Source organism: Notamacropus eugenii, chromosome 5 (assembly GCF_028372415.1).
Source record: "Notamacropus eugenii isolate mMacEug1 chromosome 5, mMacEug1.pri_v2, whole genome shotgun sequence".
Classification (NCBI taxonomy): domain Eukaryota; kingdom Metazoa; phylum Chordata; class Mammalia; order Diprotodontia; family Macropodidae; genus Notamacropus; species Notamacropus eugenii.
The window spans coordinates 366,107,505-366,179,593 of NC_092876.1; the positions used below are offsets into that span (position 1 = coordinate 366,107,505).

Here is a 72,089-nt window from a genome sequence, read left to right on the forward strand (position 1 = left end):
AATCTGATAGGCATGATATGGTACCCCAGAGTTGTCCTGACCTGCATCTCTCCAATCAAAAGTGATTTAAAGCATTTTTGGCTGTAGATATCTTTAATTTCTTCCTTGGAAAATTGCCTGCTCACATCATTTGACCATTCATCAACTGGGAAATGACTTGTATTTTTGTACATTTGACTCAGTTCTCTATATATTTTAGAAATGAGGCCTTTATCACAAATAATACCTGTTAAAATTATTTCCCATTTTTCTACATCCCTTCGAATTTTGGCTGCATTGGGTTTGGTTGTGCAAAACTTTTCATTTTAATGGACTCAATATTATCCATTTTGCACTTCATAATGCTTTCTATCTCTTCTTTAGTCAAAAATTTTTTCCCTTCTCAAAGATGGCGGAGTAGAAAGATGCACATACGCTACCTCCAAACCCACTGTTCATAAAATATCTGTAAAAAAGAACCACTGGCGAATTCTGGAGCAGCAGAAGCCACAGAACAATGGAGCAGATGAGATTTCTGCTCCTGAGAACCTGAAAACCTCTCGCAAAAGGACCCTCGCCCCCCTGGACCAGAGCAGAGCCCAACCCTGCCTTGGCAGTGCGGCGTGGAAAGGAACAGATCTGAGCAGGCTTCAGAGATGGAATCTCCAGCAGCCGCGTGGGTCCCCCACCCACAGGTGACAAGGGTCAGTGAGAGGGTCTCTTTGGCAGGTTGAGAGGGGTGTGGGGTGCCCCCATAACTCAGGCCCCCTTGGGAGGCAGCAGTGGAGGCGGGAGAAGACCTGGGCTCCCCAAGCAGGCAGGAGCCCAGATCCATTGTTGAAGGTCTCTGCATAAACCCCCTGAGGGAACTGAGCCCCATGAGGTGGCCCTGCCCTGACCTGAGCACCTAAACTTAATCTCACACTGAATAGCAGCCCTGCCCCCACCCAAAGCCCTGAGGCTGGGAAGCAGCATTTGAATCTCAGACCCCAAGTGCTGGCTGGGTGGAACTGGAGGCGACATGGGGATGGAGAGGACACTCAGAAGTCAAGTCACTGGCTGGGAAAATGCCTAGAAAAGGGAAAAAATAAGACTATAGAAGGTTACTTTCTTGGTGAACAGGCATTTCCTCCCTTCCTTTCTGATGAGGAAGAACAATGCTTACCATCAGGGAAAGACACAGAAGTCAAGGCTTCTGTATCCCAGCGCACTTAATGGGCTCAGGCCATGGAAGAGCTCAAAAAGGATTTTGAAAATCAAGTTAGAGAGGTGAAGGAAAAATTGGTAAGAGCAATGAGTGACATGAAAGCAAAGCATGAAAAACAAGTAAACACCCTGCTAAAGGAGACCCAAAAAAATGCTGAAGAAAATAACACCTTGAAAAATAGGCTAACTCAATTGGCAAAAGAGGTTCCAAAAGCCAACGAGGAGAAGAATGCTTTCAAAAGCAGAATTAGCCAAATGGAAAAGGAGATTCAAAAGCTCACTGAAGAAAATAGTTCTTTCAAAATTAAAATGGAACAGATGGAGGCTAATGACTTTATGAGAAACCAAGAAATCACAAAACAAAACCAAAAGAATGAAAAAATGGAAGATAATGTGAAATATCTCATTAGAAAAACAACTGACCTGGAGAATAGATCCAGGAGACACAATTTAAAAATTATGGGCCTACGTGAAAACCATGATCAAAAAAAGAGCCTAGACATCATCTTTCATGAAATTATCAAGGAAAACTGCCCTGATATTCTAGAACCAGAGGGCAAAATAAGTATTCAAGGAATCCGCAGAACACCACCTGAAAGAGATCCAAAAAGAAAAACTCCTAGGAACATTGTGGCCAAATTCCAGAGTTCCCAGGTCAAGGAGAAAATATTGCAAGCAGCTAGAAAGAAACAATTCAAGTATTGTGGAAATGCAATCAGGATAACACAAGATCTAGCAGCTTCTACATTAAGGGATTGAAGGGCGTGGAATAGGAAAAATTTTTCCCTTCTCTAAAAATCTGATAATCATTGCTCCACAAATTTGTCCATGGTATCAATCTTTATACCTAGATCTTGTACCCATTTGCATGTTATTCTTGTGTATGGTGTCAGGCTTTTATTTATGCCTAGTTTTCGTCACACTGTTTTTCAGTTTTTCCAGCAATTTTTGTCAAACAGTGACTTCTTACCTCAGAAGCTAGGATCCTTAGATTTATCAAACAGGAGAGTGCTATATTCATTGTGTACTGTGTCTTGAGTACTTAACCTATTCCACTTGTATACTCTTTTGTTTCTTAGCCAGTACCAAGTGGTTTTGATAATTGCTGCTTTATAATACAATTTGAGATCCGGTAGCACTAAGTCACATTCCCTAGCATTTCTTTTCGTTAGTCTCTTTGATATTCTGGACTATTTGTCCTTCCAGATGTACTTGATACTATTTTTTCAGGCTCTAGAAAATAATTTTCTGATAGTTTAATTGATATGGTACTAAATAAATAAATCAATTTAGGTAGAATTGTCATTTTTATTATATTGGCTTGGCCTACCCAGAAGCAACTGATGTTTTTCCAGTTACTTATATGTGACTTTATTTGTGCAAGAAGTGTCTTGTAATTGTGTTCATGTAGTCCCTAGGTTTGTTTTGGCAGGTGAACTGCCAAATATTTTGTAGTGTCCACTTTAGCTTTAAATGGGATTTCTCTTTCTATCTCTTTCTGCTGGGCTTTGTCACTAATATGTAGAAATGCAGAAGATTTTTGTGAGTTTATTTTGTAACCTCCAACTTTTCCAACATTGTTTATTATTTCAAATAGTTTTTTATTTGAATCTCTGAGATTTTCTAAGTATATCATCACATCATCTGCAAAGAGTGATAACTTAGTTTCTTCTTTGCCTGTTCTAATTCCTTCAATTTCTTTATCTTGTCTAATTGCTATACCTAATATTTCTAGTACCATATTGAATAATAGTGGTGATAATGGACATCCTTGTTTCACCTCTGATCTTATTGAAAATGCATGTAGCTTATCACCACTTTCAAGCATTCTTGATGAAAAGACCAGAGCTGAATAGAAAATCTGATTTTCAAGCACAAGAATCAATAGAAGCATGAAAAGGTAAACAGTAAAGAGATATCATAAGGGACTTTCTAAAGTTGAAATGTTTGCATTCCTACATGGGATGATAATATTTGTATCTCTTCAAACTTTTCTCAGTATTTGGATATTTGGAGGAATTATACACATACGTATAGAAAGAGGGCACGGACTGAGTTGAATAGAAAAGAATAATACCTAAAAAATAAAATTAAGGGGTAAGAGAGGAATATATTGGGAGGAGAAGGGAGGAACGGAATGGAGCAAATTATCTCTCATAAAAGAGGCAAGAAAATCTTTTCCAATGGAGGGCGAAGGGGGGGGTGAGAGGAAAAAAACTGAAGCTTACTCTCATTAGATTTGGTTTAAGGAGGGAATAACATGAACACTCAATTTCTTATGAAAATCTGTCTCACATTATAGGAAAGTAGAGAAGAAGGGAATAAGTAAGAGGAGAAGGGGTGGGGGAGATTATAGAAAGGATGACAAATGGGAGAAGGGAGTAATTATGAGTAAACACTTTAAGGGAGGGACAAGGTCAAAAGAGAGAACAGAACAAATCAGTGGTAGGACAGGATGGAGGGAAATATAGTTATTCTTTCACAACATGGTTATTATTGAAGTCTTTTACAAAACTACACATATATTGCCTATATTTAATTGCTTGCCTTCTCATTGAGGGTTAGTAGGGAGGGAGAAAGGGAGAGAAGTTGGAATTTAAAGTTTTAGGACCTAAGGTTGAGAATTGTTTTTGCCTGCAACTGGGAAATAAGAAATGCAGGTAATGGGATATAGAAAGAGAGAAGATGGGGATAAAGGAATAGAGAAGTGTAATAGAAGGGAGGACAGATTGGAGGAAGGGCTAATCAGAATGTATAGTGTTTGGGGGTGTGAATAGGGAAGGAATCGGGAAAAATTTGGAACTCAAAATCTTGCGGAAATGAATGTTGAAAACAAAAATAAATAAATTAGTTCATATTTTTTAAATGCCTGAACAAAACAAGACATGTGATAAAAATGATGCCATTTGTATTCCTCAATAATTCCATCAAAATTTTGGAAAGGGGATCAATGATTTTTTTCAAAAGTAGTATTTTTCTTTTTGTATTTAGAATATTAATACAATTTGTTACATGTGTACGTGTGTAAGTATGAAAGGTGGCATATCATAATATACACGTTATTTCCATTTTAAATTTAAACTCCTTGAGGTCAGAGGAACTGCTTCGTTTTTGACTTTGTGTTCCCAGAACTAGTAGAATGCTTAGCACATAATAGACGTAATAACCTTTACCGATTGATTGAATAGATTAAAGTCCTACCTCTAATACAAATTAGCTGTGTCACCAAAGCCAATGTTCTTAAATTCTCAGTGCTCCAAACTATTCTCTAAGATTCTAAGTTATAGTGGAATGGTTGATCTGCATTGGAGAAGAGAGTTTTTACAATAGGAGCTCTCACTGATAAAACCCCAGGCCTTCATCAAAATATAAACTTATTTTTGTCATAGAGATTAGAATCTACCTACATATGTATAGTCCATGTGTATTTCAATATGAATATTCATCCATATAGATCCACTTTATATATGTAGTAATTGGATTGTTATTTTTTTCTAACTTGATAATATTCTTTTCTTAAGCTATATGCAGTGCTCTCTCACACACAGTATGGAGAAACTAAGTACTGAATGATGAACAACATATGTTCAAAAGCCCACCAAGTGTGGTCACCATGTAAAAATCAAAAAGTAAGAACTACCTGTAAGGTCAGGAAGAATTTGAAAACTTTTACAATAACTCAGATAAAACTGTCAGAACACCAGAGATATGAAATGCCCAGTACTGCCCTTAGGAATGCAGATTATCTGATCTGGACCACAGTCTTATTGTTGAAGGACCCAGCTTTATCATAGACCTAAAACATTTATTAAGAAGTGAGTGTGGGAGGGAGAAACCCTCGGTTTGTCACAGGTCTTTCCGAGGAAAATTGGTGGGGTGCCTTAATATGAAGGTAGTTTCTATAATTATCTTCATGTTAAAGGTGAAGAAACTTGGTATAAGAAAGATCAAATGAGTTTCCCAGAGTCACAAAACTGATTAGTGTCTGAGTAGGGATTTAAACTTAGATTTTCATCACTCCAATTCAAGCAATCTCTCCTTTGGATTATCTAGACTACATATCTCATTCACTATCTTAGAAACCTAGGAAATAGTAAAAATTTCAGGTTTGGAATCATTGATTTTATTTCATTTTCTCTGCAAAAGGTAGAAAGTAGGAATAGAAGTCATAATCAGAAAGGAGACACAGTTTAGTTCAATATAGGAAACTACTGAAAGATAATTTTGTGTAGCAAGCCTCCTCTTGACACATGACAATCATATGGCCATGAAAAACAATTTAAATTCTCGGTTCCCTGGCACAATTCTCTCAAAACTATTTTGACAGTGCACCTCTTTTAGTTAAAAACAAGCAGCCATATGTTTACCTATAAATTATATCTATGTATTACTGCATTAATGTTGCATTATAAAGCATACACAAAATAGACATAAAAGATATAAAGGTGAAATAATGAAAACATTTAATATTTAATGTTAGGAAATAGCTTTACTTTCACTAAAATATTAATTTTCAAAATAACAATGTGGCTAATCTTGACTTTTTTAACCCTGCATATGTCCTGGAAGTTAGGACTAACTTATAAATAATAATTGTTTTAATAATTAATCAAGTGATTTGATATACGTAATTATCTAAGAATATGAATTTCTTCAGTTACTTTCTTGAAGAATACACAAAATAATACTTAATAATGGGTGATAAGTCAATGAATGTTTTTGTATTAATCATAATAATAACTTTTAGGCCAAGGATTGAATTTGTGATTTCATTAGTAAATCCAATGTAAGGAAATTTCCTCTACTAAAGCAGACCTGGATCTTCTCTGCAATTAATAGACTTAGAGAGTAACTTAGAACACTAAGCAGTTAAGTGACTTGCCTAGAGTTACACAACCTGTATGTGTCAAAGGAAGGCCAAGAAACCTAGGTCATCCTGAATCCAGGTCAGCTCTCTCCTTATTATGTCACACTTTCTATCATAGTTTTTGCTACTTTTTATATAGTTTCATTGGTGGCATTATTTCATTCAATATTTTATTTTAAATTATATGCTGTTACTGTTACCTATAGCTTTCATAACTAGTGATATATAATTGTGTTCTAGTAAGACAAGATAAGGAGTTAATTTCCAAATTCTTTCTGACATCTCCTGCCTCTCCACATTTATGCAGTTTGACCCCTATGCCTGGAATTTACTCACTCTTCTTTTTCAACCTTCCTGAAGCCAACTTTTCTGTCTAGGGTCAGCTCAGCAGTCACCTCTTTCCTGATCCTCAGACTTCCAAGTTCTCTTCTACTTAAATTTTTCTTAAACTCTTTGTTTCCAGACCTCTCACTCACCATAAACTACCCTGTATTAGTGTTATTTATGTGCATCTCAAAATTTTCAAACCCAGAAGGGCAAGGGTATTATCTTTCTTTTTGGGATGTTAGTCCCCAATCAATAAGCAATATTTTCAATTTTACTTGGAATGTGTATTTTGGGAGAATGATGACAATCTTTTCATATGGTTATGTACATACACACACACACACACGTGTGTATAGATAAATAGATATAATTTTCCTACAGCTCTCCATACATACTTCACTATAGTAATTGCCTACAGATACCTAAAATTTTGTCTTTGCTTGAAGCAACCATAGAAGACCTTTTACATTACTTATTCACAGAACTCCTGTTGAAACAAATAACTTGAGAGATTAAAGGGCTACTTATTCTCAGTCCATAAATGGAAGTGAGCTTAGTAAGGAAGTGGGAGCAGTAGAATTCATGGAGTTAAATAATGAACTAAAAACCTACGAAATTTCTTCTAGGAATCAAGGGCAAGAAATGAAAGGAAAGCTGGAAGCCATTCTGATAGAATTGGGGATTAGATCAATCTCTTACAAGATGTGGCATAATAAACTCAAAATGGATACATGACCTGAAAATTAAAGGCTATACCATTAAAATACGAGATGTGAAGCAGATTATATACCTTTTACAGTTAAGCATGAGATGTATAGTTAACCAAATAAAGAAGCAATAACTAAAGGTAAAATATATGACTTGGATTACACGAACTTCAAATATTTCTGCACAAAGGAAATTAATGCATCTAGACAAGTACCTCCTACAGAGATCATTGATAAGAAAGTCATTGATTGTACACTCAAAATATTTACAGTAGCACTATTTATGTTACCAATAACATGTACAAAAATCTGGATTCCTACCAATTGGAGAATGACTAAAAATGTGAAACATAAATGTAATGGAATACTGCTGTTCTGTAACAAATAACAAAAATGATGAATACAGAGAAGCATAGAGGTGTTTCAAAATCTTATACAGAGTAAAGTAAGTAGAACCATGAAAACAATATACATGATGATTACAATAACGTATATGGAAAGAACAACCATTCAAATAGCAGAACTACAAATTTACAAAGAACAAAGGTAGTCCTACAGAAGGGAAATGAGAATTCTCCACCTATACTACACATATTTTCATATATTCATTTTTTTATTGCTTATTTATATTCTTCTAATTTTGACATTGTTTTAAAACTGCTTTTCAATTTTTTTCTTTTTCTCATATTATGATTCTCTGAGTGGGGAAGGGTAATGATACTTGGAAAAATTTGGCAATGTAAAACTAAAATATTTCAATAAATATTTTTAAAGATTATGACATTAAAATTAGATGAGAAGCAGGTCATGTAACTGTTACAACTATGGCAAGAAATACATACTTTTTTTATTTTGAAACTTTTTATTCTCCAAATTTTTTTATTTGTTTTCAGTTATCAACAATCATTTCCTTAAGTATTACGTTTTCTTCCCCTCTCTCCCTGCTCTCTCCCCAAGATGACAAGCAAACTTATATGGGCTCTACACATACGTTCTTACTAACACATTTTCATATTAGACATGCTGCATAGAAGAATTAAAATGAATGTGAAAAAGCATGAGAAAAACTAAGCAAAACCAAATATAACAAAAACGAAAATATGGTGCTTCATTCTGCATTCTGACTCTATAGTTTCTTTCTTTGGATATTGTAATCGCAAGCATGGTAGGATATTTTCCTGTTTTTATTTTAGTATAATCAAGTGCCTCTGATTGAATGATGTTATTAAAGATCTTCTCTACCCTTTAATGGGTACTGGAAGATTTGTAGGAAGACCTACACCTTTTGTTATTTTCTAAAGAAACACTTGTTCTCAAGGGTTGTGATGGCCTCTGACTCTAAAAAACATATAAATACTCTGATGGTAAGCTTACTTTGGATGTTAATTTTTGGAAGAAGCTTTCTGTGTCAGATAAGACTCAGTGAAGCTACTAAGTAACCCTCCAGCTCTGAAAACCCAGATATTGATGCTTCTTCACGTATGGTCAGGCATTTGCATCTGTCTGTTGATTTGTGATGTATACATCGCTTACTGTCAGACCATTTGGAAGCACTGTCTGCTGATTTAGATTTCTTTGTATTTTCTCTGAAATTGAAGGTGCTTATTTTCCCCCTAAACTAAGGAATTATACATGTGTTTGATTAAAATGATTGTTGACCCCTCAAATGTTTCTTTTCTTTTAGAGATGTATATCTAAGAATCTGATAGCAAGCCCCATATGCTTACTGATACAGGTGTGAATAGTATTTTGCATCATGAGTCCTTTGGAAATGTTTTACATCCTTGCATTGCTGTGAAGGACGAATCTAGTACAAACAATCCTCTCATACTATGGCTATTCATGGGTATAATGTTCTCCTGGTTCTGCTCACTTCACTCAGTATCACTTCATATAAATTTATACAGATTTTTCTGGTCTGCCTGTTCATCATTTCTTTTATCACAGTAGTATTCCATTGCATTCATATACTACAACTTATTCAACAATTTCATAATGGCAGACATTCCCTTCATTTCCTTTCCTTGGCTACCACAGAAAGGGTATCTATAAATATTTTTATATGTGATTACTTTTCCCATTTTTATGATCTCGTTGGTATAGAAACCTAAAAGCAATATTGCTGGATCAAAGAGTATGCACATTTTTGGAGCCCTCTGGCCATAGTTCCAAATTGCTCTCCAGAGTGGTTGGATTACCTCACAGTTGCACCAACAACGAATTAGGGTCCCAACTCTCCTACATCTTCTCCAACATTTATCATTTTCCTTTTTTGTCATGTTAGCCAATCTGATACATATGATGTGGTACCTCAGAGTTGTTTTGATTTGCATCTCTCTAACCAATATTGGTTTAGAATATTTTTCCATATGACTATACATAGATTTAATTTCTTCCTCTGAAACTGCCTGTTCATATCTTAGACCATTTATCAAAGGGGGAATGACTTGGATTCTTGTAAATTTGTATCAGTTCTCTCTATATTTTAGAAATGAGACCTTTATCACTGATATTACTTGTAAAAAGTATTTGCTAGTTTTCTATTTCAGTCCTAATCTTAGTTGCACTGGCATTGCTTGTGTGTATTTTCAATTGAATATAACCAAAATTATCCATTTTGCATTTAATTAAGTTCTCTATCTCTGTATAGGTCATAAATTACTCCATTTTCCATAAATCTGACACTTTTTCCCATAATTTGATTGTATTATCAGTTTTACACCTAGATCGTGTACCCACTTAGACTTTATTCTGTTATGTATTGTCAGACATTGGTCTATGCCCAGTTTCTGCTCTTGATTTTTCTTTTCTTTTTTTTTTGTGGAATGATTTTTTAAATTAATATTTTATTTCTTTTCAGTGTTCTATAATCACTTCCATATATCTTAGATTTCTTCCCCTCCCTCATCCTCCTTCCCCCCAACCTCCCCACTCCCTCCCTGAGACAGCATAAAATTTTATATAGGTTCTACACATACATTCCTTTTACATACATTTTCACCTTAGTCATGTTGCATAGAAGAATTAAAATGAGTGGAAGAAATCATAAAACATATCAAAATAGAATACAAAAGAAAATGATTTGCTAAATTCTGCAGTTGATTTCCATAATTCTTTCTCTGGATGTGGAAGACATTTTGTCTTAAGAGATCATTGGGAATTATTTAAGTCCTTGCATTGCAATGAGGTACGAAGTCTACCAGAAAAAATCCTCGCACACTGTGGTTGTTGCTGAGTACAAAGTTTTCCTGGTTCTGCTCCTTTCATGCAGCATCAGAAATATAAACAATAATTAGAAATTACTTTGCCCAACTCTATGTACATAAATTCGACAATCTAAAGAAGATAGATGATTATTTTTAAAAATATAGATTGCCCAGATTAACAGAAGGGGAAGTTGAATACTTAAATAACCCCAGTGATGCACCTCTATTTCTTAGGCAGTACCAAGTGGTTTTGATGATTGCTCCTTTATAATACAATTTAATATCTGGAATGACTAGGGCACCTTCCCTAGCATTTCTTTTTATTAGCTCCCTTGAAAATCTGGACTTTTTGTTCTTCAAGATGAGTTTTAATATTATTTTTTCTAGCCTTAGAAAATAGGTTTGTTTGGTAATTTAATTGGTATGGCATTGAAAAGTAAATTAATTTAGGTAGAATTTTCATTTTTATCATATTAGTTTGACCTTCCCATGAAAAACTTATGTCCCAAAAATTTGGATCAAATTTTATTTGTGCCAAAAGTGTTTTGTAATTGCATTCATACAGTTCCTTGGTATGTTTTTGAAAACAGATTTTCAAATATTTTATACTGAGAAACTTTAAATGTGATTTCTCATCCAGTACCAAGTGGTCTTGATAATTACTGTCATAATTTTTGCAGCAAGTGTCTGGGATAAAGATGTCATTTCTAAAATATATAGAGAACCAAGTTAAATTTAGAAGAATACAGTCATTGGGCACAAAGCCAAGATGACAGAGTAGAAAGATGGACTTGTAGAAGCTCCCCCACATAGCCCATAAAGTATCTGTCAAAAATGATTCTAAACAAGTTCTAGAGCAGCAGAAAGCACAAAACGACATAGTGAAAGAGATTTCCAGCCCAAGACAGTGTAAAAGGAGGACAAGAAAGGTCTATTGCTTCAGGTGCGAAACAGAGCAGATGTAGCCCAGAATGGCTATGCAGCTTGGCAGGGACAGCACCTGGGAAGAGGCTTCAGGGAGCCACCAGCAGCAGCAGTTCCCACATTGCTCAATCTGCAAATGCCAAAGACAACTTCAAAGGTCAGTGAGAAAGCCTTTTCATCTGGGTGAGAAGGGAGAATGGTGTGACCCCACCAGCTGCAACCACTGAAGTGGCAGTGTCCATTTTTTGAGCCTCCTGCTTAAAGTCCTAGGGGGAATTAAGCAGCTGATCTGAATCTTAATTGCGAGTGGAGGCCCTGTCATCCATCTAAAAATCTTGGGAAAATTTAGCCCTTGATCTGAATCACAGCCCTGAGCCCAGCCTTGAGGTAAGGAGGAACATTGGCAGTGGAATTGGAGAGAGTTGAGGAGAGGGAATTCTACTTGTAGATTCCGGGCAGAAAAGTTTTTAATTGCTCTTAGACCAGTGCACAGGACCTCCCCCTTGACTGTGCCACCTTAAAAACTAAGAACTTATATGTTCTCCCTTACATACCCCACTCTTGACAAAGGACACAAAAGTCAAGGAACTGGCTGGGAAAATGCCCAAAAAAGGGAAACAAAATAAGACTATAGACGGTTACTTTCTTAGTGAACAGGTATTTTCTTCCATTCTTTAGGATGAGGAGGAACTAACCACAGCACCAGAGGAAGTCAACGTTTCTGCATCCAAAACCTCCTAAATAAATGTCCAATGGTCTCAGGGCATGAAGAAATTAAAAAAAAGGATTTTGAAAGTTAAAGCAAAGAGGTAAAGGAAAAACTGAGAAGAGAAAAGAGAGTAATGCAAGAAAGTCATGAAAAATGAGTCAACAGCTTACTAAAGGAGACCCAAAAAACTCTGAAGGGAATAACATCTTTAAACGTTGGCAAAAGAGGTCCAAAAAGCAAATATTGAGAAGAATGTTTTCAAAAGCAGAATTAGGAAAATGGAAAAGGAGGCTCAAAAGCTCACTGAAGGAAATAGTTCTTTAAAAATTAGAAAGGAGGACATGTAAGCTAATGACTTTCTGAGAAACCAAGAAATTGCAAAAGAAAACCCAAAGAATGAAAAAAAAAGTTGTAGAAAAGGTGAAATATCTCATTGGAAAACAACTGACCTGGAAAACAGATCCAGGAGAGAAGATTTAAAAACTTATGGGGCTATTTACAAGCCATGATCAAAAATAGAGTAAGACATCATCTTTCATGAAAATATCGAGGAAAACTTCCCTGATATTCTAGAACCAGAGGGCAAAATAAATATTGAAAGAATTCACCTACAATCTCCTGAAAGAGATCCAAAAAGAGAAACTCCTAGGAACATTCCCAGGTCAGGGAGAAAATACTGTAAGCAGTCAGAAAGAAACATTTTGAGTATTGTGGAAATATACTCAGGATAACACAAGATACATTAAGGGATCAAAGGGTTTGGAATATGATATTCCATAACTCAAAAGAACTAGAATTAAAACCAAGAATCACCTACCCAGCAAAACTGAGTATAATACTTCGGGGGAAGAATATGGTCATTCAATGAAATAGAGGAGTTTCAAGAATTCTTGATGAAAAGACCAGAACTGAATAGAAAATCTGATTTTCAAACACAAGAATCAAGAGAAGCATGAAAAGGTAAAAAGGAAAGAAATTATAAGAAACTTTCTAAAGTTGAACTGTTTACATTCCTACATGGAAAGATAATATTTGTAATTCTTGAGACATTTCTCAGGATTTGGGTAGTATGTATGTGTGTGTATATATGTATATATATATGCATGTGTGTATACATATACACACATACATATATGTGTGTGTAAAGAGTACAGGGTGTGATGAATAAGAAGGGATGATATCTAAAAAAATAAAATTAAGGGTTGAGACAAAAATATAATAGGAGGAGAAAGGGAGAAATGAAATAGAGCAAATTATCTCTCATAAAAGAGGCAAAAAAAAGCTTTTTCAGTGGAGTAGGAAAAGGATGAGGTGAGAGGGAAAAAGTGAAGCTTACTCTCTTCACATTTCACTTAAGACGGGAATAACATGCTCATTCAATTTGATATGAAAATCTATCTTACACTACAAGAAAGTAGGGGAGAAGGAGACAAGTGGGGTTAGGGGTATGATAGAAGGGAGGACAAATGGGAGGAGGGAATAATTAGAAGTAAACCTTTTTGGGGAGGTACAAGGTCAAAAGAGAGGATAGAATAAATGGGAGGGGCAGTATAGCATGGAAGGAAATATATTTTGTCTGACACAACGTGGAAGTCTTTTGCAAAACTACACATATATAACCTATATTGAACTGCTTGACTTCTCAGTGGGGATGGGTGAGGAGGGAGGAAGGGAGAGAAGTTGGAACGCAAGGTTTTAGGAACGAATATTGAGAATTGTTTTTGCATACAAGTGGGAAATAAGAAATACAGGTAATAGTCTATAGAAAGCTATCTTGCCCTACAAGAAAAGAAAGAAGAGTTGGAAAAGGGAAAGAGGGAGTGTGATTGAATGGAGGTCAAATTGAAGGATGGGGCAAGCAGAATGCAAGGCGTTATGGGATGGGGGAAGGCGAGATATGGGTAGAAAATTTTTAACTCAAAATTTTGTGGAAATGAATGTTGAAAACTGAAAATGAATAAATAAACATTTAAAAAAAAAGAATTCAAGTCATCCCCCAGTTGATAAATAGAGAATGTATATGAACAGGCAGTTTTCAGAGGAAGAAATTAAAACTATTTATGTTCATATGAAAAAAATGCTCTAAATCACTATTGATTACAGAGATACAAACCAAAACAACTTTGAGGTAACATATCACAGCTATCAGATTACCATGATAAAACAGGAAAATGAATAATGTTGGAGAAGATGTGGGAGAGTTGGAACACTAATTCATTGTTGGTGGAGCTCTGAACTGATGCAACCACTCTTGAAAGCAATTTGGAATCATACCCAATGGGCTACAAAAATGTGCATACCCTCTGACCCAGCAATATTGCTTCTGGGACTATATCCCAAAGAGATCACAAAAATGGCAAACGGTCCCACATGTACCAAAATATTCCTAATAGCCCTCTTTGTAGTGGCAAAGAACTAGAGATTGAGAGGATGTATATTAATTGGGGAATGACTGAATAAGTTGTGTTATATGAATGTAATGGAATGCTCTTGTGGTATAAGAAATGATGAACAGAAGGACAACAAAGAGGCCTGGAGGTACTTTTGTGAACTGATGCTGAATGAAATGAGCAGAACCAGGACAGTGTTATACACGGTAATAGCCACAGTGAGGGAGGACTTTTTCTGGTTGACGTAGCCCTTCATAGCAATTCAAGAACCTTAAACATTCCCAAAGGACTCAGTCAAAATGCTAAATGCATCCACAGAAACAACTATGGAATCAGAACACAGAATGACACAGGCTATTTTCTCTAGTATTATGCTTGGTTTTGAGTTCTCTCTTGGTTTCTTCCATTTTTAAAATTCTTCTTTGCAACATGACTAATGTGAAAATGTGTTTAATAAAAATATATGCGAGCAATTTGGAACTATGCCCAAAGGGCTACAAAAATGTGCATACCCTTTGACCCAGCAATATCGCTACTAGGACTATATCCCCAAGAGATCATAAAAATGGGAAAGGGTCCCACATGTACAAAAATATTTATAGCAGCACTCTATGTAGTTGCCAAAAACTGGAAGTCAAGGGGATGTCCATCAATTGGGGAATGGCTGAATAAATTATGGTATATGAATGTAATGGAGTACTATTGTGCCATAAGAAATGATGAACAAGAAGACTACAGAGAGGCCTGGAAGGACTATATGACCTGATGCTGAGTGAAAGGAGCAGAACCAGGAGAACTTTATGCACAGCCACAACCACAGTGTGTGAGAGTTTTTTTCTGGTAGACTTAGATTTTTGTAATAACACAAGAACTTCTTACCAAAAAAAAAAAAAAATCCCAATGGAGGATCTCAAGGCAAAATGCCTGCCACACTCAGAGAGAGAAATATAGAAGTCACTCACATATTGTAGCAGATCATGTTTGTGTATGTGTATGTGTTTGTGTATCATGTTCTGATTTGTTATACGATTTCTTTCATTTATATTAGTCTGACTACATAGCATGACTATAGTGAAAATATACTCAATAGGAAAGTATATGTAGAATCTATACAGAATTGTATGCAGTCGTGGGGAGGGAGAGGGGTAGTGGGGAGTAGGTGGGGAGGGATAAAATCGCAATTGTATGGCAGTGATTGTTAAACATTACAAAATAAAAAAAAATAAAAATAAAAATATATGCGTAAAACTTATATAAGATTGCCTGCTGTCTTGGGAAGGGAGGAGGGAGAGATGGGGAGAAAATTTAAGAATTATGGATGTGATTGTTGAAAACCAAAAACAAATTAATTTATACAAAAAAAGGGATTTCTCTTTCTATCTCTTGCTGTTACGCTTTGTTAATAGCATATAAAAATGCAGGTCATTTATGTGACTTTATTTTGTTTTGTGCACTTTGCTAAAGTTGTTTATTATTTTAAGTGGTTTTTTTTAGTTGATTCTCGACGATTCTGTAAGTATATCGTCATATCATATCCAAAGAGTGATAACTTCGTTTCTTCTTTACCTATTCTAATTTCTTCTATTTCTTTTTTCTTCTCATTGCTAAACCTAACATTTCTAATATAATATTGAAAAAGGTGATACTGGACATCCTTCTTTCATGCCTGATCTTATTGAAAATGCATCTAATTTATCCCCATTAAGTATAATGCTTGATGGTGCTTTCAGGGAGATGCTACTTATTATTGTAAGGAATGTTCCATTTATTCCTATGTTCTCCAGTGTTTTCAATAGCAATGGGTGTTATATTTTGTCAAAGGCTTTTTCTACATCTATTGAGATATACATATGGTTTCTGTTAGTATTGTTGTTCATATGATCAATTATGCTGATAGTTTTGCTGATATTGAACCAGCCCTGCATTCCTGGTATGAAACTTACCAGATCAAAGGATATTACTCTCATGATAAGTTGTTTTAAATTTGATAATAACATTTAAAATTTTCACATCTATGTTCATTAGGGAAATTGGTAGAAAATTTTCTTTCTCTGTTTTGACTTCCCAGTTTAGGTATCAGCACCATTTTTGCATCATAAAAAGAATTTGGTAGGACTCCCTCTTTGCCAATTTTTCCCAATAATCTGTGTATATTATTGGAATGAACTGTTCTTTGAATGTTAATAGAATTTGCTTATAAGTCCATCTTGACTTGGAGATTTTTTTCTAGGGAGTTCATTTATGACTTGTTCAATTTTTTTTTTTTCTTCTGAGATGGGGATCAGTTTTTTACTTCTTCTTCTGTTTATCTGGGCAATTTATATTTTTGTAAATGTTCATCAATTTCACTAAGACAGTCAAATTTATTAGAATACAGTTCAGGAAAATAATTTCTAATTATTGTTTTAATTTCCTCTTCATTGGAGGTGGGTTCACCCTTTTCATTTTTGATAAGGGTAATTTGGTTTTCTTCTTTATATTTTTAATCAAACTGACCAAAGATTTATCAAATTTGCTGCTTTCTTTTCATAAAACCAGGTCTTAGTGTTGTTTATTATTTCAATAGTTTTCTCAATTTCTATTTTATTAATCTTTCCTTTGCTTTCCAGTGTTTCTGCTTTGGTATTTACTTGAGGATTTTCAATTTGTTCTTTTTCTACCTTTTCCAGTTGCTTGATCAATTCATTGATTTCCTTTTTCTCTCTTTTATTCACGTAAACATCAAGGAATATAAAACTTCCCCTAAGAACTGATTTTCCTGCATACCATAAGTTTGGAAGGTTTTCTCATTTTTTCATTCTGTTAAATGAAGTTATTGATTGTTTTTATGACGTGTTTTTTTTACTCACTCATTCATTAGGATTTTATTATTTAATTTCCAATTAATTTTTGGTCTGTCTTTCTATGTCCTTTATTGCATAACATTTTTATTGCATCATGATCTCAAAAGAATGCATTGACTGTCTTTGCCTTTCTGCATTGGATTGATAGGATTTTATGTCCTAGTACATGGTCAATTTTTGCATATATGTCATGTACTAACTGAGAAAAAAAGTACATTCCTTTCTGTCCCCTTTCAATTTTTCCCAGATATGTATATATATATATATATATATATATATGTATATATATATATATATATATATATATATATATATATATATATATATATATATATATGTATACATATATATACATATATATATATATATATATACATATATATATATATATACATATACATATATATATTCGGCTCTAACCTTTTACCTTTAACTTGTGTGTATCCCCTTTCTTGAAAACAACATTTTGTAGGATTATGGTTTTTAATCCATTCTGATATGTGACTCTATTTTATGGGAAAATTCATCACAATGACATTCACAGTTATGATTATTATTTGTGTCTTTCCATTCTGTTTCTCCCCCTCCATTTTTTGCTTTCATTTCTCACTTCTCCCTTCTCCTCCTCAAAAGAGTTTTACCTTCGACCACCTTCCCCTTAGTCTTCCCTCCCTTCTATCAGCCCCCTTCTCTTTTCTTTCCCTTTCCCTTTACTACTTTTTCCCTCATTTCTAACCACCCCTCCCTGTTCTTCCCCCTTTCTCCTCCCCCTGCCTATAGTGCAAGTTAGATTTCTATACTTAACTGAGAGTGTTATACCTTGCTTGTACCAAACCAAAATGAACATCAACCTCAAACAATGCTCATCTCCATCCCTTCTTCATCTCTAGTATAATGTTTTTATGCCTGTTAATGTCATGTAATTTACCATTATTACCTCCTCCTTCCCTCGTCTTCCTGCACACTTCTTAATTAGGTTTTATCAGTTAATTTATACACACACCCCTTATCTATATTTACTTTAAATGTTGTAATAAATATACAATTCTCAAAAGTAACAAGTATCATCCTCTCTTATAGGAATATAAACAGTTTGCGCATATTGAATAACATTTTTGTCTTTTTTTCTTGTTTACCTTTTTAAGTCTCTCTTGAGTCCTTTATTTTAAGATCAAATTTTCTAATGGCCTTTGGCCTTTTCATCAGGAAATTCTAGAAATTCTATATTTCATTGAATATCTGTCTCCTGGCCTGAAATTTTAAGCTCAGTTTTGTTGGGTAGTTGTTCTTTGATTGTAGTCCAAGCTCCTTTACCTTATGGACTATCATATTCCAATTCCTTTGATCTTTTGATATAGAAGTTATAAGGTCCTGTGTGATCCTGCTGTAGTTCCTCAATATTTGAAATGTTTCTTTGTAGCTGCTTGCAATAGTTTTTCCTTGATCTGATATCTGGAATTTCGCAAAAATATTTTTAGTATTTTCAGTTTGGGATCTCTTTTAGTAGGTGATTGGTGAATTCTTTTGATAACTACTTTCCTCTCTGAATGTAGGTCCTTCGGGTAGTTTTCCTGGAGGATTTTTTGGAAGATATTGTCTAGGCTCTTTTTTTCATCCTGGCTTTCTCACGGATCAATAATTCTTAGATTTTTCTCTCTTGGACCTATTTTTCAGATCAATTATTTTTCCAATGAGATATTTTGCATGTTCCTGAATTTTTCTTTCATTTTTAGATATTTTTTGGCTGATTCTTGATGCCTTATGGAGTCATTACTCTCTACTTGCCCATTTCTAATTTTTAATGAATTGTGTTCTTCAGTTAGCTTTTGTACCTCCCTTTTTAAATGATTATTGTGCCCAGTTATGTTTTCTATCTCCTTATTCATTTGGCTAATTTTATTTTTTAAGGAGCTGAATTCATTTTGAAAATTATTGGTCAATATTTTCTTCTACTTCTTTAATTTGGCTTTTAAAACCCTTCTTGAGCTCTTCAAAGAAAGCTCTTTGGCCTTGAGACCAGTTCATATCCCCTTTTGAGGTTTGAGATGTGGGTCAATGATGTCCTCTTCTTAATTTTTATTTCTTCTTCCCTTTCCCTGTAATAAGATTTTATGGTCTTTTGTTTTCTAATTTGCCTCTTGTTCGTGGTGATTGCCTTTTTTCATGATTTTAATAGTTGGTCTCTGCTTCTGGGACACAGAGGGTTCTGCTCTACCTTTCTTATTCTGTGAGTGACCTTCCTGGTCACTGGCTTCATGTTCTTTCAACTAGAAGTTATGTGATGCTGCAGCTTATTTGGTTCTGAACTGACTGGTATGTGCCAAGGTGGAGGCCAAGTGAAGTCTGAGTTTCCCTGGGGCTTACACTAAGCTCAAGTCATGAAGTGTGGAGGAAAGGTAGTCTGCCTGCTAGAGTTTTCCTCCTCCCCTAGGGCTGCATTAATCCCATCTGCATTGGTGTCTGCTCAATTCCTCTGCCTGCGCTAAGGCATGCCTAAGGTCTTGGTGTGGGTACTCACTGGTTCCACAACGCTGGGGCTCAGGCTCTTCTTCTGGTCCTTTCAGGTAGGGCTTGCTGGGATGCTTCTTGTCCTGCACTGGTTCCCTTTCAGTCACAACAAGAGGGACCCTTTCTGGTGTTCTCCCTGGCTTCTAGAGCTAAAAGACTGTTTACCCCTTCTATTGGCTCCACTATTCCAGGATTTTTCTGAGGCAATATTCTCTAGGCAACTAGTAAAAGTATAATATCATGTCATTCCCCCAAAATAAGTGGCCAGAAGATATGGATAAATAGTTCTCAGAAGGAAAAATGCAAATTATACATATTTAGATTGAAAAATCTTCCAACTCACTAACTATAAGACAAAATTCAAATCAAATCAACACGGAGGTTTCACCACAGAACCCGAGAATTGACAAGGATGACAAGAGATGAGGATGATTAATGCTGGAGAATTTGTGGGAAGATAGTCACCCTATAGTGCATTGTTGGTGGATCTATGAATCAGTGCAACTATTTTGGAAATCAGTTTGGAATTATGAAAATGAATGAACTATATGCCCATACCTTTTAATGTAGTGATTCTATTGCTAGACATTGGAAGAAATTTCCCATAAAAAACCCAAATATTTTTAGCAACACTTTTTTTGTGGCAAGAAAGAAATATAAATATTCTTTGACTAGGCATGGTTAAATAAATTGTGAATGTACTAATATATATTTGTGTTGTAAGAAATAACTAGTATTAATTCAAAAATTTGTGGCAGGTAAAAGATGAAATGACTGAGGAAAACATATGTTCAACATTCTAAGTGTATCATATAATTTAACAATACATGGAAATTGTTCAACAAAACAAGAGCAGGGGCCTTTCTCAACTTAGGTCTGGACCCTGAATATAGGAGGCTTTTTTACATTAAAAATAATCATATTACACCAATTAATTAAAAGGAAATGATACATTAGGTAATCTGATTTCTGATATGATGAAAATTTAGGGACTTCATGATTTAGGAAGGAGAGAGTACACAGGTGCAATTGTGTGGTTCCCTGAATAAAGAAAAACCAAGAGATATCATACTCCTCCAAGTGTCTATAAACAACCAAAGGCACATGGAAAAAATAATGGATTAGAATGGGCCTAGTTTTCAGATAAGATATATAGGTTGCTTGAGAGGTACAGTTGTGAAAATTCTTCACATCAGTCATTGGCTATGATTGAGATGGTTAAGGATCCCTAAACATTAGGGAGAGGTGGTTCAGTTTCCCACCCACGTAGGACTAGGTTAAAGTGGTACAATAAGATTTTTCTCCCAATTCTCACAATTGAATAAAATTCTTAGAAGATAAAAGTTAGATTTTACACATAGTTGAATTAAAAGGGAACTGAGCTAGTCCAGAATTGTCACAAGATGGTGTCAGTGTGGTTCCCTCAGTTCCCACTATTAACCATCTAATGCCCTCAATTCCCTCAGAAACATAAAAAAACCTTTTATGATCTTACTAGAACTGAGTAGATACAAATAATATAGGTAGGGACTGTGAGAAGGTCAATTGAAAGGATAACAATCACCACAAAACAATAAAAACTAAATGTTCAAGATTTACAAAGATCATTTGTTTCCAAAAAAGAGATATAAGAAAGTATTGTCTCCTGATTCTTTTGTCTAAAATATGTGTTATGAGGTTTAACTTTCATGGGGGAAAGAAGGGAGGGCATGGAGGAAATTCAGACAATTAAAAATGTTAATATCACATTTTAAAATAAGCATCAAGAGGTTGCTTGAAGAACTCAGCTAATTACGTTAAGAGTAAGGGAAAAAAGACAAACTGAGAATAATCAATGAAATGTCATCTAGAGAAATCATAACCAGCAGGAGGTCAGAAAATAGGCTTTAATAGGAGGAGCTTGAAGGGCTTTGTTTTTGAACCACTTGAAATTAGAAATTTCAACAAGGACCTAATAGTAACCTAGCTACTTTTAGAAAGAAAGAGGAAACTGGAAGCGTTAACCTAATTTGCTGCAAATGGGAGCTCCAAAAAGGTGGACAGAAAGTAGGAAGAATTCAAGGTGAATTATTCAGTTCTAAACAATAGACTAGTTGAGACAAAAGTTGAGCCAGGGGTATCTATAGAGGGCTTTTTTTTGTTTTGTTTTTATCTTTAGTGATAAGAGTTGGCATGCAAGGGGGGCAAATATTCAGTGCGCCCAGAAGAAATAAATGATCTACTGTCTCTCTATGTTTACCCAGGTGAGATGACCAAAGATTCCATCCTCTGGGTGTTAAAAATGATTCCAATACTTGATAATTTTAGGAATTGGACTTTTATGAGGTTATATAAAGGTTTTATGCCTGTGTTTTATAGCTAACTACACTGATCAGTTTATATTTTCTGTAACAATGACAACAACAACAACTACAATTTATGTACTACAGAGAACCTTACAACTATCTCATTTTCTTCTCAACAATCATGGCAGGCAGCTACTATTGTTATCCCCATTTTGCTGATGAGAAAAGGTTAGGCAGCTAGTATCTGAGGTCAGAGTAGTAATCAGGTTTTCTTGATCCCTAATACACAGAGGCCTTGTACCTAATATAGTTAAATATAAGTTACTTCCTTAGAAATAACATATTTGTAAGCTCAAAGTCATTACATGCCAGGCCTAGAGGCCTGAGGGCTACCCGAGTCTTCTTACCTCACCTCCCGAGGTCTTCGGTTGGCCAAACCGGATGCTCGTATGAGAGAAAGGACGTTCCAGAGTCGAACAAGGGTTGAGCTTTATTTCAGGGTCTAGTTACAAGTGCAGGGGAATTCTTCCTTAGGAGGGAAAGAGAAAGATCTCCCAAGGAGGCAAAGATCTTACAATAAGAGATTGGAAGTAGAAGTGTAAGTTGGGAGAGAGGGGGAGGGGAGAGAGGAGAGAGGAAAAGCGGAGCCTTGTTGTCCTGTCCGCTCCGCGCCCCTCCGCCCAAGAGAACTTTCAGGCTTTCCTGATCCTACTTAAACTCTCCAGCAGCATAGTTTGCATCTCAATACCGTGCTGTTAGATAACAATAGTGTGCCCAGATCCGGGACAATCTCGAGGGCGGGGAGAGCTCTCTCCCATCACGTTTCTTACGGGAAGAGGCGGAAATATACGAGATAGCTCGGTTCACCTCGATTCCCAGCCGTTTCCTGGGGGGGTCTCGTGAGAACTCTAAGATTTAGAAGTTCCCACCTTTACCCGCCCGAGACTGTCCACCTGGAATTGAGCTTCCATCCCTAGCAATTACATGTATCAAAATTTATGTAATAGTTTGCTAAAAGGACAGTGGGACATATGTCTTTCTGTCTATTAATACCATTGTAAAATCTGACCCCTCTCTCTTAACTTCTTTCTATTAGCTTCTTCATATTTGTCGTGAGAGCCGTCTCCAGCCCCTTAATGAAAATAAGCGTTTCTTGTGTCTCTATGTCTCAGAATGTCCTTAAGTATTTTCTGAGTTATAGAGCTTTTTTTTTCCCCTTTGGTTTTCCTCAACTCAAACTTGTATGTCTCTCTGAATATTATGGAACCAAATCTCCATTAAATGCTACTCTCATCTTAGTCATAGAAGTTGTCCTGAATCCTGAAGTCCTGAGTACTGACAGTATCATTGGAATATTAGTGCTCACAGATCATAACAAATAGAAAATCTCTGAGTATGGATCCAGCAGTAGGCTGTCATCTATGGCTCAACCACCCTATTTTTGAGATTGATAACTGAAAAGTTGACTAGCAAGGGAACACTTTGGGGGCAATACAATTTAATCCAGCAAACATTTTTAAGAGTGTACTATGGACTAGACATTGTGGACTGTACAATATATACAGAGATAAACAACTCGAAAGAGAAAGGGATTGTCAAGACCCATACTTCAGATTTTAACAACATGTGCAATTTCCCCTGGATGTAAACTCTTTCCACCTAAATCAGTAACTTCAATTCATGTTCTTAGAGAATTATTTGGGACAAAGTTTCAGTAACTTGTCTTTAATTATAAGTTTTTATCAGAATCAGGGTTTAAATCCAAATTTTCAGAAGACAATTCTGGCCAAAAAGACATGTAATCTCTTCAACTCAAAATATAAAGTATTCTTAGGAGGAAGAAAGCACTAACAAGGATGAGAAAATGTTTTATGTAGGAGATGGCATCCTTGGAAAGAAACTAGAGATTAAAAAAATTGTAGATGCCACAAGAGATTTATTTCCAGACATAAGAGAATGTGATATATTAGAAAGATCACTTGCCTTAGAATCAGAGAATATGAATTTATATAGTAATAATAATGATCCTTACATACCTCTTTAAAGTTTGCAAAGCTATTATTTATTTATTTTGTTAATACATATAAATAAATATTAAATAAATAAATATTATTTATATTAGCTGATTCTCATTCTGAGGTAGGTACCATTATTACCGTTATTTTACAGATGAAAAAATAGAATAAGATCTGTTATTTGAATTATCCAGGTTCATAGTGTTAGGAAATATCTAAGGTAGGACTAAGAATTCTATTCTATTCTCCTGAGTCCAGGTACAGTAATATATCTACTTCAACATCTTGCACCTCAAATTCTTCCTCTGTGATTTTACAGTACTTGTCTTCTCTTAGTCTTGTCTGTGAAATGAGATAATTGGGCTAGTGTCTTCTTAGATCTCTTCCTGCAAAGACAATCAAAGATAATATGTTGACTTCACATTATTTAAGTGAAACCCAGTATGAAAAGAAAGAAATGTGATAGTGGTCTAGAAATGTATGCTGCAAAACACTTTCCTCCCACGGGAAGCTCTAGTCATTAGTAATTTATCCTTAATCCTAAAATTATCAAAATTTATTTTATATCTCTCTCATTCCCCAAGTAGAAAACAAGCTTCTTGAGAACAAAAATTGGTTTTTATTTTGACTTTATAGCCTCCGTACCTGATACATGAACTGGTAGAAATTATATTGATGCTCCTTAAATTGGACTTCATTGCTTTAGAAACCTGGAACAAGGATAAGAGAATTTAAACTAATGAAATCATGTCTCTTACAGAGTGCTACAACTATTACAAAGATCGGCCTAGGCTTCCTGGAAGACGGTCTGAAGGGAACCTGACTCCATTTAAAAAGTAGTCTCCTGAGAAGTAGGATACTAAACCAAGTTGGATAAGAAAAAATCAGAGCATCAGTAGTACACTTCTCCTTCTCACCATCATCAACTGCATGATAGTAATAAATACATTCAATGATAATTTTACAAAAGTTTGATGAAAACTCCAGTACTGATAAAAATGACAGACATGCTTAATCTATCTGCAAAATAAGACTTCTTTAGGAGTTACATCATTATTATTCTGATGAGAAAGGTTTGTAAATAAAAAGTCTGTATGTCTACTAGAGGTGAATGTTTCTAATCATGGGGAATTAAAGTGTGTCATAAACTTTAATTTATTAAATATATAGTGTTATATTTTCAGAGATGCCTTGGCCTGCTGGTTAGCTGGCAATAATAAGAGTCAATGCACATACTGATAAGTGATTTATTGTCCCCTTATTTTAACAAAGCCATTTCCTTCTTTCTTCTCAAAGCAACTGAATGATTTCTTTTTTACTTCCCTTCCCCAGTGAAATACCCCAAGAAACACACAAAACTCTTTTATTTTACAGCATAAAGTCGGGAAGAGAATGAGGAAAGTCTAGAAGGAAAGATGAATAACAATTAGTTTGCCTGTAATAAGTATAAATAGGCAGCTAAGTAACACAACGAATAAAGTGACAACCTTGGAGTCAAGAAGACTCCTCTTTCTGAATTCATATGGGGTCTCAGACACTTTAATTATATCATCTGTAAAAGGAGTTGCAGAAGGAAATGGCAAACCACTCCAAATTCCTTTGCCAAGAAAACTCTAAGTGAGGTCATGAAGAGTCAGACACAACCACAAAATGACTAAACAACAACAATAGATAATATTAAGCAACAATAAGTTGCTTTTCCTCTTCATTCTTCAATTTCTTATTACCATAGTTGGTGTCTGATAGTGTAATGGAATATTAGTTAAAGTTTTCTGTTCTCTTATTCAGAAAGGTCCATTTATTGGACATTCTTTCAATTCTACTTGTTATTTCTAAGCTTTTGGAAGTTTACATAAAAATAAGCTTTTCTCTAAAAAAAACCTCTCTCTTCACAATTCAGGGTTACAAGTTGTGAGGTCTAGTTCAAAGACCAAAGAATCACTTTGTGTTCCTTTCTTTCCCTCTGAATGATAATGGAGAAGTCATTTAACCTCTCACAATTCACTTTCTCCCGTCTGAGGCTAATCATCCACCTACTTCATATGGTTCTTGGAGCAACTTAATGGATTTTTTCACCCCAGCTTCCTCAGAGAGTGAGATTTATGATTAGGGAGAAAGGTGGTCATTAAGTCACAAGGAGATTATTTTAGTGTACTACAATTTATTTTGAGATTCAGGGGTATTACATCCTAGAGACAGAGATAAGATGCAATTGTAGCTGGAGTCCACTCTACAACAAACATAAGTGCTTTATATAGATGTCCCTTCAATGGACCATGATGGGAAACAGTGTTGTATAATGGAATAGAGTAGAAAATCTGAGTTCAAGGTCCACATGTATCATTTCCTACCAATGTGATTTTGAGAAAGTCATTTAACCTTTCTGATTCCCAATTTCTTCATATACAAATTCAAGAGTTTGAATTAGGTGATCTCTAAAGTCACTTCCAGATCTAAATTTAAGATGATATGAAAAGTGGGAAAGGTGGGTAGGTAAAATGAGAATCAAAGTTTTCTGGGTTTTTTTTTTTTGTTTTGTTTATGTCTCCAGTTAGTATGCCTAGCTTAATATGTAGTTCCTTACCTTATCAGGAAACAACTTAAGTGCTAGGGAGAATATTTCAATACTTTCATGAATTTATGAGTACATCAGTATGGACACTGTCTCCAAAAATGCAGATAGCAACAATTCTAAGCCTTTATATCCTACTTGATTTTTGTCTGTATATTTTCAACAGTCTTTCATAGAGAGTTTTCCCAATTCATCAGTCTGTTCTCTAAATTTTAAGATACTTTTTGAAGACCAATACAATATTGAAGTTACTCATTTCAATTCATTTGATGATTAAATGGTTGTGTTCCATTTCTACATGTGTTTGGTACATCTGTTATTACTCTTGTGAGTTGTAACTATAATCTGGGAGCCATACATTTGTCACACAAAATCTATGGGTGCCTGTTTAGTCTGGGGGATGGCTCTCTCACTCCATTTTCCCCTAAACCTTGTAATCTTAGGTTGCAAGAGAAGAATTAATACCAGATAGCGCCACCTAAACTCACTCAAAGTCGTAGGATAGCCATATTTTGATGAATATCTTTCCCCTATTCTTCACTTTAGGTTTATGAAAGCTTTACACTTTAGATTTACAACATCAGCTACGCACAATGGCAATGATAATAATAATGATGATAGGCAGTATTTCTACATTTTAAAATTTGCAAAGCGCTTTACAAACATCTCATTTTTGTCCTCAGATGAATCCTGGGGGGAAGATGATGTTATCTCCCTACATCCTTCATTTTACAGAAAAAGAAACTGAGCCAGACAGAGATTACATGTCTTGCTCAAGATCACACAGCTGGTAAGTATCTGAAGTAAAAACTGTGCTTAGATCTTCCAGACTACAGGTCCAGCATACAATCCATTGTAATACAAGTGATAATAATGATATTTTTTCTTTAATGCAATAAGTTACTTAAAATGGCACAAGAGAAATAAAAACAATGTAGTTACTCATATGTTAAGGTAAATGCAGGAAAAAAATATAATATATTTCATACATAAACCTTAGTCACGCTCTCCCACCAACAAATTCAGCATCTGTTGGGGAGAACGAACACACTCTTACAGATACTTGGCAAGGAAGCAGATGAGGTAGGGGAACTCACACTTCTGGACTGCAACCTGGGTATCACATGTCCATTCAGAGCATCATATCAAAGAAAGCCACTTCTATGCTACTTGCTTCTAATTCGTACCATTCTCGAGATTAAATCCTCTTCTATTCTTGAATTTATGAAGTAATTACAGTCTCCTTTTAGCTTAGTCATCCTTCAAAGGGTTTGGGGGGAAAGTGTTAAACTCAACTGAGGGGGAAACTCACTTTCTGATAAAGGTTTCCTCAGTCTCACTCTTTCTGGCCAAGCCATTCATGAAATAGAGAATACCATCCAATCAGATTGCAACAAGCAGAGCTCACAATAAAATAGCTCAGGTTAACTCTCTGGACAAGGAACACTTGCCTAGTTAGTTCTTTACTATGCTTCATCCAAATCAATTTTAGTGCTTCTTCCTTTACAGGAGTGGTTCTCCATGTGACTTTTTGTTCTAAATTTGCGGACTTCTTTGGCAATTCCTTGCAACATATGAACCCCTTCTCATGCTAATGTTTGCTTCCTCTACTTATAATTGAAAGAAATTCTATATCTTAGCTAAAAGTTGGTGAAAATAAAGAGATGTATGCATAGGCATATGTGTATAGATGTATATACACATATATACAAATGTTTATCTCAACTATATATATATATATATATATATACATATATATACATATACGTATATCAACTATATGCATTTCCACATTAATAGATCCCTCAGAAACCTATCTACAATTCCTTTAGAGGAAACGTAGAGCTAAAATTAAGCATTCTTATTATGCCACTATTATCAATTCATTTTTTTTTTCTGTTTTTCTCTCTCTAACCAGAGAGGGCAGCAAAGAATGACAGGCCATCTTGCCAGGCTTCTCTGCACTTTACTTCTAGATGGTAGGGAATGGCGATATCTACAATCAAAGCTTTATTTCGGTGAGTTCTAATTTTTATTCAGGCAGTCATGAACTAGTAACTGAAGACTTCCTATCGGATGACTGCTTCTGCTACTGAGTTTTTCAAACACCTTTGACAGAGCTGCCTTTGAATATCCTGAGGTGTCTTTCTCTTCTGCTTTTCTTGATCATTCTTACATAATGTCCATATGTCTTGCTCTTTAATCTCTTCTCCACCTACTGTTAATCAGAGTTCCTTGGAATCCAGAGCCAAGTTTATACTTATTAGGTTAAAATAAAGCAAGATATTTCTTATATGAAAGCAATAGTCCAGGTCTTATTTAATCATCTATTACCCCTCACTCATATGATTTTTCATTTTTGAGTTTTAGTCTCTTTAATCTTAAAATATTTACCTTCAAATGATCTGAGGTATCACAGTCCCCAACATCTCCAGACATTAATCAGTTCTTGAAAGTCCTCCATCTGAGTCTTTTTTTTTTAACTCTTTTTCTTCATAGTCACTTATTTCCATTTCATTTAGTTAATAGAGACTGTTTCTTGCTTCTTTAAACCATAAAAACGTTAACATATAAAGAAGACATGACCTCACATTCTTTTTAAGGTGATTTAAGTCTTTATATGAAATTGCTCAAATCCTATCTGACAACTATTTCTCTACACAGATATTTTGGCAGTATTTTTTTAATCCAAAATTCTTTTCCTATTCTTTCAGGAATAAAAATGTTCATTTGTGAAAGACATAATACCTTACATCAGAAGTGTCAAACAACACTCCTGAGTGACCTGAATCACATTAAAATGTAATTGGAAAATTAAAAATATAATAAAATTTGTAAGAATAATGCAAAATATGACATATTATACATTGTGACATATTGTAATATGCATTTTAAAATGTAGAAATGTATTTATATATAAATAAAATCTATAATAAAATAAACATACAATGAAAACGTAGGTAATATTACACTTTAATAATGTCAATATGTCACCCACAGGGATAATCATGGGCAAATTGTTGTTATTGTTTAGTTTGTCAGTCATATCCAACTCTTCATGAACCCATTTGGGCTTTTCTTTTTTTAAGTTAATAAAAAGACCTTTATTGAGTTGTTTAAAAATTCAATATTTTAAATTACATGAAATTTCTATTAACTTAATATTTTTAACTGTTTTATTCAAATTCCCTTTTTAAAAACATGTCAAACATTTCTCTTCTCTTTAGTGGACTCTATCTGCCATTTTGGGGATATATAAACCAATTTTTAAAATATAGATGTTAATCAATGTGATATTTCAGATAGTTTTCCATAATTAGTAAATTATTTATAGTATATGCACATTTTGTGTGGGCATAGTGAATATGAAATAGCATAAAGAACATGACAAGATTGTTTCAAAATTATTTAATGTTATTTGTTTAGCATTTGAAAACGGAGATAAAAAAGCACTGCCATTAAGAAAAAGTTTGGATAAGGGTTTCACTGAACATTTAGTGGTTTAAAGGGCATAATCAGAAAATAGACTTCAGGAGAAAAAAAAAATTATCAACCTAGATGTGGGAAGAACATAGTTTAATGTAAACTGGCTTCTCAAGTTTGGTCACTGATTTTCATCATCATATTATTATATGGTTCTATACATCAAAATAAAGCTCATGAACAGTTTAGAAAAACTACAGTAACTTGGGAAGTTTTGCATCATTTCCCTCAATCTATCTTCTTGTGAAGAACTGGTCTAAACTATAGTTGAAATCTACCAAACAATGAGCTTGTTCATCAGCAAAATCTAAAAATAAGATGTGAAACAAGTAAATAACAACCAAAGAATGATTGATCAGTTTTAATGAACTGATTTAAACTGAAATTTAAATAAATTTTCCAAAAGTAAGATCTAGTAAGAGCAATTAAGTTACAGACTTAAGAAATACAACTAATTATATTGATCACAACTACTCACCGATGCAAAATATGAAATCACTAAGGCTTATTAACAGTCATTATGATCAAAGTGAGATACTAATTCAAATACAGTATTTACAAACTATATATGATAGTCAAGTATTATTTCATTATCACACTATACTTGGTTAACCTAAAATGATACTGGTCTTTCTTCTCCTTTAAAATAAGTAGCAATATAAAAACAAATGTAAATGCCACTGTCATATTAATTGAGAAGTAAAAAAACCTCTTGTGTGTGTCTCAGATTGTAAAAAAGTTAACGTATATTTTTCATGTTGTGAAGAACAAATAATTTACCAAATGTATAAATCGACAAATCTTTAATGTTGACTTACTTATAAAAATGAAAAAAAAAATAAACACACATTATACAATTGACTGTCTGATAACTAAAAGAAAGCTTTTAAGAAAGGGATGGTGGTGTAAAAAAAGAAAAAACTAGCCCAAAGGATGGATGCTGTTTTAAAAATCTCATTTGCAGGGAAACTAGATTCCCGGTCTAGGTTTAAAGCTAATTACAAGATCCTGTTTTGTAAGTGTCCAGGTATCTTCCCAATTTCTTCTTTTAACAAAACTTCCATCATTTTCCACATTCATTACAGATAACAATTGTTGCCATAGGTTCATCAGCACAGTGGGTTTGAACCTGTGTATAGATACAGTTTCTTTTACATTTGTCACATGTAAACAGTCTAGTTTTCGTCCCACCTGTCTTAGCCATTTGATGTTCTCTAATTTTTTTTTTTGTCAAACTTTTGCTCATCTCCTTAAGTTCATCACTGGCCATTTCCTCTGACGCCATTCTAGCAAACAAAACTTTAGATATGTTCCCCCCCAGTATATTTTTCCTTAAATTTGGATTCTTTGCATCTTTGAGATTCTCTATTCTACTTTGTAACCAGGTTTTTTTTTTTATTTCATGTCTGAGCTCTGTAACTTCTGATATACAGTTTCCTTTATCTGAGATTCCAGTTCTTCTTTATCAGCCTCAATAGAAATGTAGTCATCTCCTGTTCTGACCACCGCAGCAAGCATCTCTCAGCACATCATTCAAACTGAATCTGAGGTGGTTGTTATCCAGGGTAAAGATGTAATGAAGGCATTAGAAGCATTTATCTCTTCCTTTCTGTTGCTTGCATGACTACTAAAGTTACTTTCTTCTTTTCATTCAGGGATGTTTTGGGAGGAGATATCAGGTTCTTTTTTTCTTTTCATCAGAGTCTTTATCAGTAGAGGGTCCTTCTGACAACTTCCAAGATTTGATGAGTGATTTTGGTGAGGATATAACTTCTTCATCTGTGCTCTGCTTCTATATAGCGTTGATTAAGATTCTGATTCTGGTGGACTGCAATAATTCCAGTCATGGGAACATTCTGAAGTTCTTTTAATAAAACCAGCACCCTAGCTTCAATCATATATGTGAAGGTTCAAGTGATTTTTATTCAAGGGCGGATAATCCAATTTTGTGATAACTCAGACTGTGGACTTTTTCTTGATTGTAGTTGTTGACTGTAGCACTTCTAAAGAATACAAAGGAGAAGATGATGAAGCCAAATCAGTCCATTTTATTCTGATGGTTCTCAATAGGTTGATACCTGTTGACAAAGACTGAAATTATGCATTCTTCTCCTGAACCATCTTATCCATCTTCTTAGTAATACAAATGATCTCGTCCTCCATGGCTATGGAGGGTTTTACAACCCCACTTCTCTGCACCCTGTGGGGAGGGAACACGGGAGAAGCAGGGGTAAAAGGGAGATGTCAAAAGAGTGGGTGCAGTAGAGATAAGCTGGATTCCCAGTGTGTCATGGAAGTAGGAACTACACAATGGGAAACAAGGCCCAGGCCCCTTTAGCAACACATAAAGACCCAGTTGTTTTTTTCCTGGCAGAGGCACTGGAGTAGTTTTACATTTCCCTCTCTATTTGATTTTACAGATGAGGAAGAGAGGTAAACTGGGTGAAGTGACTTGCCCAGTTGCCCAGTTACTGTCACACAGTTAGTAAGTGCCTGAGGCCAGATGTGAACTCTTGATGATGAGATTTCCTGATTTCAGGCCCCAAACTCTATCAACAGTACCTCTTAGCTGCTTTCACGTACAACTTAGTGTACTACTTAGTGGCCACTATTTCCATTTGAGTTTATCATGATTGTCTTGATTAAATTAATTTTCTTTTTTTAAAAATTTATTTATTTTTAGTTTCCACAAGATTTTGAGTTCCAAATTTTCTCCCTATCTCTCCCTTCCCCACACCCCAAGACATAATACAATCTGATTACTCCTTCCCCAAATCTTCCTTCCCTTCTATCGCACCCCTCCCTTTGTTTATCCCCATCTCCTCTCTTTTCTTGTATGGAAAAATAGATTTCTATACCCACTTACTTGTATTTCTTATTTCCTAGATTCATATAAAAACAATCTTGAACATTTGTTTTTAAAACTTTCACTTCCAGCTTCTCTCCCTTCCTCACTCCTCACCCGTTTCAACAGAGAAAACAAGTAATTCGATGTAATTTATGCATGTATACTTATGCAAAAGACTTCCATAAATGTCATGTTGTGAAAGACTAACTATATCTCCTTCCATCCTATCCTGTCCCCCAATATTCTATTCTCTTTTAACTTTGCCCTGCCCTGTTTACTTTTAATTACACCTCCCCTATTTGTGCTCTCTTCTATCATCCAGCCAAACCCCACTCATCCCTTTCTCCACTACTTTCCTATAGTGTGAGACAGATTTTCATATGAAATCACGTGTGCATGTTACTCCCTCCTTAAATATAATGTGATGCAATTAAGCTTCACTTTTTCCCTCTCACCTTCCCCCTTTCCCTTCCTTGAAATACCTTTATCTTACCTCTTTTACGAGAGATAATTTTCCCCATTTAATTTCTCCCTTTTTCTTCCCAAATATTCCTCTCTCATCCCAAAATTTTATTTTTTAGATATCATCCCTCTCTAGTCCACTCAACCTGTGTCTTCAGTCTGTAATCCCTCCAACCACCCAAATACTGAGAAAAGTCTCAAGAGTTACAAATATTTTCGTTCCATGTAGGAATGTAAACAGTTCAACTTTAACAAGTCATGCATGATTTCTTTCCTCTTTGCCTTTTCATGCTTCTCTTGATTCTTGTATTTGAAATCAAATTTTGTATTTAGCTGTTGTCTTTTCATCAAGAATGCTTGAAAGTCTTCTATTTCATTGAATGTCCATTTTTTCCCCTGAAGAGTTATACTAAATTTTGCTGAATATGTGATTCTTGGCTTTAATCCTAGCTCCTTTCACTTACGGAATATTACATTCCAAGGCTTCCAATTACTTAATGTAAAAGCTGCTATATCTTGTGTTGTCCTAAGTGTTTCTTTAATTTCTTTGGTTTTTTTTTTGTTTGTTTTTGTTTGTTTGTTTAAACTTATTTATTTAAGTTTTCAACATTCATTTCCACAAAATTTTGGGTTCCAAATTTTCTCCCTATTTCTCCCCTTCCCCAACCCAAAATGCAGAATATTCAAATTGCCCCTATCACCAATCTACCCTGCCTTCTAACAACCCTCTCTTCCCTTATCCCCATCTTCTCTTTTGTCTTGTAGGACAAGATAACTTTCTATACCCCATTACCTGTATTTCTTATTTTCTAGTTGCAAGAAAAATGCTCAACAGTATTTCCTAAAACTTTGAGTTCCAATTTCTTTTCATCCCTCCCTCCCCAGTCATTCCCTTTGGGAAGTCAAACAATTCAACATAGGCCATATCTGTGCAGTTTTGCAAATGACTTCCATACTAGTCGTGTTGAGTAAGACAAAATATATTTCCCTCCATCCTATCCTGCCCCCCATTGCTTCCATTCTCCCTTTTGATCTTGTCCCTCCCCAAGAGTGTTGACTTCAAACTGCTCCCTCCTCCCACTGTCCTCCCTTCCATCATCACCCCCACCCTACTTATCCCCTTCTCCCCCACTTTCCTGTATTGTAAGATAGGTTTTCATACCAAAATGAGTGTGCGTTTTATTCCTTCCTTTAGTTGAATGTGATGAGAGTAAGCTTCATGTTTTCTCTCACCTTCTCTCTTTTTCCCTCCACTGAAAAATCTTTTGCTTGCCACTTTTATGAGAGATAATTTGCCCCATTCCATTTCTCCCTTTCTCCTCCCAATATATTTCTCTCTCACTACTTAATTTCGTTTGTTAAAGATATGATCCCATCCTATTCAACTCACCTTGTGCTGTGTGTGTGTTTGTGTGTGTGTAATCCCACCAACTACCCAGATACTGAAAAAAGTTTCAAGAGTTACAAATATTGTCTTTCCATGTAGGAATGTAAACAGTTCAACTTTAGTAAGTCTCTTATGATTTCTCTTGATGCTTCTCTTGATTCTTGTGTTTGAAGGTCAAATTTTCTTTTCAGCTCTGGTCTTTTCATCAAGAATGCTTGAAAGTCCTCTATTTCATTGAAAGACCAATTTTTCCCCTGAAGTATTTTACTCCATTTTGCTGGGTAGGTGAGTTTTGGTTTTAGTCCTAGTTCCTTTGACTTCTGGAATATCATTTTCCACGCCCTTCAGTCCCTTAATGTAGAAGCTGCTAGGTCTTGTGTTATTCTGATTGTATTTCCACAATACTTGAATTGTTTCTTTCTAGCTGCTTGCAATATTTTCTCCTTGACCAGGGAACTCTGGAATTTGGCCACAATGTTCCTAGGAGTTTCTCTTTTTGGATCTCTTTCAGGTGGTGTTCTGTGGATTCCTTGAATACTTATTTTGCCTTCTGGTTCTAGAACATCAGGGCAGTTTTCCTTGATAATTTCATGAAAAAATGATGTCTAGGCTCTTTTTTTGATCCTGGCTTTCAGGTAGTCCCATAATTTTTAAATTGTCTCTCCTGGATCTATTTTCCAGGTCTATTGTTTTTCCAATGAGATATTTCACATTATCTTCCATTTTTTCATCCTTTTGGTTTTGTTTTGTGATTTCTTGGTTTCTCATAAAGTCATTAGCCTCCGTCTGTTCCATTCTAACTTTTAAAGAACTATTTTCTTCAGTGAGCTTTTGAAGCTCCTTTTCCATTTGGCTAATTCTGCTTTTGAAAGCATTATTCTCCTCGTTGGCTTTTTGAACCTCTTCTGCCAATTGAGTTAGCCTATATTTCAAGGTTTTATTTTCTTCAGCATTTTTTGGTTCTCCTTTAGCAAGGTGTTGACCCACTTTTCATGATTTTCTTTCATCTCTCTCATTTCTCTTCCCAGCTTTTCCTCCACCTCTCTTACTTGATTTTCAAAATCCTTTTTGAGCTCTTCCATGGCCTGAGACCATTGAATATTTATTTTGGATATTTGGGATATAGAAGCCTTGACTTTTATGTCTTTCCCTGATGATAAGCATTGTTTTTCTTCATCTGAAAGGATGGGGGAAAATATATGTTCACCAAGAAAGTAACTTTCTATAGTCTTATTTTTTTCCCTTTTGGGTCCTATGTCAAGAGTTGGGTGTGCTCTGGGAATCAGTAAGATCTCAGTTCCTTCTAAGTGGCACAATCAAGCACGTACACTGTTCTGGGATCAGGAAGTGATTTTTATGCCCAGAATCTTAGCAGTTTCTTCTCTACAGCCACCTGGCTTCCAGCTCTGCCAAACCAGCACTGGGGGGGTGGGATTCAGTCAAGCTGTGGGGACGAAGACCAACTCCCTCAGGGCTTCTACATAGGGCTGAGATAATAATTAGCCCGTCAGTGTCCCCAGGGGTTTTATGATCCAACAATGAATATGGGCTGCCATGGGATCTGCTGCTACCCACCCAGTGTGACCTCTGTAGCTACTGGAAAGGCCCTTCTCCCCTCCCGGCCAGCTGAAAAAACCCCGTCACTGACCTTTGTCACCTGTGGGCTGAGGGATCTGAGAACCAGCTGCTACTGGGACTGGGGATTCTGAGACTGGAGATTCCACCCCTGAGGGCTGTTCTCAAACTGCTCAACCAAGGTTGGGCTCTGCTTCGTGTCCCGTGCAACAGACATTTCCCGTGGGCCTTTCAGGTCACCCTGGGCTGGAAATCTCCTCCATTCTGTTGTTCTCCACTTCTGCTGCTCCAAAATTTGTTGATTCCCTCTCTACAGGTATTTTATGGACTGTGTGGGGAGAGCCTGCCTTTGTGTATCTTTCTACTCTGTCATCTTGGCTCAGCCCAAAACTTGATTTTTTTAAACAGCAAGTTTGACCATGTCATGTCCTTCCCCTGACTCCATCTCTGCCTTGTATCATTCAATAAAGTCTAGGAGCTCCCTGTATCCTCTAGGATAAAATCTAAAATCTTCTGCTTAGGACATTCAAAGAACTTCATAACATGATTCATTCCTATCTTTCTAGGTGTTTTACTACCATTTTTCCCCTTTATGTAATCTGCAGTGAAGAGACAAGAGATTCCTTCATATTCCTTTTACAAGACACTATGTCCCAACCCTAAGCATTTTTATGGGCTGTATGCTCTATGCCTAGAATTATCTCCTGCTCACCTCCTACTCCGTTCCTTCCTGTCAAGTTTCAGCTAAAATATCACCTTCTACCCTTTTCCAATAACCCTTACATTCGTGAATTTCTGGATGCAATCTGTTAACTCTTTTGATTGAAATTGAATTTTCTATGTTCAGACATTCTGGGCAGTTCTTTTTATTATGTCATTCACTATGGTGTTAAATGTTATTTTTGTCCTGTTATGTACTTCTGGAAACATATGACCCTTAGATTCTCATTATGCATCCTCTTTTTGAGACCAGGATGCTTTGTTTGCATAGTGATTAAATTTTGTATTAACATTATTGTCTTTTACATCTCTTCTTCTAGGTTAATCTTCATTCCTGTTATTTGTATTTCCAATCTACTGTCCTCTCTTTTATTTCTTTGATGAGGCTTCCCATTGCAGATTCCAGATTTATTTTCATTCTGTTCACTATTTTTGCCGTGCAATATACAAATTCTGCTGTCATTGTCATTTCTCTTTTGAACCACTCAGGAACAGTGTATTGTAGTTCTATGTTCTTTTCACATTCCATAGAGCCCTCTGTCATATCCAGGGTTGAATCATCTTCCTTTATTTTTAAGGATTTGTTTATAATTATCTGAAATCATTTACAAAATTTGGAAACCATATTTCCTTCTATTAGTGATTTTCCTGCTGATCCGTCAGTTTATGTTCAAGGATTTGGATGTTTTTCTTCCTGAAATCTCTGTTAATTTCAGTCTTTTACTCCTTCCTCCTTTTATTTTACTTACTACTCTTTTTGACTTCCTCTCTTTTGATTCTCATTCCTTGGAGGACAGATCTCAAAACAACTCAGCCTTCTTCCATACTTGACATTTCTTAATTAATCTGCCTAGGTCTCTACCCCAACAGGCTTTTGAGTTGTCAGATGGTACTACAGGTAAATATTATACTCTTGCCCTCAGGTTCAGTAGGGGGTTATACAACCTTCTATAATTAAGGTTTTTTTGTCTTGGTGACCTACCCCATTCCATCTATTCCTAAATTCTTTGGTCAGGCACTGACAGCGCAGAACTTTGGAGCGCTGAGGCTTCTGGGTTTAACCCCAGCAGACTTTTTCTTCTGAAGGGCTGTGACCAATTTGTTGTCAAGACTTGATCAATATTCCACCACCTGGTCAAGGCTTGTTTCCATGGCACTAGAAAGAAGAGGGGATGACCAAGGTATAGGAATAGGTTTCATGGTAAGGTTATGTCATGTCTTTGTGCTTGCACCAGTCCCTGGCACATAGTAAACACTTAATGAAGTATTGTTAACTGGACTTATTCCAATTCTTTTCTTCCTAGTACTTTAGCCTCCTTAACATTCCACCCCTGGCAGTTGCACTGATGTTACCAGTCACTGGTGATACTTTGATTTTTGTTTTCTTCGCATGTCAAATGAAGATAATAAGAACTGTACTACTTACCTTACAGGGTAGTTGTGAGGTTAGTGTTTTATAAATTGTGAATCTCTTTATAAATGTGAACTATTTATAAATGTGATAGTGTCTGAATCTGTCATTTTTTTCTGTCTCTGTGAGCTATCATAATTAGAGTAAGCCCTCTTCACAGTACCTAAAATCATACGATATTATTAGCTACTAGGAGAAAATGTGGCGGGGGGAGATGGAGGAAATGCCTAGCCTATAGTTTTCTACCTATAAGGTATCCAGGATTTAAGATTTCCCCCCAAAGCTAGGGGGATTGGTTGCAGTTATATTACTGCAACTTTGAGTATTTCCTAATGGGAAAACAGTGGACATATGAGAGGCCTGTTGTACCCCCATGATACCATGGAGGCACTGTATATACATGGACATGTAGACTAAGCATCTGATTTCATTGATATGAGGAACTTGAGAATAAAGAAACTCCCACAGCACTTTCTCTGCAACTTATATTTTTAGCAAGTTGACTAGCCCTAGAGCACTGAAATGTTAAATGACTTGCTCAGAGTTACACTGTTAGTATGTACCAGAAGTGAAACATGAAATCAGCTCTTTCTGGTTTATACAATGGTACCAGGATGGATACCTCTCCTGTTGATACTATTATCTAGTGTAAAGTGAAGAGTGAATTTCAAGCTTTGGAGCAATTTCTTTTGAGAATATATATTATACAACGCAAATGGTTGAATAAATTTAACTATCCTTTTATTTTTCAGACAGTGAGCTACTGTCAGATGGTTGATGCCAGTAGCAAATGTGTCAAAAATCGCACATCTGCTGGTGTGTATCTACTTTGTATGTTTCCACCTTGAGTTAAACATCAAGCGTAAATGTAAGGGGAATGAATATCTCAACAAATAGAGTCCTGTCTTCTGTTTTCTTTTTCTTCATTTCATAATGTCTATGACCTTTCCACTCACTCTGTCCCTTGTCCTCTCTAGTTCCTTCAAACAGTGAACAAATGCAAATTTGTAAGCAGTTCAGTTTCAGTGGTGTGTGTAAGAATTATGTAATGTACATTTGAAGCTTAAGTTCATTTCATGTTTTGCTGGTTATTGTGCAGTTCATTATTCTGACCCATTTTCCTTAGATCCTAAGGCAACTTAAATTATTTAAAAACAACTATTTTCTTTTCATTTTTGCTAGAATGTTGGCAAATATTCTTAAAATGAAGCATTGGATATAATATGATATTAAGTATGAAGAATGCAGCCTTCTTTTTACAAATCCCCAAGAGGAGGTGGGATCTATAAGTATTCAGATTAAAATGGAAATAATAAAAAATATTTTCCCCAGGCATGAACAAATCATATCCTCTTCAGTAATTTGTTCTCCTTAGATTTCCTCATCCCCAGACCAAGCCCATCCAAGTAAAATACCAGTCAAATGAAGGGAAACAGCAAACACTGAATTATCTGCAGGGTTTCATCAAAAAGTTATTTATCACAGGTGTCTGTATAATTGTGAGAAACTGAGAAAATTAGTGTTGAATGGCAAACTCACTTTACCACTAGGAGTATTGGCAGGAAGAGGTCTTGTTAACTTATCCTCTGCTTGCCCATGCTCCCTATGGTACTTCAGTTGCTTCATTTCTATTATTCTTTTAAGGCACATTTTAAGAAAACAAAACAGACTTTACTGGGCTTCAGTCTTATGCAGCAGCAAAGCACATTCCCTACCATCCACAGGTGTACACCACATGAAATGGTGAAATGTGATTTGGAAAGATGGAATGACAGATCTATATCCATAAGGTTCCAACCCAGGGTGTATTCTCCATCTGCTGCACACCAAAGCATTGTGTTGTAACACAGGCAGATCTAAGGACACTAAAACATCTTTATGTTGTGGAGCTGTCCAGGAGGAAGTTTAACTTCTAGTGAGTTTGGGGAATAGAAGTGTCAGATTTACCTTAGGTTGAAATTCTGTAATTAACTATCACTTGCCAATCAAATAGTTTTAGACTTTTAGCTACATATATTTTTTTCCTCTTGCACATTTAGGTCCAATTTCCATTCTCAAGACCAGATATAATTTCACTGAATAATTCAGGTAGTAAGAAGATCCCTGTTCCCCCTCTCACTTATTGAATCCAGTTAGGGGATAGAGATCTATGATTTCACAGATTTAGGGATCTGTAGAATGAGGTAACTTCTTTTACCAATGCAAATTGACAATTTCTTTCATACCCAAGAATATGCTCTGAGAATTGTTAAGAGGGGCAAGAAGTTCAGTGATTTTTACAGGATCACACAGGTAGTATGTAGCAAAAAGATTTGAACCCAGGTATTTCTGATTTCAAGGTGGGCTATCTATTCTCTATATCACATAACTTCTCAACCATGTTTGTTTTGACAAGAGAAACCATGATTTCCCAGAGACCAAATAAACTTCTGTGACTGAACATCAAGTATTTTCCTAATATTACCTTGCAGGGAATGAAAAGGAAGCACACTTAGAGCTATAAGGACATATACAGAATAAGCAAAAGTGAGGTAGAGAGAGGCTTAGTAGATAAGAGGTAAGTGGTAATTGGATATCACATTATACTGTTCATTTGGATTATGAACTTGACAGGAGTTCTCACTGACTCAAAATATTTGTCAACTACTTTGTACAACTTCTGAACTGTTCTTTTCTAATCTTTAAACCTTCAGAAGTTGTAATTTGAATAAGAAAGTACAACAACCCACTGAGGAAAAATTGTTCTTTGCACTCTTGCATTGTTAGGTAGAGTGATATTGCCCTATGACTGTAAGAACTCAAACTCCACTTTATGTTATGCTTAAAAAGTACAGTACTTACATGCACTAAGCTTTAAAGAACCCTAAATTTATCTCACTTTGGGCTTACTTATCAAATTTTATATAGTAGTTTCAATGAATTTCACAACGTAGAATTGGAAGGAGTCTTAAAAGTCACCTAGTCCAACCTATCCATTATAACTGTCCCTTCCACAACATTCTCGATAAACGCTCATCTGGCTTCTACTATAATACCTCCAGCAGCAGGAAATTCACTATATCATATGAAAACCTAATCTATTTCTGAATAACTCATTGCTGATATGTTAGTTCTTACCTACCTCTCTACAACTCTGTCTTGTACTTCTACCCAAATTGATCTTCATTATCCTTTCTGAAGTAATGTAGAATAAATTCAACCCATTTCCCACATATCAAGGAGACTTTTAATTAGCATGGGGAAAACAGAGTTTTCCTCCAGATTCCCAACTTTCCATACAGAAAGGGGAAAACAAATGTGTTTCCTCCCTAATGAATTGTCGTATGCCTACCTTACTTATTGATATACCTTTGGTTCACAAGGATATATCATGCCACTCTTCTTTGAATCATCATGTTTTCTGGTCAAACTATAGATATAGATTTTCGAGATGGGAGAACTATTTTTCTCCTTTATCATGACTGGTCTCTTGAGTGAACTCCTTTCTACACTACTGCTATACCATCAATTTACTCAATTGTTTTCATCCCATAGTAAAGAATTTCTAATCACAGCTCTAGTGACAACTTGTGGTAATATGTGAGTCCAAAAAGTCAACTATCCCTGGGAACATTTAGGAAAGGCAAGCATACATTATCACAGATAAATAAGGAGGTGGTGAAGTAGACTATTGGATAAGGTCACAATATTCTTTGTTCTTTGACCTTATGCTACATGGTGACACATGTCAACATTTCCAGTGATGAGAGGGAAAGGAAATTCTTAAACACAGATATTTGATTAGATGGGAGGTCCACCAAGCTGTTGATTTGAAAAGAAAGAGGTTCTTTGGCCATAGGAAAGTTTTGAATAGGAGGAAGCAAGAGGTCTTCAGAGGCTGAACTTGGATCAATATACGCAATGGTAACCTAAATCAAAAAATAGTCAACTTCACCATACGGACAGAAGAACTTTTATATGTTAGTAGGTAGTGGCATTTTCCATGATTCAGGAATTGATTCTGAGAGATGACTGCAGGGCTCCTTATAAGTTTAAAAACCAAAATATATTCAGATGTATCTGTCATAGACTAGGAGCTCACACATCTGAAGTCACCACTGGGAAAGTTTGCTTTTGAAACATACCTGAATGTCCTTGACAAACTAATTCTATAGTTAACTACAAATTCAGACCTTGACCTAGCATCGACCCCTTACCAAAAAAAACAAAAAATAAAACCCAAAAAATGAGACATAACAATCTAAGGATAAGATAGGGAGGAAGGTCATCCAGATAAGGGAGGGGAACCTAAAAAGAAGATCAAGTTCCCTATATTCTCACTGCTTAGTACTAGGTGATTGCAGAGTGCTGAATTGGAGTGAAGAATATCTGCCTTCAAATAAATAGCTAAGTCAAGTTTGTTCATCCTGTCCTATTTAATACATTCTTGTTAGTTTGTTCTGAAATGTCCAGGTCATTTTGAACTCAGATTATTTCACATATTGTATCATGTAGCCATCTTAAATTCATGTCAACTTCATATTTCATAAGCATATTCCCTATTTCTTTATCTAAGCTGTGGTACAAATGTTGAATTTGACACTACAAAAGGCAAAGATAGAAAGCATGCCCCTCCTGCTTGATATACATCCATTAATAGACAGTCATTAACTATGGTAAATTGGCCAGCTAAAGACACTTCAGATCTATAATCCTTCCTCTCCATGCCTCCAACCATTTGTCTGCATTGTCTATAAAGACTTCATGATGGATACTTTTTTTTTCATGTTTAGTTTACAGCTTAAATTGATCCTCAACCATATTTTTAAGACTTATTTTCTAGTCCTGTATCTTCAAATAAAATCAAAACTGAAATTTAATGTGATATGTCTAGCAGAAAGTCATCTGGAGCTGGCACAAATTGAAATGTTTTGCTAGATCTGGTAACATGCTGTATGCCCTTTGGGAAAGTACTTGGCAGGTAGAGTTGCCCAAATACATCTGGGCATCCTTCACACAGATTCAATATCCATTTGTCTTAACTGGAACTTGGTTTCTTTTTTAAAATCTTTATTTATATATTTTTAGTTTTCAAAATTCATTTCCACAAAATTTTGAGTTGCAAATTTTCTCCCCACCTCTCCCCTCCCTCCACCCCATAACGCCTTGCATTCTGATTACCCCTTCCGTCAATATGTCCTCCCTTCTATCACACCCCGCCCTTCCCTTATCCATATCTTCTTTCTTTTCTCGTAAGGCAAGATTGATTTCCATACCCCATTATCTGTATTTATTATTTCCCAGTTGTATATAAAAGCAAATTCCAAAATTCATTCCTAAATTTTGAGTTCCAACTTATCTCCCTTCCTCTCTCCCCACCCATCCCCACTGATAATGCAAGCAATTAAATATAGTCTATATATATATATATATATATATGTAGTTTTGCAAAAGACTTTCGTAATAGTCATGTTGTGTAAGACTAACTATATTTCTCTCCATCCTATTCTGCCCCCATTCATTGTATTCTCTCTTTTGACCTTGTCCTTCCCGAAAAGTGTTTACTTCTAATTACTCTCTCCTCCCAATTGCCCTCTGTTCTATCATTCCCCCACCCCATTGATCCCCTTCTTCTCTACAGTCCAGCAGTGTAAGGTAGATTTTCATACTGAATTGAATGAGCATTTTATTCCCTCCTTAACTCAAATGTGAAGCAAATAAGCTTCACTTTTCCCCTCTCACTTGCTCCCTTTTCTCCTCCATTGAAAAAGCATTGTCTTGCCTGCTTTCTAAGAGATGTTTCCACATTCCATTTCTCCCTTTCTCCTTCCAATATATTCCTCTCTCATCCCTTAATTTTATTTTTTAGGTATCATCCATTCTTATTCAACTCACCATGTGCTCTCTCTGTCTCTCTCTGTCTCTGTCTCTGTCTCTGTTTCTGTCTCTGTCTCTCTATCTATCTGTCTATATATATATGTATATATATGTATATATACATATGCATAGATAGATATACATACGTGTGTGTGTGCAAAATCCCTCCAGTGATGAAAATATTGAGAAAAGTCTAGAATTAAAAATATAATATTTCCATGAAGGAATGTGAATAGCTCAACTTTAGAGAGTCCCTTATGATCTCTCTTTCCTATTTTCCTTTGCATGCTTCTCTTGCTTCTTCTGTTGGAAAGTCAAATTTTCTATTCACTTCTGGTCTTTTCATCAAGAGTGCTTGAAAGTCATCCATTTCATTGAATGAATACTTTTTCACCTGAAATATTATACTCAGTATTGCTGGGTAGATGATTCTTGGGTTTAATCCTGCTTCCTTTGAGTCCTGGAATATCATTATCCAAGTCCTTCAGTCCCTTAATGTAGAAAGTGCTAGATCTTGTGTTATCCTGATTGTATTTCCACAATACTCAAATTGTTTCTTTCCAGCTGCTTGCAATATTTTCTCCTTCAACTGGGAACTCTGGAATTGGACTGCAATACTCATAGGAGTATCCCTTTTGGATCCCTTTTTAGGAGGTGCCTGGTAGATTATATAATTATTCATTTTGCCCTCTGGTTCTAGAATATCAGGGGAGTTTTCCTTGATAATTTCATAAAATATGATGCCAAGGCTCTTTTTTTGATCATAGCTTTCAGGTAATCCCATAATTTTTAAATTGTCTCTCCTGGATCCATTTTCAAGGTGAATTGTTTCTCTAATGAGATAATTCTTATTATCTTCAATTTTTTTTAATTCTTTTGGTTTTGTTTTTAATTTCTTGGTTTCTCATAAAGCCATTAGCTTTTATCTACTCCATTCTAGCTTTTAAGGAACTATTTTCTTCAGTGAGCTTTTGAACCTCCATTTCCATTTGGCTAATTCTGCTTTTTGAAGCATTCTTCTCCTCATTGGCTTTTTGGACCTCTTTTGCCAATTAAATTAGCCTATTTTTAAAGGTGTTATTTTCTTCAGCATTTTTGGGGTCTCCTTTAGCAACTGTTGAATCCCTTTTCAGGATTTTCTTGCATTGCCCTCATTTCTTTTCCCAGTTTTATCTCCACTTCTCTTATTTGATTTTCAAAATTCTTTTTGAGCTCTTCCATGGCCTAAGACAACTGCAAATCAACTTTGGAGCTTTTGGATGCAGAGGCCCTTGCCCCTAGATCTTCCTCTGAAAGCATGTATCACTCCTCCTCATGTGAAAGAATGGAAGAAAATAAGTGGTCACCAAGCAAGTAATCTATTGTCTTATTCTTTTTCCCTTTTTTTTTTTGGCATTTTCCCAGCCAGTTTATTGACTTTTGTGTCCTTTGTCAAGAGTAAGATATACTCTGGGGACCTGTAAGTTCTCAATTCCTCCAAGGTGCCACAATCAAGGGAAAGGAGTTTACTTTTCTGGCATGCACACTCGTCTGGGAGCAACCAATAACTCTTCTGCCTAGAATCTGCCAGTATTAGAATTCCCTCTCCACTGTAGCCTCCAGTTCTACCAGTGCTCCTCCTCCTCTAGCTGTCTGGTTCCCCCAGGGCCTTTTAGGCAGTGGAAAGGGCCTCCACTGAGATCCAGATCATCAGTTCAGATCCCCCAGGGGCTTTAGGTGGAAGGCAGGGCCGCCTCTCAGGGCTGAGATTCAGATCAGTGGCTCAATTTGGTTTCTAATCTGTGAAAATTGTCTATTTGTGGGGTGTGTAAGGGCCCATTAAGGCCCAAGATCTTTGATTTTTCCTCATACTTAACGTAAAAATGAAAAAAAGAAATTTGTAAATTCAAAATGCGTCAAAATATTTTTTATAGGCTGAGCATCTTATAGGTTTGAACAAGAAAAGAAAAGAAGATACTCAGAGGCAAAACATGGTTCTGTATTGTGAAGTGACCCTAGGGATAGAGACTGGCATTGGAGTTATGATTTCATTGGTAGAAGGAGGGTCCCCATAAAGCAACTCTTACTAATGCAAACAAGCATGTCTCTGGACTTGGTAGTTCAGAGAGTGGACTTTCATAACTAATACACATCTTCTGTCTCTTTATTCCTATTTCTCTCTGTCTCTCTTTGTCTTTGTTAGTCTGGCTCTCTTCCTCTCTCTCTCTCTCTCTCTCTCTCTCTCTCTCTCTCTCTCTCTCTCTCTCTCTGTCTGTCTGTCTCCTCTCTCTCTTTCTCTCATTGATGTGTTTTAATTTTACATTATAGATATTAAAAGTGAAATATTTCAGTAAAACTAATGGTGGTGATTTAACCTGAACGTGCAAAATACATTTCACAACTGTGGAAACCACCATCTCTTTCCATTTTAAAAACCTAAGAAAAATCTGTTTTCTCTGCCTCCCTCTCCCCAACACACTGGAAAAAAAAAAGAAAACAAATTCCTTCTTTAAAATATGTATAATCAAACAAAACAAATTCCCTCAATGGCCATAAAATAACATACTTATGAACTCTTCAATCTGCCATTCCTCCATTGATAAACATCTCATATTTTACAGTATTTGCCAAAAAGAAGGTCTGCTTTACATGCATTTGTATATAAAGAATTTTTTTTTCCATCTCTCTTTGATCTGCTTTTGAGTTTTTGTTTGCTAGCTCAAAGAGTGTGCACTATTTAGTAACTTTTTTCAGTATAGTCCCAAATTGCTTTCCAGAATGGTTGCACCCTTTCCAGGTCCATTGATCCATTAATGCATCATTATGTTCATTTTCCTACAACCACTTCAACATTTGTCATTTTTCTTATTTCTCATTTTGGCCAATCTGATAGGTATGAGATAGAGTCTCAGAATTGCTTAAATTTACATTTTTCCAATTAGCACTTTTTGAAAAATTTTTATATGGCCATAGGTAGACAGACTTTCTTTCCTCAAGAAGTCTCTTTTCATTTTTGGACAATTTACTGATTGACAAATAGGTATAAACCTTATGAATTTTAATCAGTCACTATATATTTCAGTGGATAAAAAGAGTCCTTTATCATATAAACTTGGAGAGATATTTTCTCAGTTAACTTTTCCCTTTAATTTTACTTATACTAAGGTGTTTTTGTAAAATATATTTTATTTTATGTAGTAAAAATTAACCATGTTTTATAAAAATTCATTCTGTTCATTCATTGAGTTGTCATAAATTTTCATCTTATCTCTAGATCATAGATACATTTTCCCTTTATTTTAATCTTTAATTTGTTTAATATGTCATCCCTCATGTTTGAGTCATTTATCTATTTGAAGCTTATTTGGTATAGATGAGAGACGTTGGAAAAAATCTAACTTCCTCCATTCTGCTTCCTTATTTGAACAGCTGTTTTTTTTTTTTTCAAATAGTGCAGATATTTATGTTCATCAAAAACTAGGGTATTAGATACATTTAGCTATGAATTTTGAATACTTAGATTTTTCCTGTACAATCATATTAAATATATTTCCACATTAGTAATATTGTCAAAGAAGAATCAGAACAAATTGGGGAAAAAATCCAAGAAAGAAAAAAATAAGAAATAAAAAGTGAAAATGGAATGTTCTGATCTGTATTCAGAATATATCACTCTTTCTCTGAATATGGTTAGAATTTTCCATAATGAGACTTTTGGAATTGCCTTGGCTCATTGTATTGCTGAGAAGAGCTAAGTCTACCATTGTTTGTCATTTTGCAGTGCTGCTATTGCTGTGCACAATGTTCTCCTGGTTTTACTCCCTTCACTCCACAGCATTTCAAATAAGTTCAGGTTTTTCAAAAATCCACCTGTTCATCATTTCTTATAGAAAAATAATATTCCATAATATTCATACCTCATAATTGGTTCATTCATTCCTCCAATTGATGGGCACTTTCTCAATTTCAAATTTTTGTTACCACAAAAAGAAGTGTCATAAATAGTTTTGTACATGTGTGTCTTTTTCCCTTTTTTATGATCTCTTTGAGACCTAATTGATGGATAAAAGGGTATGCAGTTTGGTTTCCCTTTGGATAAAATTCCAAATTACCTTCTGGCATAATTGGATCATTTCACAACTCCACCAACAATGCAATTTTCCCACATCTTCTCCAACATTTATTATTTTCCTTTCCTCTCATGTTATTCAATCTGAAAAGTGTGATGTGGTATCTACATGAATATAGACAGCTTTAATTTCTTCCTCCAAAACGTACCTATGTACAAGACTGACTTGTATTCTGATAAATTTGATTCAATTATCTATGCATTTTAGAAATAAGACATTTATCAGAAACAATGAGTGTAAAAAAATTGTTTTCCATTTTTCAGTTTTTCCTTAATGCCTTTGACATTCTTGACAAGGGTGGAGAATCTGTTCTCTTCAAGGTCACAATGAGTATGACATTTTCACTAAGTCCAAGTTTTATAGAACAAAGACTTTTATTAAAGAGATTTGTTCTGTGAAGTTTGGATTCAAGCAAAAAGCACCACTTGAGTAACTAGGTTACATAGGAATTCAAAACCTTGGATTCTCTATCCCTGTCCTTAACCTTTTATTTTTCATCCATATGAATTTTCTTATTATTTTTTCTAGCTATATAAAACGTTTTTTAGCAGTTTGCCATATCAATGAATAAGTAAATTAGTTTATGCAGAATTGTCATTTTTATTGTATTTACTCGGTTTACCCATGAGCAACTGAAATTTTTCCAATCATTTAGATCTGATTTTATTTGTATGAAAAGTGTTGTGTAATTCCTTTTATTTAGTTCCTTGTTTGTTATTGCAGGCTGACTCCCCAAAGTTTTCCATTGTTTACAGTCATTTTAAATAGAATTTCCATTTCTATTATTTGCTGATGGGCTTTATTGGTAATATATAGAAATACTGACTACTGAAGTGGGTTTATTTTTTTATCTAGCACCTTTGCTAAAGTTGTCAGTTGTTTCAAGTAGTTCTTCAGCTGATTCTCTGGGATTCTCTAAGTTTATCATCATATCTGCAAAGTACTGCAGTTTTATTGCTTCATTGCCTAGTCTAATTCCTTCAATGTCTTTTTCTTCTCTTATTTCTGAAGCTAATTTTCACAATATGGAATAATAGTGATGATAATGGGCCTCCTTTTTTCACCACTGATCTGATTGGGAAAGTTTTGAGCTTATCCTCATCTTACACACACACACACACATACACACACACACACACACACACACAAACATGTGTATGTATTTGTTGATTGTTTTAGATAGATACTGCTTATCATTTTAGGGAAAACTCCATTTATTCTTATGCTCTCCAGTGTTTTTAAAATGAATGGGTGCTGTATTTTGTCAAAAGTTTTTTCTCTGCTTATTGTTACGTTTTTATTGATATAGCCAATTACACTGATAATTTGCCAAACATTGAACCAGTCATGCATTCCTGATATAAATCTCACCTGATTATAATGTTTTGTCATGGTGATAAAATAGATGTAATCTCCTTGCTAATATTTTATTTCAAATTTTTGTATCAATACTCAGAAAAAAATGGTCTATAATTATACTTTTCTGTTTTAGCTTTTCTTGGTTAATGTCAACACCATATTTGTGCCATGAAAGGATTCTGGTTAGATTCTTTCACCTGTTTTTCTAGAGAATTAATATAGTGTGGGATTTAGTTGTTCTTTAAATATTTGGTGGAATTCACCTGTAATTCCATGTAGCCCTGGAGAATTTTTTTACCCCACAGAGAATTCATTGATTTCTTGTTAATTTTGTTCATCTCTCCTTTTTTCAGAATGTCTAAGGATGCAGTTGTACAGTCAGACATGAAGCACTGGCCTTTTACAGTGCTGAATGACACAGGCAAGCCTAAGGTCCAAGTGGAGTACAAAAGGGAGACCAAAAGTTTCTATCCAGAAGAAGTGTCTTCTATGGTCTTGACCAAGATGAAAGAAGTTGCTGAAGCTTACCTTGGGAAGACCATCACAAATGCCATCATCACAGTACCAGCCTCGTTCAACGATTCCCAGAGTCAGGCCACTAAAGATGCTGGAACCATCACTAGTCTCAATGTGCTCCAAATCATCAATGAGCCAACTGTTGTTGCTATTGCTTATGGCTTGGATAAAAAGGTTGGTGTTCTGAGAAACGTGTTGATCTTTGACCTTGCAGGTGGTACTTTAGATGTCTCCATTCTTACCACTGAAGATGGCATCTTTGAGGTCAAGTCCACTGCTGGGGACACCCACTTGGGCGAGGAGGACTTTGACAACCAAATGGTCAACCATTTCATTGCAGAGTTCAAGCGAAAGCACAAGAAGGACATCAGTGAGAACAAGAGGGCTGTTCGCTGTCTTCGCACAGCTTAAGAACTTGCAAAACGCACCCTCTCTTCTAGTACCCAGGCCAGTATTGAGATTGACTCCCTCTATGAAGGTATCGACTTCTATACATCCATCACTCTAGCCCGTTTCAAAGAGTTGAATGCTGATCTCTACTGTGGCACACTGGACCCTGTGGAAAAGGCCTTAACAGATGCCAAGCTGGATAAATCACAGATTCATGACATCATCTTGGTGAGTGGTTCCACTCGAATTCCCAAAATCCAGAAACTTCTGCAAGACTTTTTAAATGGCAAGGAGCTCAACAAGAGTATCAATCCTGATGAGGCTGCTGCTTATGATGCAGCTGTCCAGGCTACCATTTTGTCTGGAGATAAATTTGCGAATGTTCAGGACTTGTTGCTGTTGGATGTCACTCCTCTTTCTCTTGGAGTTGAAACTGCTGGTGGAGTTATGACTGTTCTGATCAAACGTAATACCACCATCCCCACCAAGCAGACACAGACATTTACCACCTATTTGGACAACCAACCTAGTGTGCTTATTCAGATTTATGAAGATGAGAGGGCAATGACAAAGGATAACAACCTGCTCAGCAAAGTTGAGCTCACAGGAATCCCCCCAGAACCCAGAGGTGTTCCTCAGATTGAAGTAACATTTGACATTGATGAAAATGGCATTCTCAATGTTTCTGCTGTGGATAAGAGCACAGGCAAGGAGAACAAGATCACCATCACCAATGATAAAGGATGTCTGAGCAAGGAAGACGTTGAGCTCATGGTCCAGGAGGCTGAGAAATACAAGACTGAGGATAAGAAGCAGAGAGAAGGTGTATTTCAAAAATTCTCTTGAATCTTATGCTTTCAACATGAAGGCTACAGTGGAAGATGAAAAACTGCAAGGCAAAATTGGTGATGAAGACAAACAGAAGATACTTGATAAATGTAATGAAACAATAAACTGACTGGATAAGAACCAAACTGCTGAGAAGGAAGAATCTGAGCATGAGCAGAAAGAGCTGGAAAAGGTCTGCAACCCAATAATTATCAAGCTGTACCAGAGTGCAGGGAGCATCCCAGGAAGCATGCCTGGTGGATTCCCAGGGGGTGGAGCAGCCCCATCTGAAGGTGCTTCTTCTGGACCCACCATTGAAGAAGTGGACTAAACAACAAAAGAAAGAGCATTCCACACATCTTTTCCAAAAACTGAAGGACTCAAAAATTGTAGCCAAAGCAGTAGCAGTTTAAAAGTAACATTTAAGCTACTGTGTAAATCTGGGCATTCTGAATATTTGAATGTGGGCAGAGGGAGCAAAGTGAACAACACAGCACTTTATCAGCACTATAAAAAAGTGGAAATGCAATTCTTGTCCTGGAGAATAAAAAATATTTAAAATTGGCACCACAAAAAATCAGACTTACCAGAGGTTTATTATTTTAATTGTTTTTCTCATAAAACCTGCTCAGCTGTATTTACTTATTTATGCAATAGTTTTCTTAATCTCACTTTTATTAATCTCTCCTTTGGTTGTCAGTATTTGTAACTTGTTACTTAGGTGGGAATTTTCAATTTGTACTTTTTCTAGCTTTTTAAGTTGTGTAAGCAATTCATTGATCTCCTCTTTCTTTATTTTATTTATGAAAGCATTGAATGATATAAAACTTCCTTAGACAACTGCTATTGCAGCATCCTATAAGTTTTTCTAGGTTGTCTTATTATTGTCTTTCTCTTGAATGAAATTGTTGATTGTTTCTATGATTTGTTGTTTAACACACTCATTCTTTAGGATTAGATTATTTAGTTTCCCATTAATTTTTGGTCTATATTTCCATGGCCCTCCATTAAAAATAATATTTAGTGCATTATTATCTGAAAAGGATGCATTGACTTTTCCTACCTTAATGCACTCGATAGTGAGTTTTTATTCCTTAGTATATGGTCAATTTTTATTTATATGTCATGTACCACTGAGAAAAAGGTATATTCCTTTCCATCCTCATTCAATTTTCCCCAGAGATCTATCATATCTACTATAAGCAGAGCTCTATTCACCTCCTTAACTTCTTTCTTGTTTATTTTGAGGTTAGTTTTATGAAGTTCAGATAGGGGAGGTTGAGGTCCCCTACTAGTACAGTTTTGCTGTCCATTTCTTCCTGTAACTCCTTCAACTTCTCCTCTAAGAATTTAGATGCTATACCACTATGGTTACTTTTAGTAGGGTATGGATTCCATCCTTTCTCGTTTGATTAGATCTATTTCTGCTTTTGCCCAGATTAGGATTGCTATCCCTGCTTTTTTTACGTCATATGAAGCACAGTATATTCTTTTCCAACTTTTTACCTTTACCCTGTGTTTATCTCCCTGTTTCAAATGTGTTTCTTGTGAATAACTTATTGTAGGATTATGGTTTTTTATCCATTCTCCTATCTTTCTTTGTTTTATGGTAGAGTTTATACCATTCGTATTCACTATTATGGTTACTATCTGTGTCTTCCTCTCCATCCCATTTCCTCCGTTTATGCTTTCCTCCCTTCTCTCTTCCACTCCACCATAGTTTTATTTTCGACCACTGCCTCCCTCAGTCTTCCCTCCCTTCTATCAGCACTCCCTCTTTTTATTCCTCTTTTCCCATAGTATTTCTTCTTTCCTTCTAGCCCTCCCTCTTTCCCATTTACTTCCCTCAGGGCAAGTTAGATTTTTCTGTTTTTTTCCCCCATTTACCTATTAATGCTTCTATTGAGTTTTGTGTTCGAAGATCACATTTTCTATTGAGCTCTGATCTTTTCATCAGGAAGATTTTGAAACGCTTTCTTTCACTGAATGTCCATCTCCTTGCCTGAAATACTATGCTCCATTTTGCTAGGCACTTGATCCTTGGTTGTAGTTTAAGCTCCTTTGCCTTACATGTCATATTTCAGTCCCTATCATTTTTTAATGTAGAAGATGCAAGGCCCTGTTTGACCATGGCTGTTGTTCCTCGAGACTTGAATTACTTCTTTGTGGCTGCTTGCAGTATTTTCTTCTTCACTTGATAATACTGGAATTGGCAACAATATTCCTTGGTGTTTTCAATTTGAGATCTCTTTCAGGAGGTGATAGGTGAATTCTTTCAATGACTATTTTGCCCTCTGGATCCAAGAACTCTGGCAAGTTTTCCTTGATGTTTTCTTGGAATATATTGTCTAGGCTCTTTTTTTCATAGTGTCTTTCTGGTAGACAAACAATTCTTAGATTTTCTCTCCTGGATCTATTTTCCAGTTCAGTTATTTTTCCAATGAGACACTTTATATATTCTTCTACTTTTTTTCCTTATTTAGATTTTGTTTGACTGCTTCTTGATATCTCATAGAGTCATTATCTTCTCCTTGTCCAGTTGTAATTTTTAATAACTTTTTTCCTCAGTTTGCCTTTTCACATCCCCTTCTGTTGGGATTGGAAGCTCAATTCCGTGTGGACGGTCTCGGGTAGGTAAAAGTGGGACTTCTAAATCTTAGAGTCTTATGAGGCCCTCCATGAACAGCGGGGGTTCGAGAAGGTCAGACTGAGCTAGCTCGGCTAGCTTGGGTATTTCTGCCTGTCCCTGGGAGATACGTGATGGGTGGAGTCTCCCTGCCCTCAAGATTGTCCCAGATTGGAGCACACCTAGTTACCTAACAGCACGGTATTGAGATGCAAACTGTGCGGCTGAAGGTTAAGTAGGGTTGAGGAAGCCTGAAAGCTCTCTTAGCACGTGTGGAGCCAAGAGGACAGTAGGCTCCGCTCCTCTTCTTTCCTCTCTCCCCTCCCCCTCTCTCCCCGCTTGTACTTCTATTTCCAAGCCCTTAAGATCCTAGCCTCCTTAGGAAATCTCCCCCTCTTCCTCCTAAGGAAGATCCCCCTGCACTTGTAACTAGACCCTGAAATAAAGCTCAACCCTTGTTCGACTCTGGAACGTCCTTTCTCTCATATGAGCATCCGGCGTGGCCAGCCGAAGACCTCAGGAGGTGAGGTAAGAAAGACTCGGGTAGCCCACACAGGCCTCTAGGCCTGGCATTTGGCGCCCCAACAGGGATTGGGAGCGCAGATAATCCTGGGTGCTTTTGGGGTACACCCGGAAGGGGCTGTGAAAGAAGCGAGTCCCGAATCCTAGATTCGGAAGGAGAGAAAGTGGAGAGAAGCTTCCCAAACCCCTGGGAAAAGGGCGGAGATGGGGAATCTATTGCCAGTAATAAAGCCAGAAGAACAGGAGGTCTGGGCTGAGAAACTTCACAGGGAATGCAGGAAGGCGGGGGTCACAATAGAGTTAGATGACCTCCGAGAATTTTGTAAAAGGATTTGGAAAGTTTCTCCTTGGCTCAAGCAGGCAGGAATATCAAGAGAAAAATGGGGAGCGGTCAGAGAGCAAATGACTGCTCATGAGCAACAATACCCTGGGGAGCTGGAGGATTTAGATTTCCTGATATTCGGTGTAATTAAGAGCCTGCTGGAAGGGCCGGAGAGGCCAGGGCGGGATTGCAATGAGAGTGGAAGCGGAGAGAGGGGAGGGGAGAACACGGGAGGGACGGAGAGTCCAGGCAAGCAGAAAGTTAAGCGGAAAGTTAAGGAGCGTAAAGAAAAAATAGACTCGGAGCTCCATCTAGCAGATGGAAAAGGCGAGGCAGGGGAGAATACGCCGTGCCTTCCCTCCGCGCCTCCTTATAACCTGCTCCATTGGTCAGACAGTTCAGGGCCACAGTCCAGTTTGGAAAAAGGAATAAGAAAGGCTATAGAGAATGGAGAAGATGTAGGGACATTTCCTGTGCTAGAAATAGCGGACCCCAGTGTCCCCGGTGGCGTTCGAAGGAGCCACAAACCCATAGAGTGGAAGAGAGTGGCGACTCTTAAAGAGGCTTGTACCAAGCACGGCCCTAATTCACCCTTTGTTATAGCCATGCTTGAAACTCTCAGCTGTCAGTTTGTTCTGACTCCTAATGACTGGAAGAGCTTAGCCAGAGCCTGCCTTACCCCTGGGCAGAAAGAGATAAGTACAGGGAGGGGCCAGGATCAGCTTCCCATAGCTATTGCCCTTCCCTTAAAGCACTCAGTTCAAATCCAGTTACTAAAGGAAATAGGACAGAATAGACCTGAGTGTACAATCTGGCTCAATGGAATTCCCATGACTGGCCTCCTTGATACTGGAGCGGATAGGACCTGCCTTAGCGGTCGCTCAGTACCCCGGCACTGGAAGCTCAAAGAAAGCCAGAGACCAGTGTGGGGAATAGGAGGGTGCCAAAATACCTTCGAGACAATGCACCCAGTAAAGTGGGAGGCAGAGGATCGCCAAGGGACCGTATGGCCATTGGTGATTCCAGGACTTAGCTTTAACATCTGGGGCAGAGACATTATGAGCCGCCTCGGGATGAGGTTATCAAATTTTTAGTAAGGGCCATTGCTGTTGCTCTGGAGTCCTCACCCTTGAATTGGAAGTCAGACACCCCGATTTGGGTGGAGCAATGGCCCCTGACTACAGAAAAACTCCAGGCACTACAACTATTGGTTAAGGAGCAATTAGAAAAAGGAAATATAGAAGCATCAAAGTCACCCTGGAATGCTCCTGTGTTTGTTATAAAGAAAAAATCCGGGAAATTCAGGTTCCTTACAGATCTAAGGAAGGTAAATCAGTCTCTCATGCCTATGGGAGCCCTGCAACCAGGTCTCCCTTCTCCTAATGCCATCCCGGAGGGTTGGTCACTTATAATCATTGATATTCAGGATTGTTTTTTTTCCATTCCTTTAAACAAAGTAGATTGTCCTCGGTTTGCTTTTACAATACCTCACCCCAATAACGAAGGACCTGCAAAGAGGTATCAGTGGAAGGTATTGCCCCAAGGTATGAGTTGCAGCCCCACCATCTGCCAGTGGTATGTTAATCAAGCCTTAGAAAGCCCCAAACAGCAATACCAATGCAAAATCATCCATTATATGGATGACATCCTTACAGCTGCACCTCAGCTCAAGGAACTGGAGAAGTGTTTCCAAGCAGTAGAAAGGAACCTTTTAGGACTAGGATTAGTTATTGCTCCTGAAAAGATACAGAGAGGACCCAATTACAAATATTTGGGATATCAGATACAGGGCACCATCATTCAGCCGGAACCCCCAAAATGGGATATAAAGATCCAAACACTCAATGATGCTCAGAAACTAGTAGGAGCTATCCAATGGATAAGATCAAAGGTGCCTATACCTTTACCTCTCATGCAACCTTTATATTCACTATTGACAGGAGACTCTGCTTTAAATTCCCCACGAACATTGACTCCTGAAGCAGCCAAGGCCATAGAGGCAATAAAAAAACAATTTTTAGAGTCCACCACATTTCGGTGGGATCCAGGAGGAGATCTGGAGGTATCTATTATCTCCACCACACCTCCCTATGCCGTCATACACCAAAAAGAGAAGCCCCTAGAGTGGGTATATTTAAGTAAAACAGGAAGCAGTTTACTAAACAAGTGGGAATTTCTAGGACGGTTAGCACTAGAGGCAGTAAGAAGAGCCACCCACATATACCAAAAACAGCCAATTCTTTATGCTACACTCACCACTAAGGATGTAGAAGAGTTAGCTCAGAATCATGTTTCTTGGGCCACTATACTCCACTGGGCCCAGATGAAACCAAATTACACTTTCCTATTCAAAGAATTATTACAGTGGGCCCCAGCACCAGTGAAAAGGTACTCACCAAACCCAGTAGAAGGGCCTAACATTTTTACAGATGCCACGAAACATCACAAGGCATCTATTTATAATTCGGCCTCCCAAGAGATATATATAGTTAACACACCCTACACCTCTACTCAACAGAACGAATTGGAATCTATAATCCAAGCTCTCCAAATATATAGTGACATACCCATTAATATTATCACTGATAGTCAGTATGCATCTTTATTAATTTCACGGATTGAGGACTCTATTGTAGATTATCGGTCCAATATTTTTTCACAGTGTGAGCGGCTATTGACCACCATTAATAACAGAACACACCCTTTTTATGTTTTACATGTGCGCTCACATACAAATGGCACAGGACCAATTTTTGAAGGAAATCAAATAGCAGACAATTCACTATACCTGGTAGGGCACACTGTGGAACCACAAGAAAGGGCCCAAAAGGCTCATGATAGGTTCCACCTAGCCACAGAAGCCCTCTGCAAATTATATGGGATAACTCAGGAACAGGCCAGAAAAATTGTTAAGAGCTGTCTCCAATGTATCCCATTCCACCCATCTCTAGACCAGGGTGTCAATCCTCGTGGCTTGGCACCCAATGAAATTTGGCAAATGGATGTCACCCATCTTAAGGGCCAGTGCATACATGTGACAGTTGACACATGGTCCGGATTCCTTATGGTGACTTTACAGCCAGGTGAATCAAGTGCTAAAGTAATTCAACATCTTTGGCACTGTTTTTCTGTTTCAGGCTTACCCTTAGAAATAAAGACAGATAACGGCCCTGCCTATACTTCTCAAACCCTTACACACTTCCTCCGCGATCTAGGGATTCGACATGTTACAGGAATCCCCTACAATCCACAAGGCCAGGCCATAGTGGAAAGGGCCAATCTCACCTTGAAGGTGATCCTCGCTAAACAAAGAAGGGGAAAAGGTCGCCTAACACAATCAGAGCTTGATACAGCTGTGTATACACACAATTTTTTGCATATCTCAAGAAATTCACATACTACTCCAGCTATGAGACATTTTGTGACTTTTCCAAGACAACCCCGCAAGGAAAGTAATACCCAGGCTGGATATAAAGACACATGGGCCATGGTAAAGGATATGGCCTCAGGGAAATGGAAAGGTCCGTATAAGATACTAATATGGGGTCCAGGGTATGTTTGTGTCTCCACAGGAAAAGGTGATGCGTGGATTCCCATTAGAAGGATCCGTAAGTGGGAACCGATGTCGGAGACGGCGGAGACGCAGGAGGCAGAGACCCCGGAGACCCCAGAGAAGGATCATACACCACCTGAGTCTGCTGCTGACAGCTTTAATCTTGCTGCCCAGAGAGGAGGCAGCACTCATCACAACCGCAGACACTGCTGCTGACAGCTTCCCATCTAGGCATCTCTTTCCACCGGCTGAAGGAGGACTTTGATATCACAGACTCAGACACTTGGGGGGGGAGGAGGTGACCAATTTTCCACCTGTATAGATCCATTTGCAAGATTAAGGGGGGTTGTGACGTGTAAGGCGCCTACACCAGCTGCTCCTCTTAAAATATGCTTTGGGATTAGTTGATTGCACTTCCCCTGTTGTAACTCAGCCATTTAGTTTCATCTTTGTTTTATTTGATGCCTCCCTTTGTCAGTTGTGCTAGCTGCAGATTTCTGTGTGAATGAAGTCTTGTTGTAGGGTACTCATATGCTAAAGGCCTTCCTAATCCACTCAGCCTCCAGCCACTGTTTGCTCTAGAGCCAGGTGCGCTCCGCGCATAACAAAGAAGGGGATATGTTGGGATTGGAAGCTCAATTCCGTGTGGACGGTCTCGGGTGGGTAAAAGTGGGACTTCTAAATCTTAGAGTCTTATGAGGCCCTCCATGAACAGCGGGGGTTTGAGAAGGTCAGACTGAGCTAGCTTGGCTAGCTCGGGTATTTCCGCCTCTCCCCGGGAGATACGTGATGGGTGGAGTCTCCCTGCCCTCAAGATTGTCCCGGATTGGAGCACACCTAGTTACCTAACAGCACGGTATTGAGATGCAAACTGTGCGGCTGAAGGTTAAGTAGGATTGAGGAAGCCTGAAAGCTCTCTTAGCACGTGTGGAGCCAAGAGGACAGTAGGCTCCGCTCCTCTCCTTTCCTCTCTCCCCTCCCCCTCTCTTCCCGCTTGTACTTCTACTTCCAATCCCTTAAGCTTAGCCTCCTTAGGAAATCTCCCCCTCTTCCTCCTAAGGAAGATCCCCCTGCACTTGTAACTAGACCCTGAAATAAAGCTCAACCCTTGTTCGACTCTGGAACGTCCTTTCTCTCATATGTGCGTCCAGCGTGGCCAGCCGAAGACCTCGGGAGGTGAGGTAAGAAAGACTCGGGTAGCCCACACAGGCCTCTAGGCCTGGCACCCTTCTATTTGTCAAATGCTTCCTTTTAAGGACATATTTTCACCAGTTAGGTTTTGTGTCTCTTTACCCATTTGCCCAATTTAGCTTTTTAATTCTTCAGTGAATTATCTTTCTATATTTTTAAGTTATTGATAATTTTTTTCTATTTCTCTAATTTGTCTTTTAAAAATCCTTCTTGAGCTCTTCCAAAAATTCTCATTGTACTTGAGGCTAATTCATATTCCTTTTTGAGACTGCAAATCTGAGTACAGTCTCAATGTACTCTTCTCTTCTGAATTCAAATTTTGATCTTTTTCCCTATAATAAGTTTCTATGGTCTTTGATTTTCTTTTTGTTTCTTTTTCATGGTGATTGCCTTTTTCCTGGCTTTTAAAGTGTATTTCTCCTTCTGGGTCACAGGGGGCTCTGTCCCACATTTTTTTGTGCTGAGAACTTGAGGCTTTGTGTGTTGTGGTCTCTACTTCTTTCAGCAAGCAGTTAGAATGCTTCAGCTTACCTGGTGTTGAACTGACTGGTTTGTGCCAAAGCAGGGGTCAAGGGAATCCTCTCTGAGTTTCCCTGGGCTTACCTTGAAGCTCGCTTAGTGAATTGTGGGGAGGGGTGGTCTGACCACATGAGGTCTTCTCTCCTGAACTAGAGTACAGTGACTGGTGAGCTTCCTTCTGCCCTGGTGTCTGACCAATTCCCCTGGCTTTGCTAAAGCATGTCTGGCATCCTCATGTTGGTGCTTGTGAACTCTACCCTCCTGGACATCAAGATTTCCTCCTGGTTCATTTAGGTGTCTCTGTCTGAGATGTCTCTGATCCTTCTCTGGTCCCCTTCAGGCACATCAAGAGGGACTCTCCTAGGGATGATCTCCCTAGACTCCTGGTCTCTGAGACTGCTTACCCTTTCAACTGATCCCACTATTCCAAGATTTTTTCCTGGGGATGTATTCTCTGGGTTTATTATAGTCAACAAAGTGAGGGTAAGAGCATTTAGTTTCCTCCACCATCTTGGTTCCTGGAAGTTCAAGTAGGCGACTTTTATATATTTAGTTTGTGAACTGATAGTCTCAGGAGTGACTTCTGCTGTTACCGGGGTCCTCCACTTCTCTCCCAGTTGACTCCCATCCTGGGCTAATATGTTTGAAAATCAGCACTGCTGCTTCTGCTTCAGTGTGCCCTGGCATTTCCTGCTTGTCTTTGCTATCATGCTTTTTGTGCTGACGCAGCCTGCATCAGCTGTGCTGCACTCCACAAGACCCTTGTAACACATCCTTCCCTTTAATCTTCCAGGCTGCCATGAGCTGGAATTCTGCCACACTCTGATTTCCTACTGGATTCTGCCATTCTAAAATTTGTTCAGATGCTTTTTATAGACATGTAGTAGGTCTCAGGGGAGTCCATACTCTCACTCTGCCATTTTGGCTCTTCCCCAACCTCTGACTATTTCAAAATAGGCAAGTTTTACTTACCCTTGTTCACATACCAGAACATTTGCAGATTTGACATCTTGGTGAATTTTCTTTTCTGGATGCAAATGAACTGATTCTTTTCAAGATTTCAGTTAATACAGTAGCAATCTCAATTTCATCTAGAATATCAGGTTTTAACAGATCTGATACAGAGCCTCCACCAAGATATTCCATTATTATGCGCAAATTTGCTATCATTTAGATGAGATCCATTATACTTTGTGACATATAGACTGCCTCAGTGGCTCAGTACAGTGATTTCTTTCTGAATGTCTTCAATATGATCTTTTACTTCTTCCAAATCAATGATATTTATAGCAACTCCTTTCTGAATCTGATAGTAAATGCCTTTAAATATTTCATTAAAGGAATCTTGCCAATTTTTTTTGGAAGTTTTGTAAAAAGCATTTCTTGATCTCCTCTTAGATTCTGCATACTGGGCAGATCCAGCTACAAGGGTGAGTGAGTCATGGCTGCACCACCACTCCAATGAACCAAGCTTGACTAGGCTCCTTGCCCATGGCAATGGAGGGTGGCATATTGGAGGAAAGTCAAAATGAGCAAGTGACAGCTCTCCATGCATGAAGTTGGGGAGGCAGCTCTGGTAGCTTGAGCAGTATTTCCTCCTCCTCTTCTTCCTCCTCCTCCTGGTCTGATTGAGGCAGCAATGACTATTTCTGGGACTTCTGGGAGTGCAAAGGGCCACACTCATTCTTTAGGATTAGATTACTTAATTTTCAATCAACTTTCATTTGTATTTCCATGGTCATTTATCACAGATAATTTACATTGCAGCTTGATCTGAAAATAAGGAATTTAGTAATTCTGCCTTTTTGCATACTGTAGTAAGGTTTTTGTGTTCTAATTCATGGTTAGTTTTGCTGTAGGTGTCATAGACCTCTTAAAAAAGTGTATTCCTTTCTATCCCCATTCAGTTTCCACCAAATTTCTCTCATATCTAACTTTTTCCCCCTCTTTTAAAAATTAATTAATCAATTAATTTAGTTTTTAATGTTCTACAATCACTACCAAAAAACTTAGATTTTTACCCAGCCATCTACCCCCCTCACCCCTCCCTCCTCTAGACGCCAGACAATTCTATGCAGGATTTACATATACTTTTCTATTGAATAGGTTTTCACTATAGTCATGCTGTGTGGGCGAACTAAAATAAATGGAAGAAATCATGTAAGAAATCAAAACATAGTACACACACACACACACACACACACACAAACACACACACAAACATGATCTGCTACATTCTAGAGATGAAATCCACAGTTCTATCTCTGAGTGTGAAAGGCATTTTGTCTTAGAAAACCATTGGGAACTATGTTTTTTTATACTTCTTGCATTATTACAAAGTTCCAAGTCTACCAGAAAAAAGCTCTCGTACACTGTAGTCATTGCTGTGCACAAAGTTCTCCTGGTTCTGCTCCTTTCACTCAGCATCAGATCATATATGTCCTTCTAGGCCTCTCTGAAGTCTTCTTGTCCATCATTTCTTATGGTGCAATAGTACTCCATTACATTCATATACAACAACTTATTCAGCCATTCCCCAACTGATGAGCATTTCCTTGATTTCCAGTTTTTGGCAACTACTAAGAATGCAGCTATAAATATTTTTATACATGTGGGACCCTTTCCCATTTTTACAATCTCTTGGGGATGCACTCCTAGTAGCGATATTGCTGGGTCAAAGGGCATGCACATTTTTTAGCCCTTTAGGCATACTTCCAAATTGCTCTCCAGAATGGTTGGAAGAGATCATAGCTCCACCAAAATGAATTAGTGTTCCAACTCTCCCAGATCCTCTCCAACATTTATTATTTACCTGTTCTGTCATGTTTGCAAATCTTATCGGTGAGGTATCTCAGAGATGTTTTGATTTGAATCTCTCTAATCAAAAGTGATTTAGAGCATTTTTTCATATGATTATAGATATCTTTAATTTCTTCCTCTGAAAATTGCCTGATCGTATCCTTTGACCATTTATCAATTGAGGAATGACTTTTATTGTTGTATATTTGACTGAGTTCTCTATATATTCCAGAAATGAGGCCTTTATCCCTGAGATTACCTGTAAAAATTATTTCCCATTTTATTACATCCCTCTGAATTTTGGTTGCATTGAGTTTAATTGTGCAAAAGCTTTTTGGTTTAAGGTAATCAAAGTTATCCATCTTGCATTTCATAATGCTTTCTATCTCTTCTTTCGTCAAAAATTCTTCCCTTCTCCATAAGTCTGATAAATACACTGTTCTTTGCTCCTCCAGTTTGTCTATGGTATTAATCTTTATGCCTAGATCTTGTACCCACTTGGACTTTGTCCTTGTGTACAGTGTCAGGCATGGGTCCATGCCTAGTTTCCGCCACACTGTTATCCAGTTTTCCCAGCAATTTTTGTCGAACAGTGAGTTCCTATCCCAGAAGCTGGGGTCCTTGGGTTTATCAAACAAGAGATTGCTATATTCCTTCCCTACTGTGTCTTGAGCGCCAAATCTATTCCACTTGTCTACCCTTCTGCTTCTTAGCCAGTACCAAGTGGTTTTGATAATTTCTGATCTATAGTATAATTTGAGATCTGGTAGGACTAGGCCACCTTCCCTAGCATTTCTTTTCATTAGTCCCTTTGATATTCTGGACCTTTTGCTCTTTCAGATTAATTTTGATATTATTTTATCCAGCTCTAGAAAATAATTATCTGGTAGTTTAATTGGTATGGCACTAAATATGTAAATTAATTTAGGTAGAATTGTCATTTTTGTTATATTAGCTCAGCCTACCCGTGAGCAGCTGATGTTTTTCCACTTACTTAAATCCGACTTTATTTTTGCAAAAAGTGTCTTGTAATTGTGTTCATATAGTCCCTGGGTTTCTTTTGGCAGGTAAACTCTCAAGTATTTTATAGCGTCTACCCTAGCTTTAAATGGGATTTCTCTTTTTATCTCTTACTGTTGGACTTTTTTGCTAATATACAGAAATGCAAAAGATTTGTGCAGGTTTATTTCATAACCTGCAACTTTGCCAAAGTTATTTATTATTTCAAGTGGTTTTTTACCTGAATATTTGGTATTCTCTAAGCATATCATCATATCATCTGCAAAGAGTGGTAACTTAGTTTCTTCTTTGCCTGTTCTTATTCCTTCAATTTTTTATCTTGTCTAATTGCTACTGCTAACATTTCTAGTACTATATTGGATAATAATGGTGATAATGGACATCCTTGTTTCACATTTCATTTTACTGGAAATGCATCTAACTTATCACCATTGCATAAAATACTTGCTGTAGTAGATAATGCTTATTATTTTACGGAAAGTTCCTTTTATACCTGTGTTCTCCAGTGTTTTTAATAGGAATGGGTGTTGTATTTTGTCGAAAGTTTTTTCTGCATCTATTGAGACAATCACACGGTTTTTGTTAGTTTTGTTGTTGATGTGATTGATAATGCTAATAGTTTTCCTAATATTGAACCAGCCCTGCATTCCTGGTATGAATCCTACCTGATCATAATGTATTATTCTCAAGATAAGATACTGTATTCTTTTTTGTAAAATCTTATTTAAAATTTTTGCATCTATATTTTTTAGAGAAATTGGTCTATAATTTTCTTTCTCTGTTTTGTCTCTTCCTGGTTTAGGCATCGAAACCATATGTGCATCATAGAAAGAATTTGGGAGGATTCCTTCTTCCCCAATTTTCAAAAACAGTCTATAGAGTATTTTAATTAACTGTTCTTTAAATGTTTGAAAGAATTCACTTGTAAATCCATCTGGCCCTAGAGATTTTTCCTGGTGTGTTCATTGATGGCTTGTTCAATTTCTCTTTCTGAGATGGGGTTGTTTAATCATTCCTCTTCTGTTAATCTGGCAAATTTGTATTTTTTAAAATACTCATCCATCTCATTTAGATTATCGAATTTGTGGGCATAAAGTTGGGCAGAGTAATTTCTAATTATTGTTTAATTTCCTCTTCATTGGAGGTGAGTTCACCTCTTTTGTTTTTAATATTAGAATTTAGATTTTTTAATTTCTTTTTTTAAATCAAATTGACCAAAGGTTTATCTATTTTATTAGTTTTTTCATAAAACCAACAATCGGCTTTATTTATTCATTCAATAATTTTCTTCATTTCAATTTTATTAATCTCTCCTTTGGTTTTCAGTATTTCTAATTTGGTATTTTCTTGGTGATTTTCAGTTTGTTCTTTTTCTAGCTTTTTCAGCTGCATGCCCAAGTCATTGATCTCTATCTCTATTTTATTTATGTAGGCACTCAAAGATATAAATCTTAGCCTAAGAACTGCTTTTACAGTATCCCATAAGATTCGGTAGTTTGTCTCATTATTGCCATTCTATTGAATGAAGTTGTTGTTTGTTTCTATGATTTCTTCTTTAACCCACTCCTCCTTTTCTATTAGATTATTTAGTTTCCAGGGGGCGGAGCCAAGATGGCGGAGTAGAAAGACGCACATACACATAGCTCCAAACCCACAACCCATAGAACATCCATAAAAAGGAACTCGTGGCAAATTCTGGAGCAGTAGAGGCCACAGAACAGTGGAGCGAAGGAGATTTCTGTTCCAGAGGGACCTGCAAACTTCTCGCAAAAGGTCCTTCACGCCACGGACTGGGCGCCGGGACTGGGAGCCGAGTACAGCCCTGCCGCCCCTGTGGCACCAAGAGGAGCAGATCCGAGCGGGCTTCAGGGACGGGATCTCCAGCGGCCAAGGGTGTCCCTCCACCCACAGGTGATGGGGGTCGGTGAGAGAGTGTCTTTGGCGGGTCGAGAGGGGAGTGGGGTGCCCCCATAACTCAGGCCCCCCCGGGAGGTAGAAGCTGAGAGGTGGCTGCAGATCAGGGCTCCACAAGCGGGCGGGAGCCTGAATTCATTCTGGAAGGTCTGTGCATAAACCCCCTGAGGGAACTGAGCCTGAGAGGTGGCCCTGCCCCGACCTGACTACCTGAACTTAATCTCACACAGAATAGCAGTCCTGCCCCCGCCAAAAGCACTAAGGCTGGAAGCAGCATTTGAATCTCAGACCCCAAACGCTGGCTGGGAGGATCAGGAGGCGAGGTGGGTGTGAGGAAAATATTCAGAGGTCAAGTCACTGGCTGGGAAAATGCCCAGAAAAGGGAAAAAATAAGACTATAGAAGGTTACTTTCTTGGTGAACAGGCATTTCCTCACTTCCTTTCTGATGAGGAAGAACAATGCTTACCATCAGGCAAAGACACAGAAATCAAGGCTTCTGTGTCCCAGCCCACCCAATGGGCTCAGGCCATGGAAGAGCTCAAAAAGAATTTTGAAAATCAAGTTAGAGAGGTGTAGGAAAAGCTGGGAAGAGAAATGAGAGACATGAAGTCAAAGCATGAACAGCAGATCAGCTCCCTGCTAAAGGAGACCCTAAAAAAATGTTGAAGAAAATAACACCTTGAAAACTAGCCTAACTCCATTGGCAAAAGAGGTTCAAAAAGCCAATGAGGAGAAGAATGCTTTCAAAAGCAGAATTAGCCAAATGGAAAAGGAGGTTCAAAAGCTCACTGAAGAAAATAGTTCTTTCAAAATTAGAATGGCACAGATGCAGGCTAAGGACTTTATGAGAAAGCAAGAAATCACAGAACAAAGCCAGAAGAATGGAAAAATGGAAGACAATGTGAAATATCTCATTGGAAAAACAACTGACCTGGAAAATAGATCCAGGAGGGACAATTTAAAAATTATGGGACCACCTGAAAGCCATGATCAAAAGAAGAGCATAGACATCATCTTTCATGAAATTATCAAGGAAAACTGCCCTGAGATTCTAGAACCAGAGGGCAAAATAAATATTCAAGGAATCCACAGAACACTGCCTGAAAGAGATCCAAAAAGAGAAACTCCTAGGAACGTTGTGGCCAAATTCCAGAGTTCCCAGGTCAAGGAGAAAATATTGCAAGCAGCTAGAAAGAAACAATTCAGGTATCGTGGAAATACAATCAGGTTAACACAAGATCTAGCAGCCTCTACATTAAGAGATCGAAGGGCATGGAATAGGATATTCCAGAAGTCAAAGGAACTAGGACTAAAACCAAGAATCACCTACCCAGCAAAATACTTGTATAATACTTGTATAATATATAATATAATATAATACTTGTATAATACTTGTAAAATACTTGTATAATACTGAGTATAATACTTCAGAGGAAAAATTGGTCTTTCAATGAAATAGAGGATTTTCAAATTTTCTTCATGAAAAGAGCAGAGCTGAAAAGAAAATTTGACTTCCAAACACAAGAATGAAGAGAACCATGAAAAGGTGAACAGCAAGGAGAAGTCATAAGGGACTTACTAAAGTTGAACTGTTTACATTCCTACATGGAAAGACAATATTTGTAACTCTTGAAACATTTCAGTATCTGGGTACTGGATGGGATTACACACACACACATGCACACACGCACACATACATAGAGACAGAGTGCACAGAGTGAATTGAAGAGCATGGTATCATATATTGGGAGGAGAAAGGGAGAAATGGAATGGGGCAAATTATCTCTCATAAAAGAGGCAAGCAAAAGACTCATTAGTGGAGGGATAAAGAGGGAAGGTGAGAGAAAAACATGAAGTCTACTCTCATTACATTCCACTAAAGGAAAGAATAAAATGTACCCTCATTTTTGTAGGAAAACCTATCTTACAATAAAGGAAAGTGGGGGATAAGGGGATAAGCAGGGTGGGGGGGATGATAGAAGTGAGGGCATGGGGAGGAGAGTGCAATTTGAGGTCGACACTCATGGGAAGGGATAGGATCAAAAGAGAATAGAAGTAATGGGGGACAGGATAGGATGGAGGGAAATATAGTTAGTCCTATACAACACAACTATTATGGAAGTCATTCGCAAAACTACACAGATTTGGCCTATATTGAATTGCTTGCCTTCCAATGGGAAGGGGTGGGGAGGGAGGGAGGTAAAGAAGTTGAAACTCAAAGTGTTAGGATCAACTGTCGAGTAATGTTCTTGCTACTAGGAAATAAGAAATAGAGGTAAAGGGGTATAGAAAGTTATCTGGCCCTACAGGACAAAAGAGAAGATGGAGATAAGGGCAGAGAGGGATGATAGAAGAGAGAGCAGATTGGTCATAGGGGCAATTAGAATGTTTGGTGTTTGGGGGAGAGGTGATAAAAGGGGAGAAAATTTGTAACCCAAAATTTTGTTAAAATGAATGTCAAATAAAAAAATAATTTTTAAAAAAAAATTATTTATTTTCCAATTGATTCTTGGTTTATGTTTCCATGGCCTTTTATTCCATGGAATTTTATTCCTTATAATTTTTATTGCATTATCATCTGAGAAGGATGCATTGTTTATCTCTGCCTTTCTGCACTGCGTTGTGAGGTTTTTTGTCCTAGTACATGGTCAATTTTTGTAAATGTGCCATGTACCACTGAATTTTCTCCAGAGATCTATGATGTCTACCTTATGCAGGGTTTTATTTACCTCCTTAACATCATTCTTGTTTATTTTGAGGTTAGATTTATCAAGTTCAGATAGAGGGACCTTGAGGTCCCCCATTAGTGTAATTTTCTATTTCTTCCTTCAACTCCCCTGACCTCTCCTCTAAGAATCTGGATGTTATACTACCTGGAGCACACATGTTTAGTAATGATATTGCTTCACTGTTTATGGTGCCTTTTAGCAGGAAAGAGTTTCCATCTCTATCTGTTTTGGTTACATCTATTTCTGCTTTTGCTTTGTCTGAGATTAGCATTGCTACTCCTGCTTTTCTTACGTCAGATGAAGCACAACATATTCTGCTCCAACCTCTGACCTTTATCCTGTGTGTATCCCCCCATTTCAGATGTGTTTCTTGTAATCAACATATTGTTGGATTATGGCTTTTAATGCATTCCGCTATCTGTCTCCGTTTTATGGAAGAGTTCATGCCATTCACATTCACAGTTGTGATTACAGTTTGTGTATTTCCCTCCACCCTGTTTCCCATCATTTGTGCTTTTACCTCTTCCGTCTCCCTTCCTCTCCTCAATAGTTTGCACTTTTCACCACCTCCTCTTGCAGCCTTCCCTTCCTTCTTTTTGCCCCCCTCCCTTTCACACCTCTTTTTTCTTACTACTTCTTCTTCCATTTCAACTTCCTCTCCCCTTTCTTCCCCCTTCCCCTCTTACTGCTTATAGAGCTAGTTATGATTATCTACTTAAGTTTATTGTTCCCTCCTTGAAACAAATCAGATGAGAGTACCTCTCAAACAATGCTCATCACCCTCCCCTCTTTCCCTCTCCTATAATTTAGTACCTCTTTCTGTGATGCATTTTGTCATTTTCTGCTTCCTCCTTTTCACACCTCCTGTTACAATCCTTTGACATACTTAACTCATATTTTTAACATATCATCTTTTACTCTATACCTCTTTCCTCTATGTATATCTCTTTTCTATTTCATGATATATGCGCAATTCTCAAGACTAACAGATATCATCTTTCCTTTTAGGGAGGTAAACAGTTTGCCTAAATTGAGTAACAAGTTTTTTTGTTCCCCCCTCACCCCCCGTTTACTATTTTATGCTTCTTTTGAGACCTGCATTTGAGGATCGAATTGTCTATTACATTCTGGTGTTTTTGCCAGGAAAGTCTGGAAATCCTTTACTTCGTTGAATGGCCATTTCCTTGCCTGACATGTTATGCTGAACTTTGCTGGGTAGTTGATCCTTAGTTGTAGTCCCAGCTCCTTTGTCTTACAGAATTTTGGATTCCCGTTTCTTCAGTCTTTTAATGTAGAAGCTGCAAGGTCCTGTGTGATCCTGACTGTAACTCCTCCATATTTTAATTGTTTCTTTCTGGCTGCCTGTAACACTTTTTCCTTCACTTTATAGTTCTGGAATTTGGCAACAATATTTCTTGAGGTTTTGACTTTGGGATTGCTTTAGTTAGGTGAAGAGTGGATTCTTTCAATGATTATTTTGCCCTCTGGATCTAGCACTTCTGTGCGGTTTTCTTTGATGATTTCCTGGAAGATATTGTCCAGACTCTTTTTTTTCCATCATGGCTTTCTGGCAGGCCAATAATTCTTAAATTTTCTCTCCTGGATCGATTTTCCAGGTTAGTTGCGTTTCCAATTAGATATTTTACTTTTTCACCTATCTTTTCATTCTTTACATTTTATTTGACAGATTCTTGCTGTCTCATTGAGTCACTGCTTTCTACTTGCCCAATTCCGATCTTTATCAAATTGTTTTCTTCAGTTACCTTTTGCATCTCCTTTTCTATCTGTCCAAATTTTCCTTTTAAGGAGTTTTTTCTCCACTTAAGTTTTGTACTTCCTTTTCCATTTTAGCAACTGTTCCTTTTAGGGAGTTATTTTCTCCACCTAATTTTTGTACCTCCTTTTCTATTTGTTCAATTTTCCTTTTCAAAGAGATGTTCTCATCAGTGAATTATTTTTTATAATTTTAAAATCCTTGGTCAGTTTTTCTTCTATTTCCCCCTTCAGCTGTTCCAGGAGAGTTGCTTGTGCATGTGAGAAATTCATAGTCCCTTCTGAAATTTCGGATGGAAGTACAGTCTCAGTATTGACCTCTTTGGTATTTGTGTTTTGGTTCTTATCCCCATAGAAGATTTTATGGGGGTTTTTTGCCCTTCTTTTGCTTTTTCTTGTCATGATGTTGATTGTGTATTGTGGCTTCTAGTTCTTTCACTTAGAAGCTAGAGAACTAGGTGTGGAGTTGATGTGTGAAAAAGCTAAGAGCAGGCTTTTGTTTTGTGTTTTCCAGATCAGCCTTGGGGTTAGATTGTTAAGTGTGGAGGAGAGGTGGTCTGGTCACGAGAGAGCCCCTCAGATGCATTGAGGCAAAAGCAAGCTCAGGGGATGGTGATACCAGCTGCCCTATTGTCTTCCTGTTTCCTCTGGTGTGCTGAAACACTCCTAGATGCTACTGCGAGTTCCCACCCCTCCTGGGGCTCCTCTCCTGGCACTGAGGATTGCCTGGGTCCTAGAGAGAGTTTTCTCCACCATGGGTCCTCTGTTCTTCTGGTTTCCCTCCACCACAGTAGGAGGAATACCCCTTAGCTATTTTCCTAGCCTCAGGGGTTATGAGACTATTTGACCCCTCTGCTGTTCCAGGATTTTTCTGGAGAAATATTTTATGGTTCTTTCAAGGTCATTAAGGGGGGAGGAGAGAGCATTTACTGATCACTCTGCCATTCTGGCTCCCAGAAATTCAAGCAGGTGACTTACCTATGTTTAATCCGTGGGTGGAAAGTCTCAGACACTGCTGCTCTGATAGCTGATGCTCAGAGGCCCTCACTGGCTCAGCTCTGCTGGTCTCCCTCCCTTGGCTGCTGCTCCACTGGTTCCCTCTGCTGCTCTCAGGTTTTTCGGGGCCCTTCCACTCCACTACACTGGAAGCGCTCTGCTGTGTACTATGGGTTCACCCCCATGGTATAGATCTTTCCCTGGACCTTGCAGTCTGTCCTCAGCTCTGAATCGCCACAGTCTGTATCCCACTGGACTCTGCACTTCCAAAATTTGGTCAGATTCTTCTTTCAGAGGTATCTGAAGGAGTCTTTCCAAGAGCTTAGGTGAGTCATTGCTCTCACTTCTCTCTCTTGGCTCCACCTCCTCATATCTAACATTTTAAAAATTCTCTTCAACTCTTTAACTACTTTCTTTTTTTATTTTTTGCTTAGATTTGTCTAGTTCTGAGAAGGGGAGTTTGAGGTCCCCACTAATGTAGTTTTGCTGTGAATTTCTTCCTGTAACTCACTTTAATTTTGTAAGAATTTGGATGTTTTACCACTTGGTGCATATATATATTTAGTATTGATATTATTTCATTGTCTATAGTTCCTTTCTAACAATATGTAGTTTTCTCCTTTATCTCTTTTAATTAGATCT

The 72,089-nt window shown here is 37.1% G+C and overlaps 2 pseudogenes; one reads left to right on the forward strand and one right to left on the reverse strand.

The window, feature by feature from the left end:
• Positions 1-30,894: 30,894 nt before the first annotated feature.
• LOC140509284 (transcription elongation factor A protein 1 pseudogene) lies at positions 30,895-32,082 on the reverse strand (annotated as a pseudogene).
• Positions 32,083-36,241: 4,159 nt separating this feature from the next.
• On the forward strand, positions 36,242-52,042 carry LOC140509285 (heat shock cognate 71 kDa protein-like; annotated as a pseudogene).
• Positions 52,043-72,089: the final 20,047 nt, after the last annotated feature.